This window comes from Ascaphus truei, chromosome 2, assembly GCF_040206685.1.
Source record: "Ascaphus truei isolate aAscTru1 chromosome 2, aAscTru1.hap1, whole genome shotgun sequence".
Classification (NCBI taxonomy): domain Eukaryota; kingdom Metazoa; phylum Chordata; class Amphibia; order Anura; family Ascaphidae; genus Ascaphus; species Ascaphus truei.
This window is the reverse complement of record NC_134484.1, coordinates 70,863,185-70,935,273: the sequence shown is the minus strand read 5'-3', so window position 1 is coordinate 70,935,273 and position 72,089 is coordinate 70,863,185. Positions and strand designations below refer to the sequence as shown.

The following is a 72,089-nucleotide window of genomic DNA, read 5'->3' as shown; positions in this document are numbered from 1 at the left end:
CTTGCAGCGGGATGTTGCTGATAATTCTTCGCCAGGCTAGTACATCGTGAGCATACGCATTTCAGAAAGTTCTCCCCATTAATCTGCACTATCAGGATTTCTTTTGTTAGTGTATAAAGGGCAGCGGCTTTCTCGGCCATAATACAATAGTACAGGAAGCAGTCTCGAGTAGGTCAGTCTCCGTCGAGTCACCACGTGCACCTGAGGGTGCGGTAGTTGTCCAGCTATGCTTCTAGTGGTGTCACAGAATCGGATAGTTCAGTGTCTCTTCCCCCTGGTTGATTCGGGAATCCAGGCACTAAAAGTTCGGCATGGCTCCAGCATTCGCTTCAAGCCAAGAACATTACAGGGCGTGGCTTCTGCTATGCTGTAGTAGAGAATCCCTACTAGTGTATGAAGGGTCATGGGTTCGATTTCTGCATCACGCGGCGGCCATTTCGCGATCCCGGTTATAACACGGTCTCATTATGTGGACCCCGAGCACCGAGTTATAATGGGGTTCAGCTGTACATTCCTGTCTGCTGGCCGTCAGTCCTGTACTTTATGAAATGCAACGTGGTGCAGTAGGCGGGAGAGGTTGTCACTGGAACACTCTAGTACAGGCTGTGTGTCTATTTAAAAAAAATCATAGACAGCAAACACAATTGAAAACAGGATTTGCAATCTCCATGAGTTCACTTTTAAGGGGGTGATTTTTTATGGAAAACTGCAGAGGTACGAAGGCACCTTTACTGGAGCTTTGATGTAAAAAATATTAACAAATATGAAATTCTGCACGTCTATAAAAAATTTAATTATTAAAAGTGTAAATATACAACTTTCTATAGACTGAGCAAGCTACAGATTAATCCATGGTAGAGCAGATATGTTACCCATTACTGACTAACAATGTGCCAGAGATTTAAGAAGGGTAGTTGCCAAAAACCAACTGTGTGGCAACCACATTTTCTAAACCCAGCTATTTACTTCTTTAACCATGAATTCTGTTAGAGACATTCTATGTACCTACGAAAATAATGTTGTTTTCTCATCACTAGTGGAGCTTTCCATTAGTATCTTACTTCAATAGATTGCATATCATATTAGTAAATATGAAACAAAAATCTACTTATATAACTCCTTCATTTACTTAAACCGCATACTACATTTTATTGCTCCTAGTTTCCTGACAACATTGATACCAGATATGTAGAGGTACATGCCCATAATTAACAAGACCGGACATTTCGCCACCGCCGGCCGTTTTGCCTCTAAGGTAAGCGATTAGCGTTAGCATTACGGTTTCAGGAGAAGGGGTTCACCTTTTTAGGGTAGGGGTAAGGTTATGGGGGAGAGTAATGAGTTACGGTTAAGCTTTTTGGGTAAAGGGTTAAGGTCAGGGGTTTTAGGGTAAAGATTAGTGTTAGCATTAGGGGTTAAGGTTAGGGATTTTAGGGTAAGGGGTTAATGGGTTAGGGGAAGGAGTTAAGGTTAGGGGTTTTTAGGGTAAAGAGTAAGGTTACAGGTTACCCTGGTGGTGAAATGTCCCGGTGGCTAAACAGCGGTGATTAAACAGAGGTGGCGGTAGAGTGCTGCGGCGAAATGCCCTAGACTAGACAGGGATGAGTTATTTTCTATGACAGATGCGCCAAGTTGGGGGTTACTGTCAGGATAGTACTAAATTCAGTCAAGAATGATTCCATATTTGTAGAATAAAAACGTGCCTGTGAGTATTTTTAAATAGAAGTTTTCAAAAACATGGTATATGCAACATGTGTGGCCTAATTGTGGAGTCAGTAGTGCTACTTGTTCAGGATTCAGACCTGGGTAATATGCAGAAGGACTGTACTACAACTTAACCATTTGAGGGTTTATTCAATAACTGTTAATAGCAACAGGGTTTCCACTGTTCAGTCAGTCCCATGGTCTGCCAGTTCAGAGTCCAAAGACATAGTCCTTAGGGTTTTTAGGATGGCTTGCCATGATCTTGGTGCATAGAACCTAAGCACCAAGGCCCAGGGGGCTGAAGTGCTGTTTTTTCAGGGTTGTGGCTCATCTGCTCATCCTAGTACTCCTATAGCTTCCCAGCTTTAGCAGCAATACATACCCCACGGCTTCAGAGCTGTCACATGAACTTAGGCACCTCTGCTCACCCAGTTCACCTCCCTAGTTGTTCCTAATTAACTTAGTATAAAGACTGCTATTTATAGCATAGGCTGAAGTCAAGCACACAAGCTAATATTGGCCAGATCCTGCTGAGGAGACATTATCCCCTTGTGCTGAGGTATTAACTCATATAACCCAAATAGCTGGCCACACATGTTTATGGAGTTAGTTTTTGCAATGCACCTCAAAGGCAATTTTACTCCCACAAATATAGAAGTGTCCATGATTGAGGGGAACTCTGCCTTATATCAATCAGTGGTACTCATATATTTATAGAAATAAAGTTCTTTCTCTGAGCCATTATCACAGTGAACCCTCCAACATCACAGAAATATACATATATTTTGAATTGTTGTGTGTGAACATACAAAAGTGAAAAGCAAACTGCATACCCCTCCCACATCCAACCCCCCCCAGAAAAAGTGGGTAACTACCCCTTTTTGCTTTCATTGATGATCAATGCTTGCCGATTAGCAATGATCAATCAATTGCTAATCTGGATGCTGACACACCCAGTCTTCTAAGTGTTTAGTAGAAAATATTCAATGCAGGCTCAACGATAATTTAAAAAAAATTAAGTTTAGAACTTTATTTCTATTAGAATAAGTATAGAGATAACAGGAGGATGAAAGCATATAGGCTCAACCCCCTAATCAATATTAATATGTTCAGTAGTTTATAAGAGTTAATTTCTGCTACCTTGCATCAAGCTGGATTTTTCCTGTTCCAAAATAATTGGTCTGTTAATATATTGTCTCTTTCATTATCGGACATAACCAAAATATTTTACCCATCTTGACCTTGAGTTACCCGCCTCCAATCTCTGTACCAGCCTTATCTTTGCTGTTTTCAGATTCCAGTGTTCCACTGAAATATATTGACACAGACCGAGTGTGCGGTCTTAGAGTTACAATGTTAAAACAATAGTTAAAGTTTCCGCTCTTTTGAAACTACAAATAACTAATAATGAGATACTAACTATCACTACAATAACAAAGACAACAATATAGAATATATGAATCCAGTGAAATACATTTTTTTAATTAAGCGCAACAAATATTGCGATAAAATCAAGCTGCTGTCTGAACACCTGCGATTTCCCCAACATAAACCTAAACCAAAAAGTGGCACAAAGTGACCAAAATATACAGTGATATGTGCAAATTAACCCAGTGATGAATGGCACTGAAAACACATAATACTATCACTCCATATGTAGAAATCCTCAGGTAAGTGGACTCCTTGTTGACCTCATATGAAGAAAAGAACAGACTCCGGTCTCCTGTTTTAGCGTTTATCACCCGCGATCGGAGTGCTCTGTCTGTTTAGCGCATCACAGCCGTCTCAGCAGCCTCATCCAATCAGGATTCCACATAGGATAGTGAAGGTTTGATACGGTGGCCTCAAAGTGTCAACTCTGAACACTCCGATCGCGGGTGAGAGACGCTGACGGAGGAGAATGGAGTCTGTATGTGTCTCTGTATGCTGAACAGCTGATTCGGGAGCAGCTGATTCGGTAGGAGGGTTGAAGTGCGCTCAAAGTCACTTCTTGCTTATACACCAGGGTGGCGAGTGTGAGTTTGTTTCCTTTCCCCTCTGTGTTGTTTGTCTCCATGAGTAAATGTTAATACACTATACCCTCTGCATTTGTGTTCTTTTCTTCATATGAGGTCAACAAGGAGTCGACTTACCTGAGGATTTCTACATATGGAGTGATAGTATTATGTTTTTTTCAGTGCCATTCCTCACTGGGTTCATTTGCACATATCACTGTATTTTTTTGGTCACTTTCCGCCACGAGCACTTTTTGGTTTAAATATAGAATATATGCCCATTTTTTTCCCCCTTTGGTCTTCATGGGGCAGTTAAGATGTTAAAATAATAATGAAGGGAGAGGCGCATGCGCGGTAACTGAGCATGGTTGTGTAACCTGTCAGCTCTGAGCCCCGCTCCACAGATTACGGATATAAAACCTTCAATTTTACATCTATCCGTTTTTAAAAACAATATCATCAAAGACATTAAGATACCAGGATGTCTAAGAAGCCAAATAAAACCCCAAGGAAGAAGGGGCTACCTGAATATTTCAGGGGATCTAGAGCAAGTGCTGCAGCTGCAGAAATGGCGACGATCTCCAACACAGGCTCCGAAGCAGAGGACGAAGGAGAAGAAGGGGATGGCGATGGTCAGAAACTACTCCCAGTACGGAAATGGGACTTCAAAAGACTATTTGATGACCTGAAGATGCTTCTTCAGGCAGAAAAAAGGAATTAAAAAAGGAGGTCAGTGGTCTAGGGGAGCGGACAGGGAAAATATAGACACAGCTAGATCTCACAATAAAAGCAACCAAAAGAAATGACAAAAGAAAACAAGGGACCTACAACAACAAATGAATGAAATTAGAGAGCGACAGGAGGACGCAAAAAATAGGGACAGGCGAAACAATATCAGAATTAGAGGCATCCCTGAAGCAATCGGATACTGTGAGGATTTTGTATCTAGATGGATGGAAAGTCTTTTCCCTGACTATTCAAAGAATAAGTTAGAAATGGATAGATGCAACAGAGCCCAGCGAGCTAGACTACTGACTTCAGAACAGCCCAGAGATATCATAGTGCGGCTGCACTATTACAGCACCAGAGAGGCTGTTTTACAAAAAACAAGAGCTTTGCCTTTGGTAGAGTTTGAAGGTGTGCGCCTAGCTATATACCAAACATTTTCCTGACCACACTAGCAAGACGGAGGAGCCTAATGCCAATTACAAAAGTGCTGCGTGACAAAGCCATAAGGTATCGATGGACTTTCCCATTCGGGCTCATGGGGATCCGAAATGGAAAAGCAATATCCATGAGGGAGCCAGAAGAAGGTACAGCATTTTTGCTCAAATTGGGACTAAAAGAGAACACCAACAATGAAGCAGAGGAGGCAGCAGCGCTGGATCCCACCTGGACATCAGTTGGAAGCCCACAGACTCCAAGATCAGATAAAGGATGAAATAATAAAGGTGGACATCTTTGTTAGAAAAAGTTACATTAAAGTTACCAAGTTTAACAGTTTATCGGTTGCACAGTTACCTGTTGATATGCGAAGAAAATTCCCTACCAGACAAAACGAAAATCCCCCACAGCGGTAGACTCAGAGACTGTCCAAGGGCAAAAGGGATGTCTACCCTGCCATGTTGCATGTTCTGGGCCCCCTCAACTCGTGGCTGGAACATGGCGGCCGATGTAAAATGGCGATAGCATGCTGGCACACGAAGAGTCAAGCTGAAACGCAAAGAAACATAAGAGAAGATGAAACGAGGAGGGCGGGAGAACCTGCTTCCGTCTGGTACAGAGACGTAATCCAAGATGGCGGCGAATGGATATATGTCATCAAGAAAAGGAAGTCGAACAGCGGCCATCTTGGGGAGGGCGGAAGTAGCGGCCCGACAGAGTGGATGCGTCACAGAAGAGCGCCGGACACAGCAGATCTCCTCCAGATGGAGCGGAGCGCAGACGGGACTACAGGCGGAGACAAGCAGACACAAACGGACACAAGAAGGCCCAGCAGCCAGGACATACTGCTGCGGCACAGTTTATTCGAGCATTTGCCCGTTCTGTGCCGCAGCAGTAGCCTGGCGCGCGCCCGAGAGTGACGGGCGCGCGCCGAAGCAGCGGAAGAGCGCCCTCCGATCGGGGCGCTCTCCCTACCGCTGCCGGGTCCGCCGGGTCCCCCGGAACCCCCTGCCGCTGTCCCGCGATCGCGGGACACCAGGGCTCCCTCGGGGAGCCCCTGGACGCGCGTGCAGGGGGCGCACGCTCCCGAAGACGCGTGACCGCGCGTCTATGACGCGCGGCACGCCGAGGGGCGGCCACTAGCAAGCCGGGAAATCTCCCGGCTTGCGGATCTGGCCGCAGTGTGATAAACTGTGTCGCCAGTGTAAAGAAGCTGCTTGATAATTTAGAGAAGGCCCCAAATAGAATGCAAGCTTAGAGGATAGGGTATTCGGAAAAGATGATGAAAAGAAGAAAGGACGGGAGGTAGAGGTAGGGTTAAGGAAGTAGAAGGGAACAAGGTATTTAAAGAAAGTGAGACTAAGAGCAAAGGCACAGAAAGATCGAAGATGGAATCAAGCAAGGTACTGTAGAAAGACGAAGTATGTAACATAAGAGGGCGGGAGGAGTTGAAGAAGAACGGAGAAAGGAAATGTTATAGTCAGGTTTAAGGGAAGGGAAGATAGAGAGGTAGCAGAGAGAAGGGGGAAGTGTATATAAAGGGTAAAGTAGGTTGAGAGATAAGATGGTTATAATGGAGGCTGAGATGAAAAGAAGGAATACGGAAAGTATAGTACATAGAGGTAGGGAGAAGCAAAGAAGGGAGTAAGAAAAAGACAGCAGAGACAGAAGAACACTGGGAAGTTAAACAGAGAAAGAGATAAAGAGCATAGTGAAAGTTAGTAGAGGGAAGTGAGAGAGATAGAGAGAGAAGAATAAAAAGAAGCCGTGAGATCAAAGATAAAGAGGGTCCTGAGGACAATACAAGGGCAAAATTAGGCTAGACAGATGAACGAAAAACGGTGATCAGACAAGCGATAAGAAGATAGGTAAGATAGCAATAACGCCCAAGACAGATAGAATAGGAGAAGAAAACAAGGAGCGTATAAGACCAAAATGAGCCAGTTCAAGAGTCGTAGTCAGATAGGAAAATATAGGTAATAAGAAGGTAATAATGTCAGTAAGAGAGAGGAGAGGGGAAGGGACCGACACAGATGGGGGGATATAGGCGATAGACAAGGACGGTCCCACGCCTTAGTGGGAGTGCATAAAGACAGTCCTGAGTAAGGGGTTAATTCCAACTCCGCAACAAGGGAGTAAGGCAATGACAGGTTAAAAACAACAATCATTGAGGAAGGTTTTATTTATAGGCAAGTATAGGGGCGGGCGAGGGTTAAGGGCGAGAGGCCCTGCCACAGAACCCGTATGTGCCGACGGTCTGAGGAGACGGGGAGATACCCCCGGAACGCCGACAAAGTCCATTGGTCTGAGGGGACTAAGGAGGGAGGAGAAGGAGACAAGACCGGGGTTAGACCCACCCCTGATAGTCGGCGACCAAGGACGATGAAACTAGGGCCGAGGCGCTTGCGCCCCGGCACTAATGGCAATATGTTTATGTGTTTAATGTGGTTGTCTTTATGTTTTGTACCCAGCCCCCCTATGTTTCCACCTTCCCCCCAGCCGACCCTGGCTACCAGCAGAAGGGAGATGAGAAGATCAGGATCAGGGCGAACGGAAAAAAGAGACGGCAGCACAAGCACCCAGCTTGACTTTGAATCACGGCAGATGACATATACAGATGAGTAATGATATAGTGATTATTACACATAATGTAAAGGGATTCAATAGCCCGATTAAGAGGAGAATTGCATTCAGAGATTACGGCCGTAAGAAGGCAAATATTATCCTCTTACAGGAAACACATTTCTCCAGACAAAATCATCCAAAATACATGGATAAAAACTTTAGGACATTCTATCTGGCCTCAGCCGCTGTAAAGAATACTAGGAGAATGAGGAACAGTGTTAAAAATCTTTGCAAATGTAAAATGTATATATGTATTCATAATACATTGGACATTTCCCTCATCCACATTTTTATTACTTTCTCATAGATCACTATTGCTTAGTTGTTAGTAATAAGACCAGTTTCAGTCCAGGAATACATTAGTTACCCATTTATAATTGTCTCTAATAATAATTTGTATTGCATGATTATAATGTTACTTGCATGTCTGTAGTTGTTAACACTCACTTTAAAAAATAAATAAATGCGACGGCTAATGATTTTTAAAAAATGGAAAGTACAAGTTTGTGGGATTTTTTCACCAAGAAGAGCAAGAGCAAAAAATGCAAGCCTGGTTTAGTAAAATCTATCTTATTAAACCATTTTTTTTTTCGTATTCATGGCGTGCCTCTAACCATAGTCTCCGACCGAGGCTCACAGTTTGTCTCCAAATGTTGGCGCTCGTTCTCTCAAAGAATGATTATTTCATTGTACTTTTCATCCGGATATCACCCTCAAACCAATGGCCAGACAGAGAGAACCAATCAAACCTTAGAACAGTATTTGCGCTGTTTCGTATCGGACACCCAAGACGACTGGATGGACCTTTTCCCCTGGGCTGAATTCGCCCATAATTCTCTAAGGAACGAATCCACGTGGGAGTCGCCATTCTTTATCAACTATAGATTCCACCTATCACGACTCCCTGTCACCTCATCTTCTTCCGGGGTACCAGCTGTAGACAATTGGATTCGGTCCTTACAAGAGTCGTGGAGGAGGATTCAAGAGAATCTGAAAAATGCAACGTCGAGATAAAAGCTCCAGGCGGATCGTCACCGTCGTGAAGTTCCAGAATTTAAACCAGGAGACAGGGTGTGGTTATCGTCATAGAACATCAGACTCAAGGCGCCTACACTCAAGTTTGCACCAAGATTTCAGGATCCTTACCCAATCGTGGAAAGAATCAACCCTGTGGCATATCGCCTCCAACGCCCCTCTTCTCTGAGGATACCCTCGGTTTTCCATGTCTCTCTTTTGAAGCCCATCTTCCAGAGTTCTCGCTTTACCAGATTCTTCTTCTGCACCGCCAGCTCCAGTAATCGTGCAAGGACTAGAAGAGTACGAGGTACAGTCCATTATAGCAAACAAGAGGGAGGGGGTAGGGAGTGATCAACTAAATCATACTGATTGCAATGTAAATTTACTATATATTTCTGAAATGACTGTATGTTTGTCTGCATGCCCTGTGTCCCTAGGGGAAATCTGATTGGTCCCTTGGGCCGCCCGCCCCCGCACACCTCTCATTGGCCTGAGGCGGAGTGACGGGCCAAAAAACACACACACACACAAACACACACACACACAAACACACACACACACACACACACACACACACACACACACACACACACACACACACACACACACACACACACACACACACACACACACACACACACACACACACACACACACTGTCACACACACACACACACACACACACACACACACTGTCACACACACACACACACACACACACACACACACACACACACACACACACACACACAGTGATTGGTCCCTTGGGCCGCCCGCCCCCGCACACCTCTCATTGGCCTGAGGCGGAGTGACGGGCCAAAAAACACACACACACACACACACACACACACACACAGTGTCACACACACACACACAGTGTCACACACACACACACACAGTGTCACACACACACACACAGTGTCACACACACACACACACACACACACACACACACACACACACACACACACACACACACACACACACACACACACACACACACACACACACACACAGTGACACACACACACACACACACAGTGACACACACACACACACACCTCCCTGAACATCGTGACCCGCGCGCACCTCCTCCTCTCCCCGTGTCTCCCGCGCTTTCACCCCGCCCCCCCCTCCCACCGGCGCCGCTACAGTCAGCGACACACACACACACACACACACACACACACTATTATTACCCCTTCAGCGCCCCCCCCACCCAGTGTCAGCGGCCGTGCGAGACCCCCCTCTATATCTCCCACCTCTCCCCCCCCACACATATACATGCCCCCCCTCCCCGGCGCTCACAACTCACCCCCCTCCCCGGCGGGGGAACAGCCAGTGGGCAGGCAGGCTGCCTCGCGGCACCGAGTGCCGAAGATGGCGGCGGCCTCCCTCGCGGCGGCGGCCGGAAGCCTCCCTGTTTCCCGCGCTTTCAGTCCCCCCACCCCCCGGCGCCGCTACAGTCAGCGGGGGAGCGAGCGTCCGGGACACAGCGGGGGAGCGGCCACAACACGCTGCCTCCTGCCTCAGATCCACGTGGGACCTGCCGGACGGGTGAGTGAGCAGTCTTCATCTCCCCTCACCCCCCTTCACCTCCCCTCCACCCCCCCTTCACCTCCCCTTCACCTCCCCTCCACCCCCCCTTCACCTCCCCTCCACCCCCTTCACCTCCCCCCCATCACCTCCCCTCCACCCCCCCCTTCACCTCCCCTCCACCCCCCCCTTCACCTCCCCTCCACCCCCTTCACCTCCCCACCACCCCCCCTCCCCCCACCCCCCTCCACCCTCCCCCTTCACCTCCCCTCCACCCCACCTTCACCTCCACCCCCCCTTCACCTCCCCTCCACACCTCCCCCCCACCCCCCCCCTTCACCTCCCCTCCACCCCCTTCACCTCCCCTCCAGCCTCCCCCTTCACCTCCCCTCCACCCCACCTTCACCTCCCCTCCACCCCACCTTCACCTCCCCTCCACCCCCCCTTCACCCCCCCTCCACTCCCCCTTCACCTCCCCGCCACCCCCCTTCACCTCCCCCCCCTTCACCTCCCCTCCACCCCCCCTTCACCTACCCTCCACCCCCCTTCACCTCCCCACCACCCCCCCCTTCACCTTCCCGCCACCCCCCTTCACCTCCCCCCCCTTCACCTCCCCTCCACCCCCCCTTCACCTCCCCTCCACCCCCCCCCCCCACCTCCCCTCCATCCCCCCCTTCACCTCCCCCTCCACCCCCCTTCACCTCCCCTCCACCCCCCCCTTCACCTCCCCTCCACCCCCCTTCACCTCCCCTTCACCCCCCTTCACCTCCCCTTCACTCCCCTTCACCTCCCCTTCCCACCTCCCCTTCCCACTGCCTCCCCCCCCTTCCCACCGCTTCCCCCCCCTTCCCACCGCCTCCCCCCCTTCCCACCGCCTCCCCCCCTTCCCCCCCTTCCCACCGCCTCCCCCCCGTTCCCACCGCCTCCCCCCCCGTTCCCACCGCCTCCCCCCCCCTTCCCACCGCCTCCCCCCCCTTCCCACCGCCTCCCCCCCTTCCCAAAGCCTCCCCTCCCCCCTTCCCATCGCCTCCCCCCCCTTCCCACCGCCTCCCCTCCCCCCTTCCCACCGCCTCCCCTCCCCCTTCCCACCACCTCCCCCCCTTCCCCCCCTTCCCACCGCCTCCCCCCCGTTCCCACCGCCTCCCCCCCCGTTCCCACCGCCTCCCCCCCCCTTCCCACCGCCTCCCCCCCCTTCCCACCGCCTCCCCCCCTTCCCAAAGCCTCCCCTCCCCCCTTCCCATCGCCTCCCCCCCCTTCCCACCGCCTCCCCTCCCCCCTTCCCACCGCCTCCCCTCCCCCTTCCCACCACCTCCCCCCCCTTCCCACCACCTCCGCACCGCAGACCCCCCCTTCCCACCGCCTCCCCCCCTCACTTCCCACGCCTCCTCCCCCTTCCCACCGCCTCCACCCCCCCCTTCCCACCGCCTCCACCCCCTCCTCCCCCTTCCCGCCCCCTCCTCCCCCTTCACGCCACCTCCCCCCTCCTCCCCCTTCACACCACCTCCCACCTCCCCCCACCCGCCGCACGCATTCAACAGACAACCCACACACTCGACACACACCTGCCGCATCCTGCCCCTACGCAACAATATCACTGACCAGCTGTCACCCGCACTCGCCACACACCCGCCGCCTCACACCCTAGCAGGACCCCAACCCACAGCCAGCACTCACTACCCACGCGCCACCCGTACTGAACACCCACCCGCCGCCTCACACCCTAGGAAGACACACGCCTCACATTTTCACATCACTTATGTCACCAAAATATACATTGTACTGTGGTGTGTTTACAATAAACCATTTTTTTACAACATCGTATTACATTTTCTTCCATCTTTCTTTTCAACATTATTATCCAACCTTTACAACAAATAGTCATCTATTGTTCCACGATTTATAAATAATACTACCTATTACGCATTTACATCCCGGGCAACGCCGGGTATATCAGCTAGTGAATAATAAATGTAAGCGATCTTTGTTATCATGTTACTAGCCCCTGTCATGGGGTTATTTTAATATAGTGCTCTACTACCAGTATTATTGCTAGCACAGCCATATATATAAAAAATAGTGTAGCTAGCAGGGTTGGCTCTCTGGTTACTATCAGTGTCTATGGACATACTCTAGCCGTATCCCTGCTGCAGCATTTGGCTAATCCACTTACAGTGCTAGTAATTGCAAGTGTTGGTCACTGTTTCTCCACTAGCATAGCTATATATTGAATAACAGTGTAGTTGGCAGGGCTGGCTCTATTGATACTACTATTACTATTTATGGTTATACTATAGCAACACCCCTGCTGCAGCTTCTGGCTGTTTGATTACAGTGTCACTGAGTGCTAGGTACTTTGACTCACCTTGCCTGGTTGCACTTTGTTTGGCCAAACAGGTTCCAGTCACTATTCTTTACTGGAAGGTACATATACGTGAGGCCAACTCTGTTGCACGTGTTTACATTGTTTAATTTATTTTTAAGGTTTACTACATTTAGAGTTACGGTAATATATGTTTTAAGTACACTTATTAAAAGTTATATTTTAAATCCACATAGTGTGCACATAAGTGAATTTTCTGTTTGGAGCACATACATTTGTGTGCCCCTTTTGCTTTCCACAGTCCATTATAGATTCAAGATTATCTAGAGGAGCCATCCAGTATTTGGTTCACTGGAAAGGGTTTGAACCAGAGGAATGGTCCTGACTACCCCAGCACCAAATATATGCTCCCAATCTGATAAGGCGGCTTCATCAGAAGTACCCCCTCAAGCCATGCTGGAATCGCCCGTAGGTGTCTCCTGAAGGGGGTGGGTACTGTGAGGAATCAGGAATCACCCCGCATATGGCGTGCTCCCGCCATACCTCCATTCACGCGCTGGACTACCTCCAGGGAAACATCCGCAGGCCGCACAGGGTGCACAGCTGATGTCACCAGGTACTGCAGGGGTAGGTCCTGCCTCCGGATTGCATCGCACGTCGACGGCATGCAAGGAGTGTGCAGCATGCCCAAGCTCCGTGGCAACACTGATCACATTACACACTCCCACCTGTCTCCTGCATCGCTCTAACCAATCATGGCTTCCGCTGAGGCCGCACCTCTGCTACGCCCCCCTGTCTCATTGGCTACTCAGGCCTATATATGCTCAGCAGTGTCACTGGCACTTTGACAGAGCATAGATCCATGTATCGTTGTGTTTCACCTCTCCTTTGCCTTCGCAGTCTTGCCTTGTCTTGCTGTATCTTGCTTCGTGTACCGACCCAGCTTTATCTTTGGATTCCGCACCTCTGGCTTACTGACCCCGGCTTACCTCTGACCCTCCACATCACTCCAACCCTGACCTCAGCATTCGGACAACAACTATTCTACTATCTCCAATCCTGAACTTGGCTAATAGTACTTTCTACGATCTGGACCTCTCCTACTCTGACCTTGGCAAGTATTACGACAACTCTGGCCTCTTCACCCCCGACCCGGCTACCTCGACCAATCCACTCTCTAGATGTGCCTCCGTGGCTGTGGGTGGCGTTTCTACCAATTCCCACCTCAGTCCCAGGGTTCCGTCTTGTTTGTAGTGAGCACAGCGTTAAAGGTCCATGTTTCTGTGGATTAGTATGCTGTAACGAGTGCTCACTACGAACAGGACCGAACCGCAAGGCTGAGGTGGTAATGTTGGTATACACCGACCTACAACCACAAGACTGCATCCGGAGTGCTTAGCAGTAGTCGTGTAGCCGGGTCAGGGTAGGAGAAGTCAGAATGGTCGTCATACTCGCCATGGTCTAGGATTGGAGAAGTCGGATGGTCGTTGTGCGTAGCCGGGGTCCAGGAGAAGAGAAGGTGGGAGTTCAAAAGCAAGCCGACGTCAAGGGTCAGAGAAGGCAGCGGTCCGGGTACAAGCTGAGGTCTGAAGGTACAAGAGATCAAGGCAGAATGCAAAGAGCAACAGCAGGGCAGCAGGATGCTTGAGGCAAGCACTTTGTAACATAAACAGAAGTTTATGCTCAGCCAGTTTGCCTCAGGGCTGGTTGAGCATATAAGGAACAGATAATATATGGGAGGGTTACTCAAAGCTGTGAGTCATGAATAATTAGATATATTCTGTCCACCAGTAAGCAGGGGCAGAGTGCACCGCGGGTGTGGAGTAATTGCTGATAGCATTAACCCTTTGAGTTTTCCTGGTCATGCAACGCCGGCGTGTAGTTGGGACAGGAGCGTCCTCCATTGCGTCACGGGACGCGGCTTGGGGGCGGAGCCTAGGTCCGGTACTGTGGTGCTTGCGCGCTGCGCATGCGTGAGGGGCCTCACCCAATGCGTCAAGGGGGCGGGACCGAGGTCCAATCCTCACAATGTGGAACTGAAATCTTGCGAAGAATAGATCCCATCTGGCTTGTCGAGCAGGCAGTCTCTTTGCAGATCGAATTCATTCTAAGTTCCTATGATCCGTAAAGACGGTAACCGGGTGATTGCCCCCTTTAGGTAAACGTCTCCACTCTGAGAATTGGGCTTTTATAGCCAAAAGTTCCTTATTTCCGATGTTATAATTTCTTTCGGCTGTTGACATTTAGTATGAATAGAAAGCGCATGGATGAAGGAGCATTTTGGGTCCAATTCTTTGTGAAAGAATGGCACTGTAAGAGACGTGTGCAAAGGTACGCAATGGAGACCGTTTAAAGTGAAACTAAAATGAGGCTTTATTGCGCCTGGTCCTATAACACAGCAAAAACATTCAAAATAAACAAAAGAAAGGCCTACTCCGCTTTGGAGAATATCTACACATTTAGTCCAGCCCTCTCTAACTGGGTGGTTAGCTAAGCTAATTACCAGCCCCAAACATATATACAGATATATACCAGTCCCATAAGAAAGTCCCTTATCTGTTTCGTGTAGTTGTAGGGGAAGGCCTCTCTGCTCTCCTGGGTCCGCACCCTTGTGTGCTATAGCAATATCAGGATCCAGGTTTAGAAGCCTTGTCCCCTTTGTCTTGCTGTCAGCCTGCAGTCCTTATGCAGCTCAAGACATCTGTTGTTCCCCAGGTCAGCCCAGTTGTGAACTAGGGAATCTCTGGTCTGTCCTTCCTGGGTCAGCCCCAATTGTCAGCTCAGGAATCCTCTTCCTGAGCCTCACATGACACTACTTCACAGAGCTCTGATTCGGCAGGTGGAGTCTGGTTGATTGCCTTTTGAACTTAACCAGTTCCCTGCTGGATTTAGAGGCATTTTCTTTAACAGGGATAAGTCCCTTTTAAAGGCACCAAGAGCAGAGTCGGATGCATCCACTTCCATGACAAATGGTAGTTCTGGATTCGGATGAATGAGGATAGGAGCAGAGGTGAAAAGTGATTTCAACCATTCAAATGCCGCATCCGCTTCAGGAGACCATTTGAAGGGAAATTCTTTGCATGTGACCCAGAAATTTGCAGAGTCCTGCAACTTTGCACAAGTTGCCATGCGGTCTCTCGTTTTTGACGGGAACCTCCATTTTACAATGGAAAAGCACAGGATGTGGCTCCCTTAGTGGGGATCACTTTAGTATGGCTATAGCTCCTCAAACAGAGGTCTAGGCTGCTCGCGGATCAAGCACCCCTCCTCGGATATCTACCCGCACACACAGAACAGAATTGCACGGTGCAGACTGTAGTTCCCTGGGGTGAGGCCCAGAGGCAAAAACCCCCACACCTGTTCTTAGTAATGAACGGCATGGTGCAGACCACAGTCCCCTGGGGTGGGGCCCCAGAGCAACCACCCCCACACCTCTTCTTAGGGATGAACTGCCCGATGTAGGCCATAGCTCTTTCAGGTCCCATGCATCCCCTGGCACGCTACCCCCACACCACTTCGTGGTAATAAAATTTCCGCATGGCAGACCCCAAAGGGGGACTTCTATAGTATAGCCACAGCTTCTCAAATGGAAGTCCTGGCTGCCTGAAGGTCAAGCGCCCCTCCTCGGATGCCTGCCCACTTATGCAGAACTTATTTTAGAGGATAATACTGAATGGCGCAGGCCACAGGTCCCTTTGGTGAAGTCTCTGGGCAACTGTCCCTGCACCTCTTCTTGGTACTTAGCGATTACACACACACTGCACATGTAACTTGGAGAGGAGGGGTCCATGTCGTAGCTCCATTTTGGTGGGGAGCCCTGTCCTCAAGATCCCATAGGGTCCCCTAGGGACATTACACCCATGGGTCCTTTGGTGTAAACTATTAAGAGAGTACCTCCTTTTTCCTGCTGAAAAAGCCTGTCCTGATGTTATCTCAGCAGCGCCTCCAAATGTAGCACCTTTTCCCACCCTAAGTGAGATCATATAGCTAACGGTGTAGTCTGGTGCTGGTGTATACCTGTTAGGTAGAACAGAAAGCCTGAGATCTCCGCGATGGTATAGGGAGGCATCAGGACAGGCTTTTAGTGATGGTTCTTCGGTCCGCGCAGCGCCTCCGGTCCAGGAAGATCCTGGTGCAGCCAGGATGAACCTCATAGGCAACTCTTCTTATGTACTCACACTCCAAACATCACACCAGAGATGATATAACTGGGGTTTATTCGGTTCAGTACAGCATTACAGGTTCCATTCCCTGAAGGCAGTACCCCGGGCTTGAGGCCCTGAGCACCCCTCCTCAGCATACCTTACCCCCTAACAAGGCAAGGCCTCAGCCCACTCCTATCCAGGAGAGGCTCTCTTGTGCTTCATCCACGTAGGGAGATCAGCACAGAACTAACTCCCAGGACCCTTACTCTAACCTCTAGAGGGAAACCCACTCCTTCCCAGGGGAGTGGCTTATAAGCCGGTCTCCTATCAGTCATAAGCCCCCCTTATAATACCAGGCTACTCCTGAACTGTATTAGGTCACACACAAAACAACATACCCAGGCCCTGCAGGGTTTGCTCCCAACACTGTCCACTCTTTACTGGGACTTACATTGCTAAAGGGGCCAGAGAATTAGTAGCCCTATGGGGACCTGGCTACACCAGCACATTATTTTTAGATATTAAAACATTTAATAAGTGATGCTTTGGGCTCTGAATGAACTGTTTCATGCTCTGTGGAGAGTAAGTTACATTTTTCGGACACATTTTGCTACAACAGATTTGTGTGTTAAGAGCACAGTTTTTCTATCATAAACAGGGACCCGAGAAGCTAGCCGAAATATATTAATGACATATTTGGCATATTTCTGGGGTGGTGATAGCTGATAGGTATGATTGAAATTGAGTAAGGGGTTAATATTAACTAATTGAAAGTATCTTGCAGAGGAGAAAGGTGAGTTGGCTAGAGTAGCTGTGTGTATTAACTCTGGTTGTATATCTAAGTCACGTGCCCACTTGTGTGCTGTTCATGACAGATGGTACATGGGGACAGATTGAGGGGAGATATTGTTTATTTGAGGGACCTTTGCAGAGGTGAAAAGTGGACCTGATTGAGAGCTGTATATTAACCCCTTGTCCTTCCTGTATGCAGGTCATGTGCTCTCAGGTGTGCCGTACGTAACAGTGCTCTACGAGATGAAATCTAAAAAAAAAAAAAAAACAGGTATTGTACCCGCAAAATAAGTACAATTGGAGGCAGACGTAATCTTGCTGAGTCTAACTCATATGAAGTCAAACTGTCACCGATGGTTAGCAGATGTGGCCTTGTAGATCTTAATGGATTCTCACTAATAAAAATCAGTTTTTTTCTCAGGATATCTGACTACTCTGTGCTAAGAGATTCCCATACCAACTATAATGAGTTTACAATTTCCTGACTATACAAGTGTGAGTAATGTCTTATCTATCCATGGCCAAATACAAATTTGTTTTGCTCCGTCAGGAATCATATTTTAGGTTTTTGAAACACCAACACATCCTAACTCTGTTCATTGTTCTCATTAGAAGTAATTGGAGGCTAGTCACTAAAGTTTAATGACTACAAATCTAGGACAGAACCAGTGCAAAAGAATTGCACCACATCAAAGAAGAAAATCCGGATTCCTTTTCCTTCATAAATACTATATGTTGTACTGGATTTGCACCAGTTTTTCAGCCAGGTGACTTTTATAAATAGATCTCTATGTGTTTGATCGAAAGATGGCACCAACTTCCCAGGCCAGCCAGTCTAGAACTCTTGCCAGCCCCTAAGATGGCGCCGTGGGCGTACTCTTAACCCTCCCCCTACCGTGACGTCACGGGGACACTACCAGTCTATTTACAACAGGGAAGATCTTATTAACCCAGTAGTTGACTGACGGTGGGTGGGGTCTTGAGAAACATGTGATCAGAAGAGTAGCGATTCTCGGGAGTACCCAGCAAACGGCGTATGTTTTTACTTATATTTGTACACTTGTTCTTCGCCTCCTACCAGTAATCTTTGTAGGGGGATACAGTGCACCTGCGCGCGCTAGGGACATAGGACTCTACCTGGCGCGGGGTGAGCGCGCGGCCCGTTGTTTTACCACCCGCGAGCGGCCGATTCCGAACGGTGACCGCGAGACGGAGGGAGGGCGGTTACACTTGGGACTCTGCGAGAGACGGACTTTCAAATTGCGAAATCGTTTGTCTTTGCCCGGAGCGCGCGGGGCGGCTGGGAGTGGGAAAGACATCGCCTTTTTTTATTGGAGAAGTGAACAGGAGGAAAGACCGTGCAGTGTGTTATCCCGGCGCCTCCGCTGCTGCTCCTTGTTTTCTCCGGTAAGTACCAGCCCTGAACTTGCATATCCTTCCCCGTCACTTGCCCCTCCGGTCAGCTTCCTCTGATAAAGCTCGCCCGTCTTCTTGGAGCAATTCACGGGCCTCTCATAAAACTTTTCCCCTTCCCCCGACGCCCTGCAGCTTTCCGCGGCCATGTTGAGGCCAAGTTAACATCGGGAGAGGTCTGTCTGCGCACTCTGCGGCGCTTCAGTAGTTTGTACAATGATTTCTTCACTTTAAATTGTTGAAGTGGGCACTGTGTTTGTGGCTATATAATATATATATACACACACACACACACACACACACACACACACACACACACACACACACACACACACACACACACACACACACACACACACCACCACCACCCCCCCCCCCCCACCGGCCTGTCAAGTCTCTCATAGTTTAAATTTGCCTCACGAAGTGCAAAACAGTGTCACTCGTTCCCCAAACCAAAGGCCCTCCAAACTTCTTTCTCACAGGGATTACGTTTATTTGTTACAGTTGTCGGTTTTCTTTATTTAGTCCAGTACTACACCTCAATATCCATCCATAGTATCACCTGTGTTTACAGACCTGTCAACTCGTGGAGCTGGGAGCAAGGGGAGAGATCCCCTTGCATGTTTATATTGTGCTTCTGCTATCAGTATGGTACTGTTTTTGTATGTCTAGCTCTCCCAGCTAATAAAATGATTCCTGGACTCCACTAATTTGGTCTCGCTGGTTTTTGGCATCAGTTGTTATATAATCTGCGGTAGTGTCACTGATCAAAATATCAGTGTCTTTCCATAAACTCCACTTGGGGGGGAGGGGTTGCCATTTGCAGGTTGACATATTTGCATTAACAGTCAGACCCTGATCTGGCATTTCCAAACTCCCAACAGCTGCATAGGGTTGTTTTTTTCCCCTTCTCCCCTATTCCCAGAGAGCAAAGTGCTGTTTGTGTCAGATTGTAATGCTCAGTCATATGACAGTAAGGGAGGTTGTGAAATAGTTTGTGAAGCATTTTGCGAGGAGTCGGAGCATTGAATGGGCAGTACTTGTATGGTACCTCAGACAACCTTTAATGGCACTTAATTGTTATCTGAATGTTGGTAGAGCAAGAAAGTTCTAAATATCACTACAATAATGAAGTATACCAAGTGGTAGTGAGAGTAGTAGTGGCTCAGTGAGTAAAGATACTGACTGTAAATACAGAGTTTTAATCGGGGAAACCTGGTTCAATTCTCAGTATCGTCTTCTTGTGACTTTGGGCAAGGACTGTGCCTGTAAAAATCCTATGTGCTGCATACTGCGCACTATAATGAAATTGTGAAGCGCTTTGCGTCCCATTGGGAGAAAATCGCTATACGATTTTAATGTTATTATTTTCTGGTTTTCAGCTGTGTGGTGCCATGTTCGTTATTCTGCATGGCATGGCGGGTCCATGTTGCTTATTTCATTTGTTTCGCTTAGTTCACTTGCCTGCCCTGGGCTGATCTGTGTTCTGACATCTGGGGACCCCAAGGTTTCCGAGATACAAGCAGCCGGCAAGTGCATGGAGCCAGGCTCTCTTTCGTAGCCAATAGAAAGGGAGATGACCGTGCCACTTTCAATTGATGACTCTGTGGATATATATACATATACAGAATGAGCTAGGCGCAGATTTGGAAACAATAAAGAAAAACAAGCATAGGGTAATATGTCTTGGTAGCTTAAGGCCGTGACGTCGCCGTCTGCGAAAGTTATGTTTCGCCGGGCGGCGGGGTCGCGGGATTCCGGCAATTTGATTTGTTCAATGGCTGTCACGTAACGCGACGGCCCTTGAAAAATCAAATTTTGCCGGCTTCAGATTTTCTCGGCATTGCTCTGTCGCCGTCGCGTGCACTATAAGCGCACGCGGCGGCGGCAATGTATTTATCGGGCGCCGGCACTATAAGCGCGGCCTTAATTAGTGATAACTGATTTAAACTACCAAGACATACTACCCTATGTTTGTTTTTCTTGTTTCCAATCAGCTCCTGGGGACAGTACATTTAAAAAAAACAAAAAAAAACCCACATATATTGCAATATTAAAAAAAAGGTTATGTATATATGTTACTCCAGCAAAATCGAAAAGTCATTTTACGGTGTAAAAAAAAAACATTTTACAGATAGGATCAGAAAACACAAAGTAACTGCTATAAATTAACAAGTGCAAACCCAGAAAAGTTATCAGTGACAAGGTGCTGGCTAAGAATGGCAACATTTCAGGCCCTGGCTGGCCCTTTTTCAAGCCACGTTCGTAATTTATATTACCAGTCCATTCTCCACAAAGAATTTAGGCTAAATTATAGTCTCAAGATCGATGCAGTCCGCAGTATAGGCGTCCTTTTGTAGCAGGGGTGCGCAAACTGGGGGTGGGCAAAATTTACTGGGGGAGTGCGGCGCTTACAGAGGCCAGCATTCTTCCCCACAACCTTTAAATTAAATGTCGAGCGCGCACGAGGTCTCTGTAAGTTCCTTACCTGGACAGCGGCTTCTGGTGATGCAACACGGCGTCAAATGATGCCACAGGTTACGTGATGTCAGAAAACACCAGGACACACAAGCTGTGGGGGGGGGGGGGGGGAAGGGTGGAGAGCAGAAAGGGTGGGTGCAGACAGCAGGCAGGGGGTGCATACAGAAAAGTTTGTGATCCCCTGCTTAATAGTGTAAGACCGGAAGTGATGTCAACAGTAAGAAGGCTATACGGGTGCTGTTGCAGTCCATTTGGTTTGATTTCAAGCAGAATGTGGAAGTAAACCAAAGATGTCCTTGTTGTGGAAAAGAACTCGAGGGCTAAAATACCCACAATGTGTACCAAATATAGTATTAAAAAAAAGTGTGTGCCGATCACGCACATTTTAAGTGAAACTTCTTTGACTTTTGTCACTGTTTTGTCACAGAAATTGTATTTGTAATGGTGATGTTTTTAATTTAAAAATCAAAACACAATTTAGTGCCAAAACGCAAAGAAGTTTTACTCAGAACGCGTGTTTTAGCTATTTGCACTTCTATATTTATAGTACCTGAATTCGTGTGTGTGTCTCTTTCTCTCTCTGTGTGGTGTGTGTGTTCTCGGTGTCCTGCCCCCCCCCCCCTCTCGTGACTCCCCCCACCTCCAGGGGAGCTGCAGACACGGGGGGTCTGTCTGAGTTCCCTCCCCCCGGGGGAGCTGCGGACACAGCTGTGCCGGAGCAGCCCCCCCTGGTGGAGGTACAGAGACATGGCCAGAGCAGCCCTCCACTCTCTCGCCCCCTGTCGGAGCTGTAGGATAGTATGATATTGATACACACACTATAGTATATATATATACTAATCTCCTATCTATCATACAGATTATTTCCCTTCGGTGTCCTCTCATCACCATGACAACACGAGGCCAACACACATGACGTCACTTTCGTTCACCCCTTGTTCTCTCTCTCTCCACATCTCCTTGTCTTTTCTCCTTGCTCTACCCACTCCGTCCGTCTCCCCCTCTCCTCTGATGACTCACCCGGTGACGGAGCTCTACTCGCTGGCCCACGCACACTGCTGCCACCGTGTCAATAAAGTTACATGAAGAGCGAGCCAATCAGGATGCATCATCGTGATGTGTGTGCGCGTGTGTCCGTCCCCAGCGCTGCCTTCCTCTTCTTTCCGGTGACTCCTCCTGGTGGAAGCTGTCAACACTGATGGCCTCTTCTGCCAGCTGTGACATCACTTGCGTCTCCATCAACTCCAATCACTGCCAGCCAATTTTCCTCATGTGGTAGGTGTGCCCAAAGAAGTTTCACTTCAAATATACAACGTGGGGGGAAAAAAAACATTTCCGAAAAATAAAGAAAATACAAAAATGGGGGGGAAAAGGATTTTGTTATAGGGAATTTAAAGGGATATATATGCCTTATCTAACACTGGCATCCTGTCTAATCACATTACCAAAGAAAAATATCGTTGGACACAAGTGTAGAGCCCAGAAAAAGATTTACCAGTGAGCAAACAAAATATCTAAACCATACCAGTTCAATGGAGTGTATTCTCATAGCACAAAGTGTTTGGTATATAAACACAAAATAAGTGATTCCAGGAGGACTGTGGCCCAGAATACAAATCAAAAAGTGGGGAGAGGGAGTGGAGAAATGTCAGAGCAACATGCCTGTTAGGGGGAGTAGTAATGTGAGGTATAACTGAATGATATGCTATGATCCTGAGAATAACCCGGTCCGAGGTGAAATTCAAGGGACGAAAAAATATAGCCACGTTTTGTTTGCATTATTTAACTTGTAGATCTACTCTTGCCCTTGCCAATGAGTTTTAAAAAAATATATAAATCTGATGCTCCGTTCAGGATATGAGTTTGAAATATTAAGGGTTCTGGAGCTTAAAATGTAACTCTCCCAGAGCCAACTACAGTCTAAAGTTTATGGTCAGATGTTAGAGATTTAACTAAATTATGATTTAAAATAAAATATACATATAAAAAAAGTTTTATAGCAGGGCATGGTTAGAGGGAAAGATACTACAATTAAGAGTTAAACTCATCAGCTTCTTGGGGGGGAACTTACTTATTTGTTTATAAAATGTTTTACGAGGAAGTAATACATTGAGAGAGACCTCTCGTTTTCAAGTATGTCCTGGGCACAGAGTTATGATGACAAATACATGGTTACAAATACATAGTTGCACAGTTAGGCCGCGCTTATAGTGCTGGCGGCACGACCGATGACGTCACCCATCGCCGTCACCACTAGCGAAAGTTATCATTTAGTCTTCAGCGACGTTGCTGGCGACAAGGCCACCGATGTCACGAAGGGGGCGGGGAGTAAAAATTAATTTACCCGGCTTCAAAATTTGTGGTCGCTCCGTCGTGCTTACTGTAAGAGCTTGCGACGGAGTCAATGAATTTTTGGGTCGCCGTCGCCAGGCACTATAAGCGTAGCCTAAGAGATAATGTTATAGGTGTATGTAACCGTTACAGACCAAATAAAAATGTGCAACAGCTTTAGTTTTGAAAGAACTTAGGCTGCGCTTATAGTGGCGGCGACACGACGATCGCTGGAAAATCAAATAGAGATGACTTCCAGCGATCGCGACCGATCCGTCGCGTTTATTATAAGCGGACGCAACAACAGCAATGCATTTGTTTTGCCGCGGCGTCGCCGGCACTATAAGCGCAGCCTTGGGCCTTGTCCATGGTAAGCGCTTGCTCGCTAAAGCGTGCTTACGCTCGCTCATGCGTGGCACTGAGCCCCTACAGCCGCAATTAGAGCGGCTTTAGTAGGGGCTCGCCTACGCTTCCGCAAGTAGGTCTCAGCAGATTTTTTAATTCACGCGCTTGCCGGAGCGCAGGGCCGGTCACGTGAGCGGTTCGCCCAATGAGGGCGAACCAGCTCCGTGACATCACTGGCCCGCCCCCTGACGGCGCGCAGGGCAAGCAACCGCAAGGCCAGGGAAAGCACCCGCTTTCCCTGAGCTTCAGCGCGCCTCAACACGCAAGCGAAGAGCCTAGCCGAGGCCTTAGACTGGTGACGGCTGTGAGAGTCTCCGGTAGATTGTTCCAGTTTTGGGGTGCACGGTAAGAGGAGGAGCGCCCGGCTTCTTTGTTTAACCATGGGAACATGAACAGTCTTTTAGAGTCAGATCTCAGATAAGTGCTGCATGTGGTAGGGGTGAAGAGCTTGTTCAGATAGACAGCTTGCTTGCCCAGAAAGTGTTTGAAGGCAAGATAGGAAAGATGAATTTTGCGCCTAGACTTGATGCTCTAATATAAAAGTTTCATTCAGACGTATCTGTCATGCAGTAGCTGCAAAGGCAAATAAGATCTTATCTGGCATTAAACGGGGATGGATGAGAAGTAAGCATAATTATGCCCCTCTGTAAAGCATTAGTAAGACCAGACCTTGCATATGGAATACAGTTTTGGGCACCACTACGTAAAAAATACATTATGGAACTAGAAAAAGTGCAGAGAAGAACCACCAAATTAATAATGGGGATGGTAAATTTGATTTGAGGGGCTAGCTAATTTTGATTATTTTATATTAGAAAAGAGGCATGCAAGAGGGGCTATAACTATATATAAATATATTTGGGGACAATACAAGGAGCTTTCAAAAAACTATTCATCCCAAAGGCAGTTTAAACGACACCTGGTCATACCTTAAGGTTGGAGGAATGGAGATTTAACCAGCAACAAAGGAAAGGGCAGTTAAAATGTGGAATTCATTACCCATGGAGGCTGTGATGGCAGATACAATAGATATGTTAAAAAAGGTTGGACATCTTTTTAGGAAGGACAGATATACAGGGGTATACCAAATAAATAAAAGTGGGACGGATGTTGATCCAGGGAGAAATCTGATTGCCATGGAAGGAATTACATTTTCCCCTTATGAGACAGCATTGGATGAGTTCACTGGTTTTTTTTTTCTGTTTGCCTTAATCTTTATCCAAATACTGTAAATACAAATATAGGATAAGTATCTGGTCGAAATTTAGCGTAGGTTGAAATTGATGAAAATGTCTTCTTTCAACCTCATCTATAATGTAACTATCTTTTCTGCTAGAAAATGTAGTAATATTATATCGTTGTCACCTATGGAGCGTTGAAGGCAAAACAATACATTCTTTGATATTTCTGTACTATTTCATACGTTTCCAGAAAGGAATAAAAAATGTTTTGAAGGAAAGGAGAATCTAAATATATATACTAAGCGCTCAACCTATTTACATAACGTGATAACAACCATCATAAATAAGTCAGTGTAGAATAACAATTACATGTGAAATCGATAAACCCTAAATACGTGAGGATCAACCAATAATGCAAGGAAACCCCACAATCAACCAAGAGTGAATGGGGGAGTGGCTGCCTAAGGATATAAAACAAGCCTATCCATAAGGCTATAGACAAAATGGCAAACAAGAGAAAAAGTCCTTGGCGCACTACAAGGTATGATAAACCTGGTGTATAAGTTCCTAAATTCTCTGAATAAGGGAACAGTTCGTAGATCTCACAGGTGGTCTTTCAGAAATTCTTTGCTGGTAAATGTGTATCTGAAATCAGACAAAACAAAGGAACCATTGCGCAGTACTCTCTGATATTGAAGATCACACCCACACAGCTACTAACTACTTACATAAAAGTAGATAGTCAAGGGCCTTGAAAGGTATCTTTAGCTTGTGCTCTGGTGTGCAAGACTGGATAGCAGTGGGTCTTCAGATGGTAATAGCCCTCTCCACATGGATCAATCACAGTCGCGGAATATGCATAAAAAATGCCAATGGTATGATACCATAACACAATTTAATAAAACAATAAGGATCAACAGCACATGCACTCGCATGCTACACGACCCTGTGAACGGATTACAAAGTGCCGTCCGCAGGCTTGAGAAGATGCTGCGCGGTGTATAGAGAGGCTAAGTCCCGCGTCTGCCGCCTCCTCGCGGCCGCGACTCGGAGCGCCAGGTCCACCTCCGATGACGTCACTATTACACCGCCGCTCCTCTCAGCCGGCTCACGCACACAGTATCACGTCCAATCTAAACTCCACCCTACGCGCGTTTCGTGACTACTGATGTAAATTACTGCTGAAGAAGTGACGTCAGTCACGAAACGCGCGTAGGGTGGAGTTTAGATTGGATGTGATACTGTGTGCGTGAGCCGGCTGAGGAGAGGAGCGGCGGTGAAAAGCATAATTATCTGTAGTCAAATAATTTATTTATTTTATTTAGAAAAATATTTTACCAGGAAGTAATACATTGAGTTACCTCTCGTTTTCAAGTATGCCCTGGGCATAGTTAATATGACAAATAATACATGGTTACAAATACAGTTACATAAATGAACAGGGTATACATTATATACAATAAATTGCTTGTCTGATAATGTGCTTATCTGATTTAGTAATCCTTCTTAAAATGTTAAGATGGTCTATTAAACATTTAGCAAGTGAAATTCTCCAAATTAGTATGCTGTCGTATGTACGTGTCTTCGAAAATGGCAAATTACTCCTCCAGTACAGCACATTATTTGACATTTTTTTTTTTGTGTGTCTATCTCAACCACAATATGAATGAACCCTTGGCATATTGCTATAAGAGAGAGAAAAACGTATGCGCTTCATACTCTATAAACCATACATTTTAAACGTAGGTATTCGCTTTGATACACTTCGTTACTTTTGCAATTTCCACTGCATGGCTCATGTCGTTCTTCCAATACATGAGCTTCTCATTGTTCATGTATTTCAATAGTAGAAAACATGATGACGTAGCACTCTGGGCAAAGAGGCAAATTCAAATAGTCACACATGGTCCCAGACTGAGTGGATATCATAAAATCTACAAGCTTTATTGACAAACATTTATACAAAGTGTATATGGATCCAACGTGCAAAGTAGCCTACATCTTGCATTTCATTTCCTTCTCTTCCCCCCCCCTCTCTATCCTCACCAGTGTTCACACTTTAGTGACGCAACTTCTAATTCTGATTTACAGCCGTCAAAAATATTTAAGATGTCAATGTGTAAAATGTGTAGCTTTAGTGGCAGTAAGCAGCAGTCATTTTTTTTTCTTTCATAAAAAACCTTGTTGATCAGAAAAGGTCCTTAAACCTTAACCTCCTACTACAATTTAAGGCACACTGTTTAATCCATAAGCTACAGGAAAAACAAATTGAGAAACAAGTTTTATCTACACAGAAAATTAGACAGAAATACAGATAGTGTAGGAGAATCAATACAAAAATATGAAATACTTTTCCTCAAAGCAAAATATCGGAGAAATGATTTTACACATGCATGCTCCTCACATTTTAAATAACATCTCCTCCAGAACCCAAGAATTAACACGTTTCATGCTTCTTGACTTTGTGAAATGCATTTTCTTTGTTTTCTATTAAATTTGCTTTTCCTATGAAGGCAGTGTTCTGCACTGCATTACATACTTACAGAACAAAATTGGTTTCGTCTAGATATTCATTCTATTGTGAAAGGAAAATGAAAATATAAGAAATTGCTTTTGAAAATATCAAGAAACATGGATATATTTAATGTATAAAAGAGGTTGCTGGATTGTGTATGTTATTATGCAGTGATGTAAGGCTATTATTTGGCATGCTGTGATGTTGCTCCCCCATTTTAATGAAGCTTCTACTTGCTATTCATATGAAATTAGATCAGAGACTTTACTGACAGACGGGCGTCTTTTTAGAGCATATTGAGTAAGGACAAAATGTCGGGATCCAGCAACCTCGTACTTGGGTTATCTCACTGTGATGTGTTGATTGTAATTTTATGTGAATAACCGATAACGAAAGAGTAGTGTGTGATCACCCAAATTGGAGGTTAGTGAATCTTCCCCTGTGAGTGGTCTTTCATGTTGGAGGTAGTGTGTTGTGCTTCCTCTCCCCTCTCCTCCCCCGCTACAAGAACATTGTTGCATTGTTTTGTTTTTTTAAATGTAATTTTTGTTTTATTGCTGGTTCTGCAGCTGAGAAGGGATTTGTATAAAACTTCTGGCAGGAGAAGTATATTGACAAATCACATTTGGTGGCCAGAGTCGGGGACTGCATTTTGCCACCAGCTTTACACTTGATTTTCTCATTTTAAAGGTATTTTTAGATTTTGGTAGCTTGTTGACTCCTACATGCCAACATGCTTATTACAAGGTGCAAAACTCCCAGTCTTACAGACTGTATAAGCCTGTTAAAGGTCCAATCCCCAGTAAATTTTGCATAAAATGTTTAGACTTTTGCGATGTAATGTTGTATCAGCCTGCAATTTTATAAATAGGTGGACGACTACCACTCGGTTGTTTTTTTTTTTTTTTTTTTTTTTTTTTTTTATTGCTTTTATTTGCTGTGGTTTTGTAAACCAAAATGTTTAGAGAAGTACACAAGTTCAATACATTTACCAGATTTTAGCTAACACTAAAACTGAAAAGTATGTCTTCATAATCTTCTGCAGTCTATCTATCCTATCTATCTATTCTATCTATCTATTCTATCTATCTATATCTCAGTTAATTGTTATAACTTTCCTTTCGGTACATTTCAAATATAATTTACACCATAATCCTATTTAAGTAGGTTGCCACATTCACTGTATGCAAATAACTTATTTTGTGAGATCCAATGAAGAATATGGGCACAACAGGAGAAAAGTAAATAATAGCATGGATTGTAGGCAGGTTTTTTTGTATCGTTTTTGAAAGGTTGTTTACATTTTTGTGGTTGTATTTTGTGAGAAGTAAATGTTCTGCATGTCACGTTGTTGTTGTTTATTCTGCCAAGGCTTGGCATTATAATGTAGGGTGAAAATAAATGTAATGTTTTCTGTTCAGTATTTTTAATTATAAATGTACTTATTAGAGAAATAAAAAGATGTACATGTTAGAGTAGTTTTGTGTATAAAAATATGTAAAAAAAAATAAGCTTCTGTACTAAAGTGGCTTTAAAAGGTATCTATAATGACCTCCGAAATATTGTAACACACAGCCAACATTAAAAGAAAACCAAGATTCAAAATAGTCACAGCCCATAAAGTGAAATAGAGTAAGAGAAAAAAACCTGTCACAGGAGACCAGGACCTTTTTAACAAATGTATACAGTACATGGATCATTCAGTAGGCAAATCGAAGCAGTGGAATAAAATGAGGTTTATTCAGGTAAATCCGCGTACACACAGTGAAATACGAAGATACAGGAAATATACACCCTAGCTGGGGGTGAAATCTGGGATAGAATAGGTGCAGGGTGCCCGCTTCGGAGGGCTTACCCTGACCGGGATTTATACCCAGGCTTCCTGGTCCTCTTTTCGGCTTCAGTTCCTGACCGCGATGTTCCAAAACGAGAACTTGGACTTCGCGTCTAACTTAGGGCCGTTCGTGTGTGTGTGTAATAATATTTAAAAAATAAAAATAATTATTTAATTTTGACTCACATACACACACACACACACATACAAACAGCGCACATTACAGCGCCGGTAGCGGCACAAAATCATTCATTTCCTCATCTTCTCCCTCGTCGGTCCGCTCCAAGCTCCCTGCCGTGTGCGCGCGGGCACTATTATAGAATGGCTGGCTGTCCTCGGCCAACTAAAACTGCCGCGCGCGCGCTGCATAACACACGCCCGCACTGTAGAACCAGCCTTAGTCTCTGCAGGGCAGACTTTCCTAGCTTCAAAACAAAGCCGGTTGCTCTGCTATTATGAACAGAGAAAGTCCGCCCTCGCGTCATCGACTCCAGCCACAAGACGGTCTGGTTCTCTGGCTGGGGCTTCTCCTTACATACCTTCCGCTGTTCTATGATCAGCATGGAGGAGCGACCAATCAGAGGGTGGGAATTCCTCCCCGCCAGCCAATACGAATAGAGGCTTGTCCTTTGGCTGATGTCAGGAGTGGGCATGCCAAACCGGCTTGGGATGCCCTGTGGGCAGGACATACAAATTGACCAATGGGAAACGTGCCGACATTCTGCCACTTCCCTCAGTCAACCGATTGCCACCTAGTGGGCAGGCTCCACTGAGTCTGGCAGACCAGAGGATCCTCCCCGCAGGGGGTCTCTGTTCTCCGGACTCAGTACTCCGCCCTGCCCCGGCCACTTAGCACCCCGACACCTCAACATCCCGTCTCCCCTTCGAACTACAATGTCTCTCCAGACTTCCCGGCACCTTTGTTTATGCCTGGGCTGGCTGAATAGACATTTATAGTAAATGCACAACTCATAATAAAATATGTTTTATTACACAATATCTCTTGGGGAGACCCATATCTTTGTGGGAGATGGATCTGGGATAACTGGGCTTGAAAACCAGGAGTCTGGGGGGACACCGGGCAGCCCCCTGTAATTCCACTCGCGTACTGGAAAATAGTGCCTGCACGCTGGGGAGAATTGGGGGACTACCTGTATCTTTGCCCCCCCGAACTCCTGCAAACAAAATAATTGCATTTTGACCCAAATATCCCACATAAAACTTACACACAAGAAGTTTCACGTTTCTAGGGCAAAGGGAACATGTAAACAGGAAAAGCAGGGGTCACTTTATTTTTCATGTATAGTCCCTGGTCTATGGTGCTAGGTAGCTGCCAGGGACCCCACGATTTCAGGGGTAACCAGGTGGGCTTAAACCTTTATTGTGTAGCCTGGTTACCCACTCCCTTTACAACCCCCCCAAAAATCATTAAGATCCCAAGTCTTGTTCGAGAGTTTTTATGTTGAGAATAGTTTTCTCCGTAAAAATTCTTAATCCCATTTTTGCACTTGATATTCAGGTGCACACGTCAGTACATTGTGTAATGACTTTCCTTTTAATGCATGTTGAGAAATATTAGTCATTTTTTTCCCCTAAAACATGTAAATATTACAGATGGTTTAGTCTTGACTACATACAGGGATAAAAAATCCCAGGTGCCTAAAATTTTGCTTCAGGCACCTCCTGTAGCAGCGGTCACTGACTGCTCAATCAGCGCGGCACTGCTTAGTCTGGCATAAAGTGGGTGTAGAACTGAGCAGGTAGTAGCGAGGTGCAAGGTGTGGGGGAGGAAGCAAAGGGAGTCAGAGAGCTTGAGCAGTTTGCCCAGCCATCTTCTGTCACAGCGTCTCCCCCTGACACTTAGAATAATGTGGCAGGGGCAGCAGTGTGTTTCAGCGATGCACACTGACAAATACACCCTAACATACAGAGAGGCCGATGAGGGTGGAGGATGAAGAGCCCTCCCATCACCCTGCCGCTCAACAAAACTTTGGCTCATAATTGTAAAAAAAAATTCCACCCCTGCCTATATAGTGTAATGTACATATAAGATTACATACACTACATCTGTTCTGTTGGATGATAAAATTCTTCATCTTAGAACAATTTTTTAAATTGCAGAATTGAAGAACACCCAACACGAGTATGTATAATTAAAATCCGTATCACATCTAGAATTTCTAAAACCTGTTTGGAATTTTAGAAGCTTCAGGTGTGGTTTTTAAAAGACTATTGGCCTTATTCTATGTAGTACAATAGTGCCAATTTGAAACTACCGCAGGGAAAGCTCCATTGATTTTGATGGGGCTTTCAATGCGATGATGCTGGATCAGCACTGTAGTACTCAGGGCCTTATGCTAAAAAGTATCCTCAAAATATGCCACCCCACCCCTCCTGATTTAGATTCAAATGTTATTTTCCTTACAGGTCTGCTTATCATTTCTATATGTATATTATTTGTACAACAGCTCTGACTACGAATATGAAACTATGTACTGTTACATGTCAAACAATTCAATACAATTTGAGTTATAACAAATAAAATGTAAAATAATACTTTTAGGTGAATTTCCAAACTATTGAATAGGATTCATTTCTAGGACACCTAAATATTTGGCTAGAGGGGCTTTTTCTATATCATCTCAAGCAGCCAATTGGGGCATTTTCAGACTAAACCACCTTGGCTGATAAGCCCCCAATTGTGTGTCCTGTAGCATTTGTTAATAAGCATTGTGGTTTGGGTGTAACTTTACTTTATTGTGACCTTATTTCTTTTTCTTTTTTTTTTAGGGCTGTTAAAGAAGATGGTGGATCGTTTAGCAAACAGTGAAGCAAATATGAGGCGTATAAACCTAGTGGAAAACTGTTTTGGAACAGCTGGTCAACCTTTGGCTATTCCTGGCAGAGTTCTCATTGGAGAAGGTGTGTTAACAAAACTTTGCAGGAAGAAACCTAAAGCTAGACAATTCTTCTTGTTCAACGATATTCTAGTCTATGGTAATATTGTTATACAGAAGAAAAAATATAATAAGCAGCACATAATTCCCCTTGAAAATGTGACAATCGACTCCATGCAAGATGAGGGAGAACTGCGGAATGGGTGGCTCATCAAGACTCCTACTAAATCATTTGCAGTTTATGCGGCCACAGCTACAGAAAAATCAGAATGGATGAGTCACATCAATAAGTGCGTGTATGATTTAATATCCAAAAGTGGAAAGACTCCTAATAGCGAACATGCTGCAGTCTGGATCCCAGATTCTGAGGCCACTATTTGTATGCGTTGTCAGAAAGTAAAATTCACTCCTGTTAGCCGCAGGCATCATTGTCGAAAATGTGGTTTTGTAATTTGTGGGCCTTGTTCTGAAAAGAAATTTCTTCTGCCAAGCCAGTCTTCCAAGCCTGTGCGGGTTTGTGATTTCTGCTATGATGTTCTATCTGTTGGAGAATTGACTGCCTCTCAGCCTGGAAGTTCAGACTTATTTTGCCAGTCCCCCAAATCAACAAATAATTTGTCTGATGATGACGATGACGATGATGACAGCAGTGACTAAGCTAAAGTAACACACAGTTTTTTTGAGCTGCTTCTAGGAGGGGATGTTATAGTCTTCATTGACTACAGTATCTGTAAACCTGTATTAGCCATATGTTTTTGCCTGAGAATATTTACTACATGTGCCTCCTAAAAATCCTTATGGTTTCTTCAGGGATGAACTATACATTTTAAATATGAATTTTACGGTTTCTTCTGTACAGTATTTCCTGGTAGCACTGTAGATTTTGAAAAACTGCTACGCTTGAGTTTGCTTTCACTTTGTTTAAACACATGATGGTTTTGTTTCTGATTTTTTTTTTTTTTTAAGATAATTGAAGCAGTTGGATAATAACCTTTTAATAAATGTTTGATTTATAAGACAATTGTTTTAAAAATCTCAAATCATATTTTGTAGCACAAACCAAGTTGTATTTTGGGAGTACAAATGCGTTAAACCTAATACCGACCACGATGTGCCTTATCACTGCTAAAATTTGACAAATATACTTTTACTTTGTAATTGACATAATCACATGTATGTGCTGGTTCAAACTTTGACACTAGGAATAAAACATTGATCCACGTACTGTTGAGAAAACAGTCTGCTTTGTAAGCGTTTGTTTTGCAGACTTGTTTATACCAAATGTAATTGTAACTATATAATCCTAGAGACTACAATCAATCTGTATAGGTTTTTTTCATTTAACTTTTTAGGTAAAATTGCGGGTAAAATATTAGAGCTAATGAAACTGCTGTTAAATAGTGACCATAGTTAAATAATTTAGTCGTCACGCTTTACAGTAAACTTTTGTAGATTGGCAATTTGTGTGCGTTGCAACCATCTTTAAAGCAGTAACTTTCCAAAGTCTTTTTTAAAACCTTTTTTATATCAACATGCTGTTAATACTAACCAGCACTATGTTTCTCTATGGCCAAACATCATTATGCAAGCTACTGTTTAGTTTCAAACTGATGTTGTATCCTTCTAGTTGAAGAACAACCTTCTGCCATTCCTGTTTTCATAGGAATTTCAGTTGATTACATAGACAAGCCATAGTTATGCAATGAACCAAACCATTTATTTTACAACATTCAAAGGATCTAAATGAAAGGATAGAGATCTGAATTAATGTACTACAACAAACATTTCAAAAGTGCAGTTCCATTAAGCTGATCTTTTCGAATAAGATAGGGTTATGAAAGCATTGTTGTAGTGACCTTTTAGAAGTGTCATTTTTTTTCCCCCTACTTTTTGTCCCTAACATTTTTTTTTTTAAACTCTGACCTTATCACTGCAGTTTGTCATTGCTGCATTTGTTCCTATGTAATGCATGCAAGACTAACTCTTAAGCAGTACTGTATGTATTGTGTTGTCCATGAATTGTTTTTCTAATTTTGTTCTTATTTTGAATCTGTCACATTTCTGGAAGTCTTATCTGGCTTGTGAGAGAGCAATATATTGCGGACCGAATACAAAGGCTGCTCTAAAAGGCAATTTATGATGCTCTCTTTAAATGAAAAAGACTTGGTGATTTTAACCATTTGTTTATGATTCCTACACTTATTACTGGTCTAGTAATGCTTTTCTACTGACCTGGACTGTTTCTAAGCTGGGATATTTGATAGCTTTAATTTGAGCTCGTAGGTCTAAATTTGCAAAGCTATTAAACCTATCTTAAGTTTCACTTTCCTGAAAGTGTTATTTAATGGACTACACCTTTGAAATGTGACTGAACGTGTATCTTTCCAAAGTATATTCATAAGCCATGCTCTATTTTTGGAGCCTTTGAAAAATAAATAAATTCTAGTGAAGATTTAATAATTTTATGCAATGAGCATCATAATAACATATAGGTTGATGTGCCATTTCAATTCCCTTGTTAATTTGATTCAGGTGCCCTCATATGTAGCCATTCTGAAGAGTACCCAAATGATCTAGAGCTGAATTCATAAAGCGGCATACATTCAGGGTAAATATTGAGAAATGTTTCTCTCTATCATGGGCAGAAGAAAGTGTTTTTTTTTTTAATGACCACAGTACAATTTTAAGCAAATCACTTATTTGAAAGGGGACATTCCATATATAAAAGTAAATGGAAATAAAGTATACTTTGTTAAATTACATATGAATGTGTAGTGTCTTAAGTCTCAGTATATATCGTACACTCTGATTGAACCCCTTTGCTGCCAGAGTGACCCATCTTTGTTCTGGGGTACCAAGCCCTTTAATGGAGAATAATACATTGCTTTTAAAGCAAGATCTCCCACAAAAGAGTTCTGTTAAATGGAATTTATTGTGGAGATCAATTTTAATGTTGTTAATTAGTTATTTCCTTCCAGTTGTTGCCATTATTCTATTGCATTAATGTATGAATGACTGTAGCCCTTTTAACTTACCTGAAAACCTTTCAGCAACTGTTCTCCTGAATGTAACTACATAATTTAAAGCGTGGCTTTGCTTAATATGGCAGCAAAAGAACTTCCAAATGGTTAATCAATAAGAAGCATTTGTAAAGTGGATTGTTTTAAATGTAAATATACACACTTTTCTATATTATGTTCTAATAGGCGTAGGAATTTTATTTATAACACATTGATAATTGCAACTTTAATTTTTATATCAAATGTATGGAGTAGATTCAAATGTGCTTGTTTGTTTTCACACAGTTCTAATGCCTGTTTAAGCAGAATGGCTGAGAATGTGTACCCCTGGCAAGTGGGGTTAGGCACATTGCTGCTGTAAACCATATGTATGTAGACTCTTTACGGAGATGTTTTTAACCCTGTGGGTGTCCAGCACCATAGTGCTACTGATATTCTTGTTTTAGTGATTAGGGTGAACATTGCAGTATAAGTAATCAAGATATTACATGCATTATTTGGGCTTATACCCTTTAGTGGATATGATTATTGAAAATGGATTTGAAAATAAAGTCCGCTATTGCAGTTCTTTAAGTAGCAAAAAGTCTTAAATAGACACATTTTGTCAAATGTACCCATAAAGTAAAGAAAATCTAAAAACAAGTAGGTTATCATAGGTAAAAAAAAAAATCCGACAACCACACACAAGTTAAGTTATATTGAAATGTAATGGTTTACATCTGTCTCTTCCTGTGATAACATTTATGACTGCCTGTGTTTGGATCCATTTGTCTGATTTGATACCTGAACTTTCTGGCTCAAAAGTTACAACACCAAAGTGGAGATTCCCTATTCTCATTTTTATTAGTTTTAAACTTCAATTTCTTAAATTAATATTAACAAACATTGTTTGAAAGTTTTTGCAATGGATGAAGCACACAGGAGCCTTGAATGTAAGTAATGGTCCTTTCTTCATACACCAGGTGTAGGGTCTGAGGAAAGAACACCTGGTCCTGAAACGTTACATTTTGCCTGCTCTTATGATTTGAATACAGAGTAAGTTTACTTACATTCAAGGCTCCTGTGTGCTTCTTCCATTGCAAAAACTCATACTATTCTGGATCCAGCTTTGAATCTCACTGGAGGGTGAGCACCAGTTAGGGAATCTTTCATTTACTTTATACAAACAGCGGTGTGCCACTATTCCTATATCTTGAACAAACATTGTTTACAAGAAGCATAGTTACATTTTAAGGTGTCCCGAATGCAGCATCTGTGTGCACGTACGTGACTTGTGTATGTAAAAGGGTCTAAAACATCCAGTTATGCAGCTGACTCATTTACCTCATTGCATGGCCCTCAAAATGAGCAATATTTCCCCCAAAAAGTCCCACTACACATGAATATGCTTCCACCACCAAGAATAATTTAATGCCTTAACATAAGGAGTCCCTGGTCTCCTGTTTACTAGAAAAAAATATCTAACACAAAACCCAATCTAGCAAAAAGTGTACGAAAATGCAGTTAATTTCTTCTAAAAAGTACTACGTTCAGTTACTGCCCAAAGACAGCACTTATATTAAATTTAATATGAAAAATGGTACAGTGCTTAGTTAAAGGGTTGCATAAAACATACAATATATGAATGCAGACAGGTTCATAACATGAAAGACCAAAAACAGTCTAATACATTACCACCTGTTTGACTACAAGAGGTCGTGAGATTGAAATATGAGAATTCACATGTTATGGACTTAACACTCTGAATTCTAGTTTTGATACTGAAATACAGGATTTTTTATGAACAAAACTTTGGCCTGTTACAATAAGCCCCACCTTTTTGTGGGTGAGTCTGATCTGTCACACATCAATCTCTTGTGACCTATGGCTGGGAGGAAGAATGATTTCTTGAACTGAATTGCCTCAGAGTATAAAATAGCATATAACTCCCTGTAACCCCTAGAATAATGTTAACTTCACTGTTGTATTTTTTTTTTTTTTAATTATGATTAAAATACGATTTTTTTTATTTTTTTATTTTTTTGATAGGCTAATTTTAATATTTGAGGGAGACAACACCTATCTGACGTGCACTCGGGTAATACAGCTAAACCCCTGTTATAATGCGATCCGTTACAACGCGAATCCGCTTATAATGCGATGCAAGTGTGGCTCCCAATTTTTGTATTTATGAACACTTTACAACATGATTATTGGTATCTTAAATACTTTATTGTACAATGCATAGAATTGTACATTATGTCTTATGCGATCCGCTTATAACGCGATGTGATTCTTTGAACCTCAAGCACAGCGTTATAACGGGGTTGAGCTGTGTGTCCTTGTGAAGAACATTATATTTTAATTTTTACCTTTTTGTAAATCTGTGAAGATATGAATAGTCTGTTTAGTCACCTCTGGCCAGAGAGCCCATAAACTGTGACGATGCATGCGATTCAATCCCTTTGGTTGCTGTATCAACACAGTTTAAGGACATTAACGGGACATTGGACATCGGGTATTATGGTATTGACTTGCCTTTTAAGGAGTACCCCAAGAATGCAGTGACAAGTAGATATTCAGTGACATTTGCTATTGTGCTGTTTTTGTATTGAGCTACTAAATGACTGTTAGGAGATGGTTACATGTCTGTTTTTTTTTTTGTTTGTTTGTTTTTGTTTTTGTTTTTTTATTCATTCTAGAAAACTTCAATGTTTCAGAAATGTGTTTAATATATAATCATGTTTGCAGTATTTCTATGGCTCTTACCATTCTCTGAAATTGTAATGGAAACGCATATTAGTACAACCTTAAACTGGTGCTGTAACAGCTCTGTTAATTGTATGTTCTGCATTGATATTGATCAAGTGCACCTTTTGATGTGGTAGTTCTCACTTCAATAAGATTACACATATTGTTTATTTTTTTTTTTAGTTTAGTATTCCAAACAGGATTTTGAATATGCAGTACAGGCATACCCCGCATTAACGTACGCAATGGGACCGGAGCATGTATGTAAAGCGAAAATGTACTTAAAGTAAAGCACTACCTTTTCCCCACTTATAGATGCATGTACTGTACTGCAATCATCATATATGTGCATAACTGATGTAAATAACGCATTTGTAACAGGCTCTATAGTCTCCCTGCTTGCGCACTGCTTCGGTACAGGTAGGGAGCCGGTATTGCTGTTCAGGACTTGATGATAGGCGCACTCGTGAGCTGCCGTTTGCCTATTGGGTGATATGTACTAACTCGCGAGTGTACTTAAAGTGAGTGTACTTAAAGCGGGGTATGCCTGTATAAAACAAATTGCAATTTTTTTGTTTTTGTTTTTTAGTTCAACCAAAATTCAGGTAAACCCTGAATGTCTGTAAGGACAGATTAGTATTTCCACATATAATATAAGTGGTATAGCAAAGGTGTCTGAATGCACAAAGTGGATGGTGTATTGCACAATGTTAAATATTAGATTAAGTTTGAAATGGGGGGTATTTAATAAGGTGTTTTTTTATTTTATAAACTAGGATCCTAAATAAATACTATGCTCATCATGTTAATGAAACACAATTCAAAGGGACTTTATTGGCAATACGCATTGAGACGGTTTCCTGTACTTGGACACCGTTTTGAATATTTTTGTATGATTTCTGGTGAAAATGTTTATTGGATTATACTTGTTAAATGCTGCAAAAATGTTTTTCGGTTGATATATCTGGAGAGGTGCTATATCTCCCCCTTTTGTCATGTCAATTTTTTTTTAATGTAAATTATTAACCTAAATCTTGTAGCACTTTCCTGATAGACTATTAAGTATCTTCTATGGCTGTATTTCAAACTGTTATAAATAAAACTGTTACTTTAACAACTACGGTTGCATTCATGAGTACTTTTTAGTATTATTTTAAATAAGTGTTTTACATCTTGATCACTTTTTAAATCGGATCAATATTTTTTAACCCTTTCTCAGCCAGCAGGTCCTGCAACACATTGCAGAGATGAGTTGCAGGCTCCTATGGCAGCAACCGGGTTGAATAAAGTACTGTATATCCTGCCAGTATAACCTGAAGTTTAGGGTAACTTTTACTACTGTACTTGCTGTTCTTGTCCATCCTTAACATTGTCGCCTTTTGTGATGTGCTTGCACATATAAAGTGTGCCACTGTTGTTGGGCAAACTTTGACAGCCACCCTTTCTACACTCACCTTATTTAAAGTCCTATTGTAACTAAAAATAAAGAAAACATTTCAGATGTTCAAAAAGTGATTTTAAAAGTACTGTATTTGTCTATTTTATTTTTATAGCACTATATAAGCCACCCAGAATATACATATAAACTGTTTGGTATAGGTGAAAAACATTGCAGGTTCTGCAAGGTGGCTCCATTTTACACACACTATTTTAGACTAATGGCATGATTTTGGGAGTGAACATGAACATTTTAAGCTTTGTTTACTATACTCATTACTGTGAGTGCTATCTCTTTAACCACTCTAAAGCCCGTAATATAGTGGGCACGCGGACGTTATAGTTGGCTGTGGTTCGCCAGCCATTGTATGCTAGGGCTGCGCACGTCAGTGAGCGTGGAGCCGGTTGACAGCGGAGAAGACTCCGAAAAGTAAGTATTCGCTCCGCTACCACAATGTATATATGTTTGTGTGCACAATATTAATAAATCATTTATTCTCACAGCGTGTCTTTTAAAAAAAAAAAAATTAGTATACACACACACACGCGCGCACGAGCACACACCTTACCCAGTGACACTGTGAGACACACACACACACACAGTACCTTCCAAGCCTGTCGCTCACAGCAGCATGGACCGTAGACACAAAAAGTGTGCATCACGTGCACAAGCGTTCGCACAGGCGCGCGCGCGCCCACTATGTTACGGGACTTAAAATGGAAATATAAAATACTTTAAATTGTAATTCTAAAAAGAAATAAAAGCTGGTTTTGTTTTCATCTATCTCCAATTGTAAGCTGAGTTTGTTGATTTACAATTTGTCATTTGTGACCGCAAGAGCATTAGTACTAAGCTAGTACTTTGCATTCTGTTCTTAATATAGTCTTATCCTTTGGCACGACGAAGATCAAAGGTCGAGTGTATGACTAAAAAGCAATCCGTTCATGCAAAACAGAAATGCAATATTGCTAGATTCAAGTTTGTACATGATGACCGAATGCAAAAAAATGCTTCTTAAATTACCTTATCTTATACTATATTAGTGAAAGCACTGTATGCCTGTCTGGATGTCCGGTGTCTCTAGGGGAAATCTCATTGGTCCCTTGGGCCGCTTGCCCCCGCACACCTCTCATTGGCGTGAGGCGGAGTGACGGGCCACACACACAAAAACACACACACACACACTAGGTAGGGGGGGTGTTACATACATTAGCTTGGGGCGTGCCTCCTTGGGGGGCGCACGATTATGTAGGGGGGGCGCGAGCAGCTTGCAGGGAAACCTGGGGGCGCTCCGTGCTGCTTCTATGTCTGTGTCTTGCAGAGGGGCGGGGCTTCTCTCTGCACACAGACAAGCCCTCCTTCTCTTCCTGTCTGCTTCCCGTTTTCAGCAGCATGGGGTGTTGGGGGATCGGAGCATGTCGCCCCCCCCAGGTGAAATTGTGGACTGATTAAGTGTGTGTGTGTTGGTGGTGGTGGTGGTGGTGGTGGTGGGGGGGTAGTGATTGAGTGTGTGTGTGGGGGGATTGAGTGTGTGTGTGTGTGGGGGAGGGTTGGGGGGATTGTGTGTGGGGGGGGGATTGTGTGTGTGTGTGGGGATTGTGTGTGTGTGTGGGGGGGGATTGTGTGTGTGGGGGGGATTGAGTCCCCCCTGCCCTTTGCCCCCCCCCCCTCCCTGCCCTTTGCCTGCCCCCCCTCCCTGCCCTTTGCCCCCCCCCCCCCCTTCCACTCCATGCCCCCTGCCCTTCCACGCCCGGGCAACTCTGGGTATATCAGCTAGTCTTTACTATTATTGTTTTCATTTAAAAATCAGTCTTCAGTAGCAATTTTAGCTAAACCAATACACACATAATCATGACTTTAGTGTAAACTTCAATATTTGTTATATATTCTGTTCCTAACAATATTTTGATTCTATTTCTGTCACGGTTTTTCCGAAGTACATTAATTTTCTTTACCTTCAGGCGTCACAAACAAAAATTGAGTTCACAGATGTATGCATTATATAACCGGCTTTGTACAGAACGTATTCTATGCACCAATGATTACACATGGAAGCAAAGCTTTTTTTTTTTTTTTTTTTCTTCTATGTGGTTAGATGTCTTTGGTAGGTAATAGAGAGAAAGGAAGAACGTATACCAAGCACTCTCTAAACATACAGATCCCCTAACCTTTAGCATTGCTGTTGAGATCTGAATATTTTTTGGTAAGGACACCAACATTTGAGTGGGTGTATTCAATATGTGCAAGAGCAATACAAAGATTCATCTTGAACTGGGGCCATGGTGCCTTCGCCCGTGCGGAGGTGTGCGCGGCCGTGACGTCACCCGCTTGAGGCAGGTGCTTTTTTCGGCCATGGTACGCGCGCCATCCGTGGGTGTCTATGGGCGTGCCAGTGACCATCATTGGGCGAACCGCTCACGTGACCGGCATGTCGCGCCAAGAAATCTGTTTGAACTGATTTCTTGCGCAACTCGCGCCTGCTTCATTTATAGGTGCTTGGAATATATGACGGTTCTTCACTCCCGATCTGCACTCCTCTGACTTCTGCAACAAAACAACCTATCTGGGCAAAGTTAAATAGGGACATTTTCCACTGTGCCCCCCCCCCCCCACCTTTTTGTTTAGGAGAGAATCTGAGCAAAGTGGTTTCCTTTTACCTATCCCATACCATGATGTCTACCATGGATTAAAGGATTTTTATTTACTATATCGGTGTCTAGCGCCCTTCTTCATATGCTGTGCTCTGTTTCTTCCTCCGTGGAATCTTTCTTGTTCTAAAATGCTCTGAGCTGGAGGTATTTAAAAAATTCTGCATGGGGTATATCTTTTTCTAATCTGACGTGGTCGAATGTTTTAATCTTCAGATTATAACCCTCCAGATCTTTGATTCTGTTGTATCCTTTTAATTTCCAGATTGAGCTATTGCTACCTATTAGGCCGGGTGCAAACCTGGGGTTCCAAATGGGGGACATCAGGGAGCACCCTGATGTGAGTGAATTCTTTATAATAGATACTTCCCAGTGGGACCAGAGCATGTATGTAAAGCGAAAATGTACTTAAAGTGAAGCACTACCTTTTCCCACTTATCGATGCATGTACTGTTCTTGTTCTGCAATCGTCATATACGTGCATAACTGATGTAAATTACGCATGTGTAACAGGCTCTATAGTGTCCCCGCTTGCGCACAGCTTCGGTACAGGTAGGGAGCCGGTATTGCTGTTCAGGACGTGCTGACAGGCGCATGCGCGAGCTGCTGTTTGCCTATTGGGCGATATGTCCTTACTCGCGAGTGTACTTAAAGTGAGTGTCCTTAAACCGGGGTATGCCTGTACTTACAATAAACTGCGAATTCCCACCATGTATATCACCGATAGCTTTCAAGTTGAAACTGAGATTAGGATAGTTAAGTGTATTTATGTGGACATAGAGATCTAGATCTAGATAGATCTTATACTCTGTGATTTCTCTATTTAAACAAAAACATTTAATTATCTGTCATGTGAATCTTGTTATCACCGTAAATCATCCTTTAACCGATTAAGCACTAATTACTTATCCTTATTATTATCCTATCATTCTCTTCTACTAAAATGCTAATAATTATAATCAATAATAACCCTCCATAACAATAACATTAATAATCATCCACAGTAAGAATGTATTTGGTAACATATTATGAGAACAGTAATACCAGTCACTCACCTATATCTGAGAATTACTAATAAATCAAAGATATAGTGATATTAATATTAACAGTATTATTCTTCTTGATAGTACATATTACCTAGAGATTATTCTATTAAGCCACTAAGCTATTTTAGTTATCTAATAGTTCCTATCACCTATTATCTAATATTTATTAATTAGTAAATACTGCCTAAGTGACGTTCGGTGAAAAACTGTCTTTAACTGTCATTCCCATTTTAACTCCCTATTTAACTCTAAACCTTATGTGAACCTATGTACCCCTGCGAGTGTTTGTAACTGTTCCTATCTACCTGTACCTGTACCTATATTTATCTATAAGGTTATATCTAAATACTGACCCCTCTAACCTAACTATGACTACTATATGTGTACCCCTCTAGATATAGATAGTTCCTTATGAATTTATCTTTGTAGAGCTAAACCTTATCTTACCTATAAGCTGTGACCACCTGACTATGTAGAACAGTGTTACCCTCTTTATTCTACCTAACCCTGTCTGATACGTCTATTCTAAACTATAACCCAGGTTGACTATTTATAGCTAGGGAAAGGGGAAAAAAAAGATACAACAAAAAGTCTGTTTTATTATAGCCGGGCCATCGCCTTGTCTGGTGTGAACTGAGAGTGAATATCCTCCGCCACCTTTGACACCGGAACTGTAGTATCGCATCCTCTTGTGACGAGATCTTGTCCATCCTGGCGTCATCACGGGGTATCCGAGATCTCGCGTCAGGACAGCACGTGTAGATGACGTCAGCACCCAAGCGCGCCAAATCCAACAGTTCCCGCTCGACTCAGGGGAGGTTCGGGGGAAGATGGCCGCCGCTCCCTGGTCGTGCACGGATCAGCTCCGGATCATAACAGATATTCAGGAATCGGGGTAAGTCTCCTCGGTGTCTGGCAGTGTTTATAGATCAGGTTGGGGTCAACCCTCTCTCTGGATGAGCTGGGAGGGTGCGGACACTTGGGGGAAGAGATCAGTCGGAGCCTGAAGCCTCAGGAGCAGCTCCGTTCTTAGCGCGGGCGGTCCCCACTTTGTTCCAGGTGGACTCTGGGGCATTCGTGCTGGCGGTTGGTAGATGAGAGGGGCTTTGGGGAATCACCGTGACTCCGAGCTTGGTGAGGAATCCTTCTCCGTCCTCTGGTCTCCTCAGGGTATGTGCCACTTCGTTTTTAATTGTTAATAATGCACATGGGAACAGCCATCGGTATCTGATGTTGTGATCCCTTAGCGTCTTAATAACGGGGGCTAGAGCTCTTCTCTTGGTGAGGGTGGCCGGGGCCAAATCTTGGTAGATTTGAAGCTTGACCCCCTCAAACTCCAATGTCTTGGCCTCTCTAGCAATTCTGCAGACCTCCTCTTTAGTGCGATAATGATGAAAACGGGTCACAATATCTCGGGGGGGGGGGGGGGGGATCACCACTTTGAGGTTTCCCTCGTAAAGCTCTGTGACATCTGTCAAGCAAGAGTTCCGTTTCGAATTTGTCCGGGAAGAGGTGTTCAAGCCATTTAGTGGTGAATTCTTCAGGGTCAGTAATATTTTCAGGGACTCCCCGCAGCCTGATGTTACATCTCCTGTCTCGGTTTTCCGCATCTTCCATCTTTTCCTCCAGGAACCTGACCTTGTCGTTCAGAATAGCTACTTGGTCTTGTGTCTGTCAGGGCAGTGATTGTTTCATCCGACTTAGTTTCAAGGGAGTCAGTCCACTCTCCCAGTGCATCAACGTCCTTTCTGATGGCCCACAATTCTGTTTTGAAGAATTTTTTCATTTGAGCACAAAATTCTTTTAGGTCTTTTCGTCGTACCACTTCTTCGTCTCCGTCTTCATCAGCGGGGGGGATCTAAGTCAGGGTCCATATTAGCCGGTTGCGCGGGAATCTCTGGCTTGTTTGCCGGGGTTACTCCTTTCTTCCTGAAATAGGTTGGGACCGGCTGGCTTTTGCTGCGTTTATATTTGCCTATAGCCATCTCTAGGCTTTTAGGGATATTTTGCCGTATAGTGTCCCGCGATGATTGTCTTTCTGCCGCTTTTAATTGATTAAATTACGCCGGTGGAAGCGGAGCTCAGGGATCAAGTCTCCATTCGCCTCACCGTCGCGCATGCGTCTCTTTCAGGCTATTTTTTGACTAAAAATCACCATAGATTTGAATGGGAACTTTTGTCCAAAAAAAGGCACGGGCAGCTGCTATGGCATATATAGAATTATCCCATTAGCCTAGTAGGCATTGCTTACTTGATCCCAAAGGTGCACAGTAGAAATGCTTTTCACACACAAGGAAAAGACTCAAATTCATTGTCTGAAGCTTTAGTGCTTGCAAGTGCAGATATTTTGCTTTTCATCATGATATTAACCACATTTTCCCTAATGATGATCACTCAACATCAAGAGGCCTGGTACTCGGGGGGACCTTGCAACGTTAAGTGAACGTCATCCTTTTTTGCACATTTATTTAGGGAAATTGAGTTTTAAATGTGATTTAAAGACAGAACCCTCAGTTCCTGTCAACTGTATACCAGTATTGCATGTCTTTCTGTTCTACAGGTTTCTGCTTTACATATCAACATTCGTTTTTCAGAGTAGTTCAAGAAGCACAGGAGTGACATTAAAAGGAAGGCTAAAGAAATTATGGTTTACCTGTGAGATCATACAGATGGAAGTGGTTAATCAGTGCAGGTTTATCAACTGATAGAGGTGCATATCCCAGAGGTGATAGTAATGAGTGTCCTTGGTACCACTGTAACCTGAACACCAATGTCTAGCTGGTAAAGCAGCCAAATAAAAATGCGACTATCATTAACATATTTACTTGCTAAAAAGGCAAAGCAAGGTATATATTGCATATCAACAGGTTACCTTTGTTAGAAACCTAACATACTACATTTTTTTAATGACAAAATATTACTTGTGCTACACCTGAGGAAATATTATATGTAATGTGACTATTGTGTATACGAGATGTCTTCAGTTAATGTACTCTAACCGTATTCAATAACAGGGCCTTCACAGCACATTCCACCTGCACCAGCTGAAGCAGTGATTTTTGAACCCTTCGCCCACCAGCTAGAGGAGTAAGTGATACTACAGACTGCACAGGAGTAGTTCTACTTGTGTTCTGCAAGCCACCCCACAGGCTAATATGGTTCCTCAACAGTAAGGAGAAAGTTATCTGACATTGATGCCTGGGCCATATGTGTACCTAGCAAAGGTATCCCTGTAGTGTGTCTGAACTAATCCTGTTTAGCACCCAGAGAGATGACAATTAACGGAGGACAAACTGCTGTCGGAGCAGTGCAATCTGCACATAGAAAGACTGGAAGACCAGTGTGAGCATGGAATTGTTGGCTTGGAACCAAAACCTTGACTCATTCCGTCCAGTTATTAATAGAGGTTGGTAAGATCCTAGTAACCATAGAATCCATGCTGCAAGAGATGCACTATACAAGGTGTGGAAAACGTATATTTTTTTTTTTTTATTCCTGGCGTGCTAATAAATAGGCACTTTTTTTGACAGGTTTCTGTCCTACTGCCCCCTGCATTCGGTTTAAATTAATAGGTAAACAACACCAAAGTGAAACAAAGATAATAAAAACATTCAAATATTACAAACATTTTTTATTGAGAAGAAAACGTGAAATAATAATATAATAGAAAAAAACATCTCAATTTAAATTGTCTACATGTGCTTTCTGAACTTGCATTTCAGTTAACAGTTTCTCAATATAAGGATTCATTTTTGAGGTTCATAACAGAAGCAGATGGCGCCCACATGAGCATCTGTCTTTACCGATCTGTATTTATGTTTAAAAATGTATGTTGCCGGAAATATCTGCTTACTAATATGGAGAATAATGTGCATTGCAATTAAATTATTTAAATTGATTTGATGTTTCTTATTTTTAAAGAATGTTTAAAATTGTGTTCATTTTCAAAATTGATGTTAATATTCATTCGTTTTCCCTGTTGTGTGTTTTAATTTTGTATTGTTTCTTTCCTTAATTGATTTTTTTTTTTTTCAGTCGGTTTTTCTTTTTGCTCCATCAGTCAGGCTCTTTCAAATGCCGTCGCAGGCCACAGGTTGGTCACCCAATCACACGTACAAATGAACATCTGTGACATTGGCGTATCTCTTGCAGCATAAGTGACTGTGGCAAGGTTCCTCCTCCTGACTAGGACAAAGCCAACCATGTCCTCTGCCCCATCCAGAGCTCTAAGCTATGTTAAGTTTAAGAGGCCCCAAAAATTAGAAACAGATTTATTATTCTGATTGAAGGGACGATTGAAAATATAAACATGAAACTGAAATGAAGTAAAGCATTATATTAAAATTGTTATATACAAAGATGACTATGTAAAGCTAAAATGAACAGTGTTTGCACATCACATACATTTTAATATTAAAACATTTTCTTTGGTGATTTTTGGAGAGCAAAGTCATTGATGATGTCTTCAATTGATAGTGACAAACTTCGTAGGCTATCAATGCACAATGCTTGGGGTCATATTTGAACGATAGTTCTATTTAGGTAAAAACATATTTCAAATATTGTCTGTCTCCAAAGCATCCCCTGCTGTGTCATAATTTAATACAGCTTTCACACGTGGGCAAGACAACACCCCATCTTAGAAAACCATTTGCTTTAACGTCCCTCACATGTGCTAATTAAGTTGGTTGGGCCAGCCAGGTGACTTTGTAAAAGTATATAAGTAAACTCACAGCAGCCATAGCTGCCTGCAGCCATGCTCTTAAGGAGAAATGTTTAAAATAGTGATGAAGTTTAAAAGGAAGTTCAAAAAGAAGTGGAAAAGTGGACAACACCTACTGCTTCTGATTCCTGCATTTGATCTATGCTGGAAAGGAGGATATCATCCCAGACTACACATCTCAGTACTTAACGATTGCTGTGATGCCACCTTTACTTTTTATATTTGCTGTGACCTCACTTCTTTTCAAATTATGCACTTCCTTCCACCAGCCTCCTTGTGCCTCTAACTCTATTCATATATCTTCATCTCTCCTTTCTTCACCACTTCTCAGTTCACATGAACTCCTTTCTTATCTGCGCCCTCTGACAACCCCCAGCTATACCCCCTGCACTAAAACACACCCCTACAAATCCTCACACATTCTCTTACTATCCATGCTTCTCCTCCTTGCCTCTGGGGATATCTCTCCCAATCCTGGTCCCTGCCTTATTTCTACTTGCTCTCGTCCTCACCTCCCACATGCAACTGCTACTCCTTCTGGTGTCAACCCCTCCAACCTCATACCCATCCTCTGCCACCCCTCCTCTCCCTTTCTCCTGTGCCCTTTGGAATGCTCGCTCCCTTTCCAACAAGTTCCTCTCTGTGCATGACTTCTTTCTCTCTAACTCTCTGCTTCTATTTGCTATAACTGAGACTTGGCTCACTCAGTCTGACTGCTCTGGAAGCTGCCCTCTCCTATGGTGGCCTTTCCTTCTCCCACACTCCGCACCCTGATGGCAGGGGTTGAGGCGTGGGGCTCCTGCTCTCCTCTCTCTGCCGTTACCGAACGCTTCCTATTCCTCCCTCTTGCTTTTCCCTCCTTTGAGGTTCACACAGTCCAGATCTTCCCTCCTCTCCCTGTCCACGTGGCGGTCATCTATCGCCCACCTACCGCTACTCATCCCCCTTCTGCCTTTCTCATTTTGAATCCTGGCTTTCTTTCTCTCCTCCGACTCCCCTGTTCTTCTCCTTGGGGACTTCAATTGCCACATTAATGACACCTCTCTCCCTTGGGCTTCCCGCTTTCTCTCTCTAACCTCTTCTTTTGGCCTTCAACAGTGGACTGAAGCCAGCACCCACAAGGATGGCCACTACCTAGACCTGGTTTTCACTAAAAACTTCTCTCTCCGATTTCTCTATTTCCCCTTTTCCTCTCTCTGACCATCACCTCATCTCATTTTCTCTCTCTCGCTTCTTTCCATCTCGCCCTCGTTTTTGCAGAAACCTGTGCTCTATTAACCTACCAGCTTTTGATTCCACTTTATGCTCCTCCCTCTCCTCTCTCAGTTCTGCTTCAGACCCTGACAACCTGGTCAGGAACTACAACTCTGCCTTATCTTCCTCTCTTGATCTTCATGCCCCGCTTTCTCTCTGCCGTCCTCGCCCTTCTAACCCCAGACCCTGGCTAAACTCCCACACACGCATGCTGCATTCCTCCACTCGTTCCTCTGAATGCCTCTGGAGGAAATCTCATACGCTCGCAGACTTCATTCACTACAAATTTATGCTGTCCTGTTTCAACTCTGCCCTCAGGCTAAACAAACCTACTTTTCATCACTAATCAACACACACAAGTATAACCCACACCGACTCTTTTCTGTCTTTGACTCTCTACTCAGACCACCCTCGGCTGCCTCCTCTTCTTCCTCCATCTCACCTCAGGACTTTGCTGACATTTTTAAGGAAAAGGTGGAATCCATACGTCAGAACATCCCATCTGTTGCCTCCTCCCATCCCACACTGCTTGCCAACTCTCCTCCTGCCTTTCTTGACTCTTTTTCCACTATCTCGGAGGAGGATGTGTCACTGCTGATCTCCTCTTTTCCCTCTACCACTTGCCCTCTTGACCCCATTCCCTCCCATCTCCTAAAACCTCTTGCTCCTTCTATAATACCTATGCTCGCACAGATTTTTAACTCTTCCCTCTACTCTGGTACCGTTCCATCCTCCTTCAAGCATGCAACCGTTATAACATTTCTCAAAAACAGCAAGCTTGACCCTACCTGTCCTTCTAACTATCGACCTTTCTCCCTCCTGCCCTTTGCCTCCATACTCTTTGAACGTCTTGTATTCTCAATTGCTACACTTTCTCAACACCTATTCTCTTTTAGACCCTCTACAATCTGGCTTCCACACTGCTCACTACTGAAACAGCCCTCACTAAAATAACTGACGACCTCCATGCTGCCAAAGACAGAGGTCATTACACTCTGCTCATATTACTCGACCTCTCTGCAGCATTTGACACTGTGGACCACCCTCTTCTCCTTCACATTCTCCATATTCTTGGTATTTGGAACAAAGCTCTATCCTGGATCTCCTCTTACCTCTCCCATCGTACTTTCAGTGTCTCTTTTGCTAACACCTCCTCTATTGATCTCTCTGTGGGGGTACCCCAGGGCTCTGTCCTGGGACCCCTTCTCTTTTCTCTTTACACACTCTCTAAGTGACCTAATCACATCTTTTGGGTTTAAATATCACCTCTATGCTGACGACACACAAATTTACCTTTCAACCCCTGACCTTACACCTGCTATACAGACCAAACTTTCTGAATGCCTCTCTGGAATATCATCCTGGATGGCCATCCGCCGACTGAAATTTAGCATGTCAAAAACAGAGCTCCTTATACTTCCACCCAAACCTGGCCCTTCTACCTCCTTCCACATTACTGTTGGAAATACGATCATTCACCCAGTAGCCCAAGCACACTTCCTAGGGGTCACACTCAATTCCTCTCTCTCATTCTCTCACATTCAAAACATTTCTAAAACTTGTCGCTCTTTCCTCCGCAATATCACAAAGATACGCCCTTTCCTCTGTTACTCGACTGCTAAAACTCTGACTCAGGCCCTCATTCTCTCCCGTCTCGTACTTACTTACTGCAACCTCCTGCTGTCCGGCCTTCCTGCCTCTCACCTGTCTCCCCTACAATCTATCCTAAATGCTGCTGCCAGAATCACTCTACTTTTTCCTAAATCTGTCTCCGCGTCTCCCCTCCTGAAAGCCCTCTCCTGGCTTCCGATCAAATCCCGTATCTCACACTCAATTCTCCTCCTCAATTTTAAAGCTTTACACACTTCTGCCCATCCTTACATCTCAGCCCTAATTTCTCGCTATGCACCATCCCGACTCTTGCGTTCTTCTCAAGGATGTCTTCTTTCTACCCCCTTTGTATCTAAAGCCCTCTCGCACCTTAAACCTTTCTCACTGACTGCCCCGCACCTCTGGAATACCCTTCCCCTCAATACCCGACTAGCACCCTCTCTATCCACCTTTAAGACCCACCTTACGACACATTTGCTTAAAGAAGCATATGAATAGCACTGGATTATCCTGGACGCATGATACATAAAGCTTGGCCCCCTGCAGACGCACTTACTAGAATTCCCTCCTATTGTCTCTATATGTTCCCCTACCTACCAATTAGATTGTGAGTTCCTCGGAGCAGGGACTCCTCTTCCTTAATGTTACTTTTATGTCTGAAGCACTTATTCCCATGACCTGTTATATATATTATTTGTTATTTATATGATTACAACATGTATTACTACTTTGAAGCGCTATGTACATTTATGGTGCTATATAAATAAAGACATACAATACAACGAAAATGTTCATATTTATAGCGTATCTTCTTTTTCCCATAGCTTCTTTATTTATCATCCGATTTTAAAACTTGAAATGCATTTATTATTTTCTGAGGCCCCTCATATTGTGAGACCCTAAGCTGTTGCTTAGTTAGCTCATGCATACATTCTGCACTGGCCCCATCTCAGGTCCCACCACCTGAGTCTGCTCCACCACGGGTTGCTTGACACAGAGTCAAAACACAAATCATACCTCCTACCAAGAGCAAGGGAATATCATCATTTTCTTTTCTACATATACATAATTCATAACAAAATACGATACTATTTTTCAGTGAGTCAATGATTGTGTGTGGCTCCTTTCATTTCTGTATACATGTATTTCATGTAATGTCCAGTGTCATGAGTATGTTTGGTGAATGCACGTGTAGGTGAGTGGTGATAAAGGTGGCACGTAACATTTAACATGCTGTCATAGGTCACAACTTAATATTATAAAAACAATTTTTTTATTTTAAATAAAATCTACTGATAACATAGTACTAATACAATATTTATTTAAATTAACATTAACCCATATAAAATATCTTAAATCACCAAACTGATATACACATTGTTGCAACATAATGCTTAATTGTTTAACATGAATTCAAAAGTGTGAATGCTATTTTAAATCTTTCCGCGCACAGTCCACTACTCCCACAATATTTGGGAAGTGAGCTAACTGATACAATTTTAGTTTTTTTTGTGTCATTAATAGCCTGTTGATCCTAAAGGAACCTGACAAATCATTCAATACTAGAGAGCAGTGCCCTCAATGCCAGCTTAGGGGTGTGGGGGGAAAGGCAGGTTGAGATACTCATGCACTCTGAAGTGCAGTACAGTTTGGTCAGTGTTAGTATGGCTGTTGTAATGTGTTTTTGTAGGCTCAAGAAAAGCTCAACAATTTTCATAATGATGGTAGGTTTTATGCTGTGCCTCTTTTATTTTACCTCCTCTGTGGGCATGCCAAATGCATTAATGGTTTAAATTCTTTCTCTGAGAGAGAGCTTTCTAATCTTATTAGCAGTCGTCATTTGTATATGTATCCCCTCAAGTGTCCCTCCAAATAAATTAGTTACACATGCATCTGAGCGATATGCTAATGTCTGGAAAGTATATTTAAATGAGTCCCGTCCCAAACTTCCTAAAAGGATTTTCATACCAACTACATAGAGTTCATAATAAGCCTAATGACCATAATCATGTGAGATCCTACAGGCTTAGAACCCACAAACCCTACTTTTCTAGGTCACAGTTCTAGTAGTGTGAGCTAAACCAGCTGACGGGTTGCAGTGCTTATTGTCTACTAACAGCATACCTCCAAGGTATAGCTATTTAATTGATTGTATTTGTAACCTTGAAAGCACTTCAAGCACAAAGTTATAATATGTACTGAGGGCTATGTGTTACTGAGGCCAGGTGACATTAAATAAAAGTTGAACAGAACATGGGCAACCTCACTCTACTGGGTTAGAAGAAAATGGGTGCCACCTCTGCTTCTCTAGGGATTGTAACTGTGGTTTGACAAGCAAGCACTATTATTATTTGCAGACGAATATGCTTGGTACTATCTGGATGTTACACATTTTCATTTTATTAGACCAGATCTGTGCATTGTCATTTATATAGATTGTACAGGATGCATTAAATCCCTTTAATCCCATTAAATCCCTTTGCAAATGCTTTTGATATGATTCCACACAAGACATTAGTGTACAAAATAAAGAAATTGGACTCTCTCTCTTTTTAATAATCCGCAGATGGAATCAGAATCCAACTGCGGATTGTCAAAAATTCGTCTGGGAATGGATTTTTCATTGCCTCTGGGGAAAAAAATCCAGAATTGCGGATTTCACTTTGGAGAGTGATTCACGGAAATCTGCGGATCAGTGGAACTGCCGGATTCAAGGCGGATCCAAATCCGCAAAAAAACAATTCACCCATCTCTACTTGGTGAATAATTAAGAAGTGTTCTGAATTTAAGAACTCTAAATTGGCTGTTAATACAAGAAATGAAATGTAATGTGTGAATGTCCACAGGAGAGCATTTAAAAATTAGACCTGCATGCCTGTACTCTGTCAGTTAAGGCAGGGGTGCTCAAACTGGGGGGGGGTGCGAGATTTTCTGGGAGTGGTGCGGTGCTTCCAGAGACCCTGCACTCACCCACAAAGCATTTAAATTAAATGCCGGGTGATCGCGTGCAAGGCCTCTGTAAATTCCCTTACCGTGTCTCTGGCGGCATCTAGCAACGCCGTGGCAAATGACGCCACTGGGTCACATGAAGTCATGGTGACGTGCATCACATGACGTCAGAACGTTGGAGACAAGGTAAGGGGGGGGGGAAGGAATTTTTTTGCGCACCCCTGCGTTAAGGCATTACATTAATGTGTCCCACACAACAGTGTTTTGCACCTATTTTTGGTCAACCCTAAATCGGGGTCTAGTTTTTACCAGACTCAAACCACCATTTAGCACCTGCGCAATGAGTTTACGCTGCAACTTCACAGTCGTTAGCCAATTCTAAATCGATTGTTTAATAGGTTAAATGCAGGTGATTGATGTCCATTTTGTTAAACCAGACATCTTCAAGCAATAAGTTCAAGTTAAGCACTTCATTGATGGCAGTCAATAGTATAATCAAAAGAGCAAGATCCTAACCCATTATAGTTTCAATGCAGCGCGCTACTATCCGCAATCTTCTATACATCTCAAATAGGGAAACTCAAACATACGGAGCAGAAAAATTCTCAGATGAGAAAAATAAAGAATTCCTTTTTATTTTTTAGTTAAAAACAGCATACTGGTGGAGGACAAGCTATCCCAGCCCAGATTGTTCTTTGTTTGTAAAGTAACTATTAGACTACTCTTACTAAGTTAGGCTGCGATTATACCCGATCCGGCAGGGTGCGCGCGCTCCCTCAGGGCGATGCGCATACCCGAAACCTGCACTGCAGGCAGGTGGCATAGGGAGGCGACAGGGAGGCATGCCGAGGCGTGGCCATGACATCACATGAGCGGTTCGCCCTCATTGGCTGAACCGCTCATGTGACATGGCCATGATGCAGCCGTCGCTCGGGAAAATCAATTTCTGAGATCTGCTCTAAATTCGCACGCTTGGCCACCTCATTCATGCGCAAAGTCGCGCTCAGTGAAAAACATGCATTTGTTTTGGTGGCGCCCGCCCACATTTGGTATAAGCACGGCCTAAGATTCAAAATACAGAGGAGCCAGTTTATTTTTTCCTTTAATTCATTACGTAAAATGTTTACTTATCTCAAGGTGATTGCACTTTTCTAAGGAAGTCAATTACATTTAGAAGTTGGTTTATTTTTTTGCCTGTGTGGGACTGCCATTTTAAGGCTTTGGGATCAAAGTTAATGCATTCAGCCTAATATATTAATACGTTATATTTTAACTTGATGGGTTTAAATCAGTATTTAACATCTGCATAATAAATTGGGAACTATGCAGGAATGCAAAAAACGGTTCAGGAGTTGTCTTCGGATTTTCAGTTAGTGAAAATGCATAGTTTCTAATTAATAAAGTATACTTTTATCAGACAAGGTGTTATAATCAGCAACATTTTTAATGGGTTATATAAGCTTATGAACAGTAGAAAAAAAGAGAATATCTCGCAACTGATTATAGATTACCCTAACAAATGACAGGAAAAGGGCTATCTTGACATAGTCTGCTAGTAAAATACTTTCAGTTATTCACCAAATGTCTGAATAAAATTGTAGAATATAAGACTTTTCAGATGACAGAGAGGGGAGGTAGAGAGAGAGAGAGGGGAACTTGTAGAGCCACAGACAAAGGGGACTGGACACCCCTCACTCTTCAACCTGGGTGGAGACTCTAGTTCTGGGACCTGGGAAAGCTGTTGGTGGCACTGACTGCTTTTTCAATCCACAATGGAGGGTTGAGGTCAAACCTTTCAGCACTAAAGAGAGAGTGACAAACAAGGGCAATAAATGTACTTAAAAGATAAACATAGCTAGGAAGTCTGCTGAAAAGATGAACACAAATAGTAAGGATAATAAAAGGAGACGCATGGACAGCAACTGGATGCTACATGTTACGATAACCTAACCAAAAAGCCCACATGGGAATATATTAAGGAAACAAAACGTTACATTGATCCCAGATTCTCTATCCCAGTGACCTAAATGATTAAAAAGATAAACAACACCGATAAACATGACTAACCCTTCATTTCTAAAATCAGTATTCTCACAGCAAGTATTTGTTGAGTTTTTGAATTCTACACTGTGTATATCTCAAAAAACGGAAACAATTTGGCAAGTTTTTACCAAACTCTATCATAGTCAGTATGGTAGTGCCCAGTAAAAACATATCCGTGACAATGCAGTCACATAAGTCATGGAATTTATTGAGACACATTTACAGCTATCTGTACTGAAAATACTTTCTGCTAGTATACCGTGCAGTATGTACCATTCACATGCTTTTAGATAGAAAATATCTTATACTTTAAAATACCAATGAATAAAGCTTTGAAACCTGAGTAATGTAGTTCAAAACTTTAGTGGCTGCGTTGCTCCTGGACAGTACACTTGCAAAACAGACCTGTACTTTGGAAAACTTTGTATTCCAATTTTATCTATAAAGAACTCTTACAGCATGTTGACCCATAAAAATGCTACCTGGAATTAAGTAATGAAGAATAATTGATATAGTACTGGGTGTTGCCCTGTGTCTTTTTACTTTGCCAACATTTGCATTTCAAACCACAGGCTTTTAGAAGAGAAAAAAAAAACTCACCTTCCTGGTTCAGGATATTTTTAATGTCAAAAGATGTGGGTGTTTACTGTAGGATGTGTAATAAACATGTGATTAAATATTCATTCCAAACACCTCCCAAGCATTAATGTCAGAGCCTGACCTTCCCAAATCTGTATCTGTGCAATCAATTCACTTACTGAAAAAATTTCTGGCCTAATACAAACCGTAGAATTAAAAAGGTAATAACAATTAAAACGGCTGCAGGCGGAACCACAATGAAACTAAAAACAATAATTTATTGCTCGCCACCATGAATATCAGGATAACAGTAGAATTGCCCAACAGAATGGGAATGCCACTTCATGAAGGGGTCTGCTTACTAAAATGACCCAGCTGCTAGTGGTGCCCGCAATTCTCTTTACAGTCCACCAAAAAGATGAATTAATCATCAGATTAAACTGCTGGCATCATACTGCAATCAGACATTGCCATGCTCACTTCCTCTTGTACTGCTATGGGACAGAAACATAGAGGCATAGAATTTGATGGCAGATAAGAACTAATTGACCCACTTTCCTACCTACTGCAACATTTTAGATCCTGTTTAATCCTTAGATTTTTTTCACATTTAGGAAAACCTTACGTCTACCACAAGCATTTGTGAATTCCCATTTAGTATTAGCTTACGACTTCTGTTGAGATCAGCATAAAAGCTTTATTTGTATAATGTGTATGTTCTGGTATTTTTTCTATACTATAATATATATATTAGCATGTGATTTTGTGACAGGCATATACACTGTATGGGAATATTTGCCTGTAGCCAGGGTCCCTCCGGTCCCCCTGTCTGCAGGTTTCTTTCCCCCTTGCGTGTGTGCTGCGATGGCGGGCGCGTTCACGGGGACTCCCGGTGGCAGTTGCGGCAGGACGCCGCCATGTTTAATGTGTTCGCGCATGTGCGGAGGCTTGCGCGTAAGCATAGCAGTCGCGGCGGCCATGTTGAGGTTGGCGCGGGATTTCGTGCCTGTGCAGTGCAATGCACAGAGGTTGGCAAGCATAGAGGTGGCCATTACAGCTTTGCACAGGCGCAGTAAAGATAGTGCACGCGGTCCCAATGCTGAAGAGGTCCTGAGTGGACTACAATTCCCAGCAGCCTCTGGGGACTGCCCTTTCACCCACATCACGTGCAGCCAGACAGCAAATAGAGTTTGCAGCTTCTCCTGTTGTAGAAGGATACAATGTTGCGCACAAACCATGCTAGGCAGTTGGATCCAGGAAGAGATTGGGGAAGGTAGTGTACAGAGAGCAGTGCTCTGATGTACTAGGCCAGAGAATACCCCAGGCCCAGGTAGGCCCCACTCCCCACTAGGTTAGTGGGTAAGTTCATAGGGACGGCCCCATAGGTAGGGACCCTGCCCATATCTGAGTCTGAGTCTTGTCAGTGACACAGCTGCAGTGCTGTGGGCTCTGATAAGAAGAGACAGTGTGGCTTGCAGTGCAGCCACATCAGTTAGTTTGGCAGTTTCAGGAAAGGCCCCTTTCAGTGCGAGGGGGGGGGGGTTGCTTTCTACAGTACAGTGTTATGTGATATCACCGGTGCCAGTTGCACGAAGTGATCGCGGCCTGCGTCTGGGCTCAGACAGGCTCTACTACAAGAGACATTCTGTGGGTGCGATGCTCCACGAGGGAGACACCTCACGCGGGGGTGGATTCCTGTTCCTGCGTCCGACCCTTTTTGAAGAGCTTTACACCCGGGCACGGATGTGTGCCCGGGCAGGTATCTATAAGTGCACCAACTATACACACGTGAGCAGCGCTGCCACACATCTGGGTGGGGGTCCAGGACACTGGGACACTGGTGCCGAGCACCCGATTATTGTGGGCACTGTATGGTTGGGCTACTATTGGGCGGAGAGGCCAAGGGCCTTAACCAAGGGGATATTGGTGCCCTTGCACCCAATGTATGTTGTTATGCATAGAGCTGTTGATACTCTATATGATGATACTGCGTGTTATGTTACTGATCCCTATAGTAAACCCTTTTAGCCATAACCTTTGGTGTGGGCTGGTTATTTTATGGATGTTCCTATGTGAGGGCCATTCTACACTACTAGAATCTCACATAGGTGGAGGCGCTGATTGAAGAAACGTTCCAGAGAAGCACCCCAGGTTCCCATCAGCGGAGGCTCAGGCCTCCTGTGAACCTGCAGGTATACGTACCACACCTGGTATTTCCCCTACCCCCTCACATGCACTCTATCTGCGATTGGGGTAGGGGGAATACCCGTTACATGCCCTTTATTGGATTTTGCATTTATAGTTTTACAAGTCGTTTATCCAATCATGAATGTATCTGTGTGCTCCCTTTTCTTTTCTCTTTTTTATTGTTGAGGCATATCCTCTATTAAACCCTTTCCCATCACTCCTGTGGGACAGCAAATCTCTAAATGTAAATGTTGATTTTCTTACCCGACCTTTGCACGTAACTTTGGAAACTTGTGGGATAGAAGTCCATAGAAGATACATGTATCTACTTAGCTATAAAATAATGATTTATAATAACTTTATTTTATATAGTGATTTCTTCCCAGTGGAACTCAATGCGCTTCACAATTACAGTACAGGCATACCCCGGTTTAAGGACACTCACTTTAAGCACACTAGCGAGTAAGGGCATATCTCCCAATAGGCAAACGGCAGCTCACGCATGCACCTCTCAGCACATCCTGAACAGCAATACCAGCTCCCTACCTGTACCGAAGCTGTGCGCAAGGGGGGAAACTATAGAGCCTGTTACAAATGTGTTATTTACATCAGTTATGCACGTATATGACGATTGCAGTACAGTACATGCATTGATAAGTGGAAAAAAGGTAGTGCTTCACTTTAAGTACATTTTCGCTTTACATACATGCTCCGGTCCCATTGCGAACGTTAATGCGGGGTTTGCCTGTATAGTGCATGGTGAACAGCACATAAGAATTTTTACAGACAGTCTCTGTCTATGATTTTGGTGCCTGAGGCACAGGGAGATAAAGTGACTTGACCAAGGTCACAAGGATTTGATACCAGGAATAGAACTAGGTTCCCCCTATATTTGCAAATATTACTGTATATATATAATTTATATATATATAAAATATATATATATAATATATATATATATATATATATATATATATATATATATATATATATATATATATATATATACATCTTGTGGTGTCTAGAAAATGAATAGGTGTGTGAGATGGAATTGGATGAAATCCTGTTCAATTGCAGTCCAAAAAATTTCAGAAAATCATCTACTGTATGTAGCAAAAATAAGGTTTAGTTTTGCAGGTGGACACGAAATTAATTTCTAACTTTACCATGAACAGATTTGTGTATACAGGTGCTATTCTTGTGCCCAAGGCTGTCCATGTCTTTGCGAATTAGATCCAAGAAGAAAAACACCCCATAGAGTAAAAAGGAAAGAAAAAAATACGTACTGTACTGTGATCTGAGAAACATATTAGATCTCCCACTTCAAGATTTGGAACTCACAAAAAGTAATCTTGACAAAGATATGTACAGTAATAATGCAAAAGTGTAACACACCTGGACATCCCCTCCATTATCTTGCTGCGCCCCTCAATTGAACTCAGGGTGAAACTCAGAGAAGATTAAGAGAAAGGAAAAAGACAACAGCGCACATAGCGTAATACAATTTAAATACATCTTAGTAATTAAGGGGTTAAGGAGCTGGTTAATGCTTTTATTAATTGCATTAGCTGGCTATTGTTTTTATTTATTGAATGGTGGTGTTTTGGTGGTTTTTAATGTTTTATTATTGTGTCTTTTGTGCATTAATGTATTTTGGTTAGGGTGCCCATTGAGTGCTATAGTGGCTTATCATGCTCATATTATTATATGGGTATTATGTACCACTATACTACTCAATGGGTACAGGGTGGGTATAGTGGGTCCGGGGTGGGTGCTTAGGCCTCCCGGGTGGGTAGCGGGGCAGGGTAGGTTAACCCCTTAATTACTATAGCGGTTATTAACCGCTAGGGTGATTAAGGGGTTAGGAGACATTAGATTGTATTTATTATGTATGTATGCTTTTTGGCAATGGAGGACAGGGACCTGCAGCATCCTGATGAGGACGCCCTTCATATTGGCGGTGGTAAGTAGAACTGTATTTATTTACTTTGTTTATGCTGGCTAATGTTGTGTTTAATAATGGGCAAATAATCTATTATCCATATCTGACCCAGACCCCCGTGGGAACCACCAGAGGACCCCAGACACCTGTGGGGATGACCCGAGGACACCAGACACCCTCAGGACCAACCGTAAACCCCATTGGGGCCTGCGGGGACCCGCGGGGACCACCTGGAGGCACAAGGCACCTAGCAGGGACCACACTGAGACCCCCAGACACCCGTGGGCACCCCCTAGGGTGCACTGTGGGGCCTGCAGACACCTGTCAGGCCCACCAGGGACCCCCGTCGGCCTTGGGTATTAATCCTGTATGTTAAAAAATAAATCATGGTTTTACAGTATGGGGGGGCACGGAGGTGGGTGGTGTATTGGTGTTTACTAAATATTTTTTAATATACATTTTCCTCATAGTGTAGATGATCAGGGGGTCTCCATGGCAGAACTGCGTTGGTTTGAGGTCCAGGGACCCCCTTATTCCCGACATACAGGCCCCATTATGGGGTGCCGGTATCTCCTATGCATTGGATTCCCGCGTCACGTGACCGGGACATTTAAATGCATAGGAGATACCGGCACCCCATAACAGGGCCTGTATCTCGGGAAGTAGGGGATCCCCAGACCACAAACCAACCTGGTTCTGCTCCGGAGACCCCCTGATCATCTACACTAGGATGAAAATATATATTAAAAATCATACATTTTGGGCGAGATTTTCACTGGGAGAGGCGGCTCTCTCTGAGGAGCTCTCTCTGCAGCAGAAATGAATCGCCGGGTTAGGCCTTTTCAGAGGGCCGATCCTAAAGCTGGCGGCAACTCGCCCGTTTTGGGAATTTTGCTATGACAGGTAATCGAGGCTTTCTGAATACCGTGATAGCAACACTCAAAAAAAACGGCGATATAAATGGCCTGGCGATTTTTTTTTATGAACCTTTAGTGCATAGGCCCCTACATTTTTGCTGAACCCATATAATATGATAACAGGGTTATGTAACATCAGCCACAGCAACTAGAGGTTAACAGGAAAATTAGGATCAGAGATGACTTCCAAAAAGACGTATTCTTTGTGATCGAGAGAAGATAGAAGTCGAATTGTCTGTGAAAATAAACGAGAGTGTTCTTTTAGTCTTTGAATACCATAGGATCTTTGATGTGTGAAAATACAGATTCCTGACACAGGCTTCTTGCAGTTCCAATATATTTATTCTCGAGGCATTTTACAATTCCAAGCTTCAGTTCTTAGCAGGAATGAAATGTTACATAGGTTATAGACGGAGAGCAGTGTGTTTGGTTAGCTGTTCCTTTCTGCCGTGAGGTCATTTTTCCTTCAGCATGGCTTTTTCTAAATTAACCGTTTAAATTTCGGCTTGTTAGTATGGAGAGACAAAGCACAAAGCATATATTCATTCTTGAAGGTCGTATATCTGCTGTCAGTGTTCCGGACCTTTACTATCTATCTCTGGTATACTCCCACAAACACCAAGAATATATGTTTTATTTTGCACTGTGTGAATCCTTGTCTTAGCATTTTTCACAAAGCATGCAACATTAACCCTTCAAATGGATTCATAAACTGACCTTTGAAACCCCAAAATCTATGTACAGGTCGCAATATGATAGTTCCCAATTTTTTCCCTACCAAATATTTTTTATTGAAAGGTTTTTTTATTTTACATATATTTAGTATTCATCAGTCAACAATCAACCTTCTATGTGTATACAAGTCTTTTCGGTTACCAATATTTTCACACCATTCTACAAATTATTGACATAACTTTGAGCATTGCTTGTCCCTTAACATACAGCTTCATACTTTTGGGATACAGATATATCCCTAGTTGTATGGCTTTGAATATTGTCTCTTGTAATATATATGCCAGAAAAAGACTGGTCTCAGTATATATTAACCAAAGAAACAAAAGCAAAAGGAGAAAAACAGAAAAAGGAAAAGAAAAAAAGGAGAAGAACAGAAAAAGGAAAAGAAAAAAAAGGAGAAGAAAGGACAAGAACATAAAAGAAACACATACAAAAAAATGAATACAAACATTTAACATGAGCTAGAAGAGTGCAAGACCTTTATAAAGTGACCATTGGTATAATATACCACCCTCCTAACATCGAACGTCTAACCTGGTAAGGGGGAAAGGGATGGTAGGGTGAGAATGGGGTATATTTTCCCATTTTTATATTGTATCTGGCCCATTGACCATTATGTGTCGGGGTGAATGGTGGAGGGATAATATATCCCTTATCTCCCCTCTTATCAACCTGCATATCCTTCTTGCTCACTAATAGTTTCCTGTTACAGAAGTGGTAATATATGCATACTTAGGGGAAGAAGGGTACCTTTGCTGGCAGGCCTGATCACACACACACACACACACACACACACACACACACACACACACACACACACACACACACACACACACACACACACACACACACACACACACACACACACACACACACACACACACACACACACACACACACACACACACACCCTCTCCCTGCACATCACACACACATCCCACCTTTCCCTGCACTCAACACATCCCCCCTCTCCCTGCACACACACACACACCCCCCCCTCTCCCTGCACACACACACACATCCCCCCTCTCCCTGCACACACACACACACACACATCCCCCCTCTTCCTGCACTCACACACACACATCCCCCCTCTCCCTGCACTCACACTCATACACATCCCCCCTCTCCCTGCACACACAAACACACATCCCCCCTCTCCCTGCACACACACACACACATCCCCCCTCTTCCTGCACTCACACACACACAACCCCCCTCTTCCTGCACTCACACACACATACACATCCCCCCTCTCCCTGCATCAGAAGCTATCTGATTGGTTTATAGCCTGTCACATGGTGAGACCGTCGCTGTAAAAATCAAATTCTACTGACTACAGAGATTTAGGTCGCTCCATCGCGCCTACTATAAGCGCATGCGACGGATTAAATGCATTTGTTTTGACGCGACGTCGCATCGTTGTCACCGGCACTATAAGCGCAGCCTTAGCTCTCTGGTGCCATACCGGAAGTTTGGTCACAATTTTAATTGTGATCCATCAATAGACTCCACAAGTTCTGCCTGTATCTTGTTTATTATAGGAATTTAGCAATCCTGTACATAATGTCCATCAATAAAAAATTTACTGATGCACCTGAATCAATCAGGACGACCATGTGACATGGAGACTGATCAGGGTGATGCAACATAATGGATAGGGTCAACAGCTGGGAGGTAATAAATCCATTACAGGAAGCGAGACCGGGGTTAGACAAATTTGGGGAAGTACAATTATGACTTGATGGAACTTCCCGGTTCACCGTCGAGCATCTTTGTTTTCCGATTTCGCGGTGTGGCTGGAATGGGCGGTACAGTTTCTAAGGAAGTGTCCAGAATTTTCACAGTATAAATGTAACGATTAAGACCTGCATCAATGTCTTTCTTTCCGGGTCCAGGGACCCCTTGTGGATCTGATCTTGGCAAAGTACTAGTAGTGGGCTATTCACATCTATTAACATCAGTGCGTACAGCTGAATGAAGTGGTTCGGGGTGATGTCTTTCAGGGTGTGTGTGTGTGTCAGTCAATCAGTGTGTGTGTGTCAGTGTGTCTGTCAATGTCTGTGTCTTCCAAGTGTGGCGCTGGGGTTGAGGGTGCTCTCAGCATGTCTTGTAGGTTCTCCCAGCACTCTCCCCTCCCTCTGGCAGAGCTATAGGGATGCTCAGTACTCATGCTCAGTACTCTTCTCCCCACCTCCCTCCTGCGGTGCTGCGGGGACACGGCGAGCCGTGTGCTCGGTGTAGGGGGAGAGAGTGTGTGTTTGTGTCATCCAGGAGATCCAGCACTGCTGTTGTGCCGCCGCCATCCTCCTCGTTACCGGACACGAGCTGGCCGAGTTCCCCAGCCTGGAACAGCCCCCCCTCTCTTCTCCCGTCGGCAGAGCTGCAGAAACACAACGCCTGGATCTTGCAGCCCCCGTCCGAAGAGAAGGAGGAATGTGTGTGTGTCATCATCCTCCTCTCCGGTGACTGGGGGGAGCAGGCAACACTGACGGCCTCTTCTGCCAGCAGCGATGTCACTTCCTGGACTGTACTTCCGTCACCATCAAGGCAATTTACTGCCAGGGAGAGCAGTCTGTTTGTGAGCCGGAATCGTAACCTGGGATCAGGGTCGGCAGTGTAGTCAAGATGCGAGCCATAGTCGGAGGCTATATGGCCATATTTGGTAATCTACATCATCAAAGGGGTTGGACAGGAAACTTAACACTGTCCAACCCCCTTGATGATGCATATGACCAAATATGGTCATATAGCCTCCCCCATGTCATCCATTAGGAAGGAAGTACAGCCCTACTTACCTTCATCGAGCGAGGACACAGATCCAGACAGAGAGATGCAGAGACAGCTGCAGAATACGGCACATCTCATCTGAAAGGTGAGTACCGGTACTTCTCCCCCCTCCCATTCAAGCGAAAGATTAACACTGCAGGTCCCATTCAAAAGCATTGAACCCTGCAGCGTTATGAATTAGTCTACGATTACACCATCTCCGGCTGGGCGTGCGCGCGATCTGGTGATGTTATTAATGCGGTTCGGCAGAGCGGCATGTGCACTGCAGGCATCAGCCAGCCGGAGGAGACAGGGAGGCGTGGTCGTGAGCGGTTAGCGCTCATTGACTGAACCGCTCATGTGATGCGGGCGTCGCCTGAAGAAAACAATTTCACTGGTCTGTTCTCCTGCCTTTCGCCCAGCAGCTCCAGTCTGCGCGCGCATCACGCTAGGTATGTACATTTTAATTGCCTTGTTGCTATTTGTTTTTGAGCTGTGTGGCGGTGCGCAGCACCGGCTGCTTTTGGTATAATCACGACCTTACTGTCCTTGTGGCTGCGGAGGGGCTGCGGGTTTCCCCTTTTTTTCCATTGGCCACAAGGACACAAGTCTGGCTACGTCTGTAAGGCTATGGGCCCCAGTGTTTACTGCAGTGGATGTTACTTTATGTAATAGTTAAGATTTCTATGTAAAGGTTCCTATGTATATTATACAGGTGTAAAGGTTTCTATGTATATTATACAGGTGTAAAGGTTTTTATGTATATTATACAGGTGTAAAGGTTTTTATGTATATTATACAGGTGTAAAGGTTTCTATGTATATTATACAGGTGTAAAGGTTTCTATGTATATTATACAGGTGTTAAGGTTTCTATGTATATTATACAGGTGTAAAGGTTTTTATGTATATTATACAGGTGTGAAGGTTTCAATGTATATTATACAGGTGTAAAGGTTTCTATGTATATTATGAATACATTTTCCAGCCCAAATTAAATGACATTGATGAAGATTGACTTTTCTTACAGGGAGTAATAAAGCTGTAACAATGTATTTTGAAGAAGATGTAGCCATTAAAATGAGAGATCTTTATCCTACATTTGTTATTTTTATGAGAAACAGTTGTTGCACAAGATTCCGTGCATTACTCTTTCCCACACAGAAAGCATGCAAAGTTGCCAATTTGTAGCACAAAAACAAGGATAGAAATGTTTTTATGGTACATTTATGGGGCAGTTTGTGATGAGCTTTATGTCCCCTTATAAACTAGTGTCATTTACAAAAGCTACATGATTGTAGAAACAAGAGCTTCATTTTTTTTAGGTTATGTAAGAAATAAAATAGTATATATATATATATATATATTTTTTTTTTAAATGTATATCAAATAAAAATGTCGCATGCAGCATATAGCTGCACATGGTAAGACACATCAAGATCTGAGATAGTAAGTTGGCAGGAAAGATAAGTTGGCAGAGCAAGAAAAGCGGCATGAGGACAAAAACATTATAATAATAACTGTATTTCATGTAGCGCTTTTCTCCCAATGGGACTCAAAACGCTTCACAATTACAGTATAATGTGCTATAGACAGCACATAGGAATTTTAGAGACACAGTCCCTGCCCAGATGAGCTTACTATCTATGTCAGGCCTGCACAACTCCAGTCCTCGAGGGCTGCAAACAGGCCAGGTTTTCAGGATATCCCTACTTCAGCACAGCTGGCTCAATTAGTGGCCCAGTCATACGGAGCCACTAATTGAGCCAGCTGTGCTGAAGTAGGGATATCCTGAAAACCTGGTCTGTTTGCGGCCCTCGAGGACTGGATTTGTGCAGGCCTGATCTATGTTATACAAATAAAATGAGTGCGCTAACTACTACGGTCTACTGTATGAATAACCCAAATAAAACACCACTTGGTGAAGTGAAAAAATAATAAATATGCAACCTCTATATAGACCTGGCGTCTGCAGCTGTAGTAAGGGTAGAGGAACCCCTAGAGCAACTGTAAAAAAGAAACAAAAGCGCAAACGCACATAGTGAAGTATGCAAAGTAATATATATATATTGTTTAAGGGTAAGATATCTGCGTACATCAGATTAGAAAGTTACCAGCATTTCATGTACATTAACATGAGTGAGTGGAGATGATGCATCTGCCGCCAACCATCTGGGGATCTTCCTTAATGCAGCACGGCACACTCTGCAGCTGAGGACAAGCCTCCGTTTGAGTCCTTCTTTGGGTTACAGGAGTCCAGTTGAAGAGCTTCACTCGAGGGGAACTCCGTTCGTCTCTCCTGGTCTCGTTACCGGCTCCGTCGGCGATGGAGGTCAACAGCTTCTCAGGCAAGCTGTTACCTCAAAAGTCCCGTATGTCCTGGGTGATCGGCCGCAAAGTAAGGACGGCCGTAAAGTGAGGATGTTTTTACCGCACTGTCCACAATCGCGGGAAACTGCCTAGTATTTCGGCTCCACGCAATACCAGAGAGTAAAGCTAGCATACAGATAGGTTTTTAAAATGTGATATAAATGCTAAAAATTATCCAACGCGTTTCGAAGCGAAGGCTTCTTGGATAATTTTTAGCATTTATATCACATTTTAAAACCTATCTGTATGCTAGCTTTACTCTCTGGTATTGCGTGGAGCCGAAATACTAGGCAGTTTCCCGCGATTGTGGACAGTGCGGTAAAAACATCCTCACTTTACGGCCGTCCTTACTTTGCGGCCGATCACCCAGGACATACGGGACTTTTGAGGTAACAGCTTGCCTGAGAAGCTGTTGACCTCCATCGCCGACGGAGCCGGTAACGAGACCAGGAGAGACGAACGGAGTTCCCCTCGAGTGAAGCTCTTCAACTGGACTCCTGTAACCCAAAGAAGGACTCAAACGGAGGCTTGTCCTCAGCTGCAGAGTGTGCCGTGCTGCATTAAGGAAGATCCCCAGATGGTTGGCGGCAGATGCATCATCTCCACTCACTCATGTTAATGTACATGAAATGCTGGTAACTTTCTAATCTGATGTACGCAGATATCTTACCCTTAAACAATATATATATATTACTTTGCATACTTCACTATGTGCGTTTGCGCTTTTGTTTCTTTTTTACAGCTGATCTATGTTATGGGAGATAAAGTGAGTTGCCCAAGGTCACATGGAGCTGACATGAATTGAATCAGGCTCCCCTACTTCACGCTCACTGTAATTGTGCCCAGTGTCAGTGTCTTTACTCACCGAGCCACTTCTTCAGTGAGTGGCTCAGTGGTTAGAGGTAAGAGAACTGGTCACAGAGAGAGAATAGGAGCATCACATAAAGTAGGGGGCTTCTGGGAGGGAAGTGGACAATTAAAATAAAGGGGGAGTAACTGGAGAATTGAGAAGGAAGTACAGTACAAGAGTGCAAAAGAACAGGAGGAACAAGAATCAATAAAGAGGTGTTCTAACTACAACTTTGTTTGATTTTACCCACTTTCTAATGTTCCACTGTCCCCAATAGATGCCCAACCTCTTGGAAGTATTGTGTATATGTCTGTTGTGGTAACTTGTATATTTGTAGTACGTTGTGACCACAGTGAGAATTCTTCATATGCTTACACATTCTATTTGTAACTCACTCATAGGGTCGTATTCAACAAGGTTTGATATAGACAATCATACAGCATTGGCTGAAAAACTACCATTCAAATCAGTGGTAGCTTTTGGCCAATCCAACGTCTAATTAGACACAAATAAAAACAAGATACAGTATAGCGCATGTAATGCAAATATATTGATAGACTGTCCAAGACAGTTAACTGTGCTCTAATAATTATAGTTGGAAGAACAAAAATATGAATTCCTGCTATAAATCCTAAAATGATCTGCTTTAGATGAGTGGGAAAGCACTCTGAAATAAATCAGATACTTTTGCTATCAAAGAGAAAACGAACAAAGCGCACGACTCTCAAAGCGTAAAAAAGTAATTATATTGTGACAATAATAAAGTGTAAATGATTGCACGTACAAGAAAGACTAATCATATAAGCAGGGCATGTTTAGGGTACATGTTACCACTCTGGAAGATGGGGACTTACTTCGTGGGGCTCCTTCAGCATACACTGATCCTGATCCAGTATATTAAATAGCAGTAGGGGTAGCCAAACAACGCTAGCAAGTATTGTCCGTAACACAGTACCCAATAAAGGTTATATTGAAGAGACAAATGGAAACAAATCTCTCCTGCTCCATCCGATCCGCTTCAGCTCAAAGCCCATCAGGGAACAGCAAAGCTTCCGATTCGCCACACACAGACCAGGACTCTGACGTCACCTCAACACGCCGCAGGTCCACAAAGGGCCCCGCAGTGATCAGTGAAGTAAACGAAAGTCCCGTGGGTAGCGCAAGCCGGATCAAAGACGCTGGTAGTATTGCAGGAGAGTGTCCAATGTAGTATAAACAATCCTACATGTTTCGTAGCGAACTACTTCGCCAGGGATATTTAAACTGACTAAGATAATAGAATATATACCCCACACAAGCAGGACATTGGTGCTGCGTGTGATAATCGAGCCATCCATTCTAACAAGCTGCAGACTCTCCTTGATTGTTAAAGGTTTTTGTATTTTATTTTTAATTATATATATATTATTGCTTTAACACATTTAGGAATACAAGTTTGTGTTGTTCCCTTAAAACCTTACTAGTGCACTTTTTACTATATCAATCTATCATGTTGTTATATACACTCACTATTAGTTTTAACATCACAATTTTACACATTTGTTGCGCAGTTTATTGTTTTTTATCTGTACTTTTGCTATCAATTTTACTTTGCCCTGCAAAGTCATTACCAAGGCAGTATTACCGGTATTAGGATGAGTCACAGCTGCCAAAAATAATCTCAAATAAACAGTACGAGGCAAGGAATTATTGCAACTCCATCATGTAAACAAGGCAAAGGAAAAATGCCAAATTGAAATATATTGAACCAACTATTGTTATGTGCATATAACTTATTCAACACTAGCAAGCCCATTGGCTTTAATGGGGCTTTTCCTGCGAAAGCGCGTCATCTGCGCTTATCACACCTTACAGAATAAGGGCCATTGGGGCTTATTCTAGTAGCTTCGAATTTATCATTGCAAAATCGAACGTGTTGGCATGTTACTACCTCATGGTATGAAATGTGTGAAAAAACAGTATTCAGTAAGGCAACCCGCACGTTACATACCGTTTGTTAAAACAAATTACATAGCGCACGAGTTGTAGTTGCTTTACAAGCAAAATGCCCGTAACGTGCACTTTCCCTCCATCAGTCTGGAAGAGCCGTGCAGAGAAAGCAGAGAGAAATGGCATCTTCCTGCACGGCTCCTGTGATTTGGAAGGTCCAGGGACCCCCTGCTTCCTGAGGTACAGGCCTACATATCGGGTGCCGGTATCTCCTGCAAGTTTAAATGTCCCGCGTCATGGCTCACATGACTGGGACATTTAAACTTGCAGGAAATATCGGCACCCCATACTGGGACCTGTACCTCAGGAAGCAGGGGGACCCCGGACCTGAAAGTCATGCGGTTCAGCTCTGACAAAGACAGCTTTGACAAAGTGCCTCCGCGCATGAAACGCGTCAGAGCGTCCTCCTCGAGCTACTTGTGGCGATGTAACATGGTTTGAAGACCTCAATAAAGAAGATATTTTAGTGACCCAGCGACATCAGTCTCTCCTTGGCATCAGTGTATGCAGTGCACGGCATGCTTCTCCCCGACGGAAGAAACCTCAACTTGCAACCTCTGGAAGGTTGCAGGTGCACCACAAATGCCTTGGGACATCCGGGTGAACTGGTAAAACCTGAGGGGGCAGTCAAACGCTTTCTTCTCCTGGTCTTCGGGGCTCATGGGTACCTGGTAGTATCCAGCATGCTGAACCACTGACTTCCTGATAAGGCGCTGAGGATCTCTTCGATCCGCTGTAAAGTATACTGGTCTGGGATTGTGTGGAGGTTCAGGGTGTGATAGTCCACGCATAGGTGAATGGATCCGTTCTTCTTTTGCACTACCACAATGGGAGAGGCATAGGGGCTACGGGACTCCGTAACGATACCCGCCGTCTGCATCTCCTTTAGGACGTCCTTCACATCCTCCACGTCTCTGGGAGCAATGCATCTGGAATGCTACCAGAATGGCGTGGCGTTATTCAACCGGATCGTGTGTTGAGCACTCTTGCTGCAGCCTACATCCATCTCACTGTTGGAGAACACCTCCTGGCGTTCCGCCAGATTGTTGCTTAGCTGTTTCTTCCACTCCGCGGGCAAGGTCGATTCCCCAAAGTCGAACTGTAATCCTTTAGGGGCTTCTCATATGGTAGCCACGTTTACATGAGCTAATGTAAACTCTACTCTATCTGGGTAACCAGGTATATCCGACCCAGCGCTTGACCGACGTCAAATCATATAGGATAAGGCGAGATGTTCTGGATGGTCACCGTGAATTGCTAAGGAATTGAACACTTTCACTCCTTCACCTCTGGCACCACCTTGAACCCTCTCTTGGCGTCATCTTCTGGCATGGTCTCTAGGGAGAAGTACCAGTCGGCCTCGTCACGGCCCGGGTAGTTAGGTACAGCGGCCATGTGTCTCACTCCCCCTGGTGGGTCCTTTGTCAATCTTCTCCAGATTGAAGAATTGTCCAAATCCTTCTTGGACAGAGATTCTATGGTATTCCTCCTTGAATACGGGGTGAATATTCAAAGACGATAGGTGTAATTCGCCAGCTTCTTGTAGATAGGCACGGATCAGGGCTCTCACCACATCCGCGTTGGTCCCCAATATGATGGGGGAGCTGGGATGTTCCCGTTGCTCAGGACATATCAAAGCTTCCACTTCCATGGGGTAGGTTTTGTTGGTATTGAGCTACGGTATATCCAACCGCACTTGAATCACACCATCGATGAGGTAGTCTTCGCTACTAAGACCCCATAACTTCATCTTTTTGGCTGACTGCATTGGCAGATGCTTCAAATGTAGGTCATAGAATAGCCGGTAAATAATGGTCACTTGAGACCCAGTGTCCAGCAATGCTGAAGAGTAGATACCCTCCACTAGTACTCTTACTATGGCCGCGGGTCCTACTCGATTGTAGGCATCTGATGATGCCTCTTTAGAACTAGGCGC

The 72,089-nt window shown here is 43.7% G+C and overlaps 1 protein-coding gene across 2 annotated transcripts; it reads left to right on the top strand.

The window, feature by feature from the left end:
• The first annotated feature begins 18,236 nt into the window (after window positions 1–18,236).
• PLEKHF2 (pleckstrin homology and FYVE domain containing 2) lies at window positions 18,237–39,222 on the top strand. Of its 2 annotated transcripts, none has more exons than XM_075582690.1 (2): window positions 18,237–18,704; window positions 32,248–39,222. In XM_075582690.1, exon 2 carries the CDS (start codon window positions 32,262–32,264, stop codon window positions 33,009–33,011), a length of 750 nt encoding a protein of 249 aa, XP_075438805.1. In that variant the 5' UTR covers window positions 18,237–18,704; window positions 32,248–32,261; the 3' UTR covers window positions 33,012–39,222. The 2 variants fall into 2 exon arrangements, with proteins under 2 accessions (XP_075438805.1, XP_075438806.1); XM_075582691.1 differs by lacking the exon at window positions 18,237–18,704 and adding an exon at window positions 22,126–22,466.
• The last annotated feature ends 32,867 nt before the right edge of the window (window positions 39,223–72,089 follow it).

Coding starts and splice junctions, on each gene's coding strand:
- PLEKHF2 (XM_075582690.1), top strand. CDS start 32,262: ATGGTGGATCGTTTAGCAAACAGTGAAGCAAATATGAGGCGTATAAAC.